Source organism: Capsicum annuum, chromosome 4, assembly GCF_002878395.1.
Source record: "Capsicum annuum cultivar UCD-10X-F1 chromosome 4, UCD10Xv1.1, whole genome shotgun sequence".
In the NCBI taxonomy this organism is placed as follows: domain Eukaryota; kingdom Viridiplantae; phylum Streptophyta; class Magnoliopsida; order Solanales; family Solanaceae; genus Capsicum; species Capsicum annuum.
This window is the reverse complement of record NC_061114.1, coordinates 213,776,440-213,848,528: the sequence shown is the minus strand read 5'-3', so window position 1 is coordinate 213,848,528 and position 72,089 is coordinate 213,776,440. Positions and strand designations below refer to the sequence as shown.

The 72,089-nt window shown below is 32.3% G+C and overlaps 3 protein-coding genes across 5 annotated transcripts in view; 2 read left to right on the top strand and 1 right to left on the bottom strand.

The window, feature by feature from the left end:
* Positions 1-15,491: 15,491 nt before the first annotated feature.
* On the top strand, positions 15,492-18,629 carry LOC107869492 (GDSL esterase/lipase At1g71691). Of its 2 annotated transcripts, XM_047410986.1 has the most exons (6): positions 15,492-15,990; positions 16,430-16,477; positions 16,584-16,708; positions 17,279-17,518; positions 17,742-17,991; positions 18,250-18,629. In XM_047410986.1, the coding sequence occupies exons 1-6, from the start codon at positions 15,726-15,728 to the stop codon at positions 18,468-18,470; spliced, it is 1,149 nt and encodes a 382-aa protein (XP_047266942.1). In that variant the 5' UTR covers positions 15,492-15,725; the 3' UTR covers positions 18,471-18,629. The 2 variants fall into 2 exon arrangements, with proteins under 2 accessions (XP_047266942.1, XP_047266943.1); XM_047410987.1 differs by lacking the exon at positions 16,430-16,477 and having other exon boundaries at positions 15,498-15,990.
* A 2,603-nt stretch (positions 18,630-21,232) lies between these two features.
* On the bottom strand, positions 21,233-29,743 carry LOC107867385 (glucose-6-phosphate isomerase 1, chloroplastic). The gene is made up of 14 exons (XM_047410985.1): positions 29,069-29,743; positions 27,281-27,397; positions 26,228-26,326; positions 25,523-25,606; positions 25,059-25,202; positions 24,612-24,677; positions 24,244-24,312; positions 24,047-24,154; positions 23,361-23,413; positions 23,073-23,211; positions 22,372-22,528; positions 21,884-21,962; positions 21,691-21,757; positions 21,233-21,601 (listed from the first exon to the last, which is right to left on the bottom strand). The coding sequence occupies exons 1-14, from the start codon at positions 29,591-29,593 to the stop codon at positions 21,467-21,469; spliced, it is 1,842 nt and encodes a 613-aa protein (XP_047266941.1). The 5' UTR covers positions 29,594-29,743; the 3' UTR covers positions 21,233-21,466.
* A 41,288-nt stretch (positions 29,744-71,031) lies between these two features.
* The window catches only part of LOC107867386 (chaperone protein DnaJ), a 5,899-nt gene continuing 4,841 nt past the window's right edge, over positions 71,032-72,089 (top strand). Inside the window, exons 1-2 of one of the 2 annotated variants that reach the window (XM_047410984.1) lie at positions 71,032-71,116; positions 71,361-71,551. In XM_047410984.1, coding sequence (XP_047266940.1) covers positions 71,426-71,551 — 126 coding nt within the window. In that variant the 5' untranslated portion in view covers positions 71,032-71,116; positions 71,361-71,425. Of the gene's footprint in view, positions 71,117-71,145; positions 71,552-72,089 lie in introns of those variants that run through there. The other variant, XM_016713599.2, reaches the window with a different exon arrangement.

Sequence of the window (72,089 nt, the reverse complement as noted above, 5' to 3'; positions counted from 1 at the left end):
TCTTTTTCCTTCACTAGTCTTTTTCCCATTGGGTTTTCCTAGTAAGGTTTTAACGAGGTACATTATCTTTTAATGGACATTCAAGGGGAAGTGTTATATAATATAGATGTCATGTGACATATGTATGTGTGAAAAATCATTAATTAAAGATAATGGTTAGTATTCAAATTGAATTTGAACACCAAAAATTACTTGTTCAATTTGGATTTGAATACCTAAGATAGTTGGCCAAATTGTCAACTTGCAAACTTACTGTCACACCCCTTTTTAAACCAAACAGAATCGATTTTATGTTCAAAAGGGATTTTATTATTAAGTGACAAAATGAAGATTTGTTTCGAAAAAGAATTATTTTTACATTCAAAACTCAGAGTCGCCACTTGGTATAATACGGTGTGCCAAGTCACCTTTGAAAAATTCTTTTCAAAATGATTTGACTCTTTAAAACTGGTTTGCGAATAGAGATTCCGACTAAGAAATTCTATTGACCAAGGGGAAGGTGTTAGGCATCCCTCGATCCCGTGGTTTGGCCACAGTCGCTTGGTAGAGCGTATCGGCTAAATCGATAATAAAAGTGTATAAACCACATAAAACACACCACAATCAAACAAACAAACACAAGTAAAATAAATCCCAAAAATATAATGTACAGTCCAATTATTACAAACCCAAAATAAAAAGGTACTGAAATGTAAACCTACATTAATCCTAAACTACGCTCCAACCGATGCCTCGAATCTTGATCAAGAACATCTTCCGCCAACATAATACGTCGGAGCATTCTCCGGCGAATAAATACAAATGAACTTGAGGCATTCTCCGGCTAAATGGATACATTTTCCAAATGCTAGAAAGAAAAACATCATTCAACAAAACATGCCAAAACATTCAACAATCCACAATCGTCCAATTCTACAATTTGCCTACCCAAAACTATGATTTACCTACCAATCCTCGGCCTAAAACATGATACTATCGAGGGCGACATAACTGACATTCGTTTCGATTTAAACAATCAACCTTGAATAAAAAATAATCAACGTTCACCTTATTCGATTCTCAACTCCTTGCCCCAAATTTCATTCTTAACTAGTGATTACTTAATTCTTCTGTTAACAATTCAATTTTTCTCTCTTCAACATCCAAAACCATACTAACCATACACATAATAAGATTCAAGCATGGTAAGCACACAAAAATATTCACATCCGCAACAATAATCAAAACTCGAGATGAAAATAGAGAATGAGAGAAGAAATGGACCTCAAATTGCAGTTTTATTCGAGTATTATCCTGTTAAATACGACGGAGTTCGTACCGTAAACCTCAAAAGATACCACAAAATCTCAACTTTCCAAATCAAGTATAGACCAGTTTGAATCCACACTAAACCCCAACATCCGAATCGAGTCAGAAACCCACGAAGAAAAATAAAACAAGTGATCCAAGACGAAGATTAAGAAATCCGAAGGAGAAGACCCGTATTAAAACCGTCGGAATCAACTAAATTTCACCGAATTCAACTAATATCATTCATAGGATTGGATTTTCAACAGCGAGAGACAAACAGTTTTGGATCAATCTCACCTGAATTCGTCGAACAATCGCTGGTTTCGGTGCTTTTAATCAAATGACGAACTAAAACCCAATTTCGACAAAATCTCTATGCTTTCCGGCCATGGTTTACTTCAAAATCAATGGAAACAAATAGATTCAATAATCTTGAGCTTGAATCGATCAAAAGACGACCCATAAACCAGTTTCGGCAAAAAGTTTCATCGAAAAATTCTTGACAGCGACCGGATTCCTCTCTTCCAAACTTTCACTCTCGACTTTAAATCTCTCTCCCTCTCTTGATTATATGTGTGCGAGTCTCTTCTAGTTATTATGTGTGTGTGGCAGTGAGAAAAAAAAAGAAGAATGGAGTATGTGCGTATGGAGGATATGTGTGTGTATGTACTCTGTTTGTTGTATTGTCGGGTGTATTGTTGAAGAATGGTGGATCTGTGCTTTTTGTGAGTGGAGTTTGTGATGTGAGTATGGGTGTATTTTTGGTGGGTGAATTGGGTAGAAGAGTGATGGTGTATATATGAGTGTATATTAATGGCGTGAGGTCTCTGTGTGTATTTTATATTGATGGTGAGTCTCCCTTGTGAATATGCTGCGTGTGTGTATATATTCCAGTAGGTCCCGCCTCTCTTTTGTATATTGTGTATGATGTGTGAATTCTTAAAAAAGGAAAAACGTGATGAGGGGTACGGGGTAGGGGTAGGGAAAGGGGTGTGGGGTGGTGAGTAGGGAGCGGGGTAGGGGTAGGTTGTTAGCATGATTACAATAAGAAAAAATTTGTTAGGGATTTTGTTAAGGATTGTTATTTTTGTATTTTTGTTGGGTATAATTACATGGGTGAGGATGCGTGGTAAGGTGAACTAAAAATAGATAAAATTGGACTTCAGGAGGGACAAAATTAGGTGTCTACATTATGCCCCTTTTTGGGTGTAAACACAAAGTATTTTCAGACAAAAAGTAGACAATGTGACCAAATTTTGACCCGACCATTATTCAAGGAAAGAATCAGAAGAAAGAAGGGTAATCGGGTCTTGACTTAGGACATCCTACCTACTCAAGTTATGAGGGAATCAAGTCACAGGTATCTCAAAGGATTGGAAGGAGAAGGGCTATACCATGTTGGAGAGTCGAGTGAGGCTCTGTCGAGGTTTTGGTCTGCGGCTCTATCATTACATCAAAACGAAAACTACAAGTTAAAAACATAAATGAAATTACAAAATCCTATCTATGCAGCTTTTTTTGGACTCTTGACTTGAGTTTTATCACCCTATTCTTCAGGCGGGCTCCTGACTTGCAATTTCTTCAACTTGCTACTTGACTTTTAATTTCTTCACCCTTTTCTTCAAGCGGGCTCCTGACTTGCTATTTTTCAATTTGTAGACTTTCAATTTCTTCACCTTGTTGCTTAAGTTTCAACTTCTTCACCTTGTTGCTTGACTTTCAACTTCTTCACCTTGTTGCTTGACTTTTGTAACGCCTCGACTCTGGTACCCAAAATGCTACACGGTGCTCATGACCCCAAAGGACCACAAGCTAACCCATGACTGATGTCTGTACTCGAACACTGCATAATATATCATATAAATGTGGAAATGAGGGCTGAAAGGCCATAAAGTTCAAAACTGAATCATAATATCTAGATAGGGTATGAAATACCTAAAACAACTGAAATAAACTATCTGAACATGACAGTATGAAAAGCCATTAACTATCTGAATAAGGAGTTGATAGAACATGTCCCCAACTAATTTTGGCTACTGAAGTAAACTGAAAACTGACATAATAAAGTAATAATCATGTCCTCGAAGGATGAGGACTCACTTCTAACTCTGACTGCTGAATACTAGGGGTCTGGATCTCATGCTTCTGAACCTATGGTATATAATAAAACACCATAGCGTGAATGTGTCAGTACGATTGAATGTACTGGTATGCATGTGAGTTAGGCTAAATGCATGGGGTTCAAATGCATGAACAATGCTAACTACTGACTAACATGAACATGAGAATACATGCATGAATACAGAATAACTGAGATCGTGATAACATGATAACTGAATCTGAATACTGATAACATGAGTTTACTGATATATCTGATAACATGAGTGACTGTATCTGATAGTCCTGATACTGATGGAACTAGCTGAGTTCCTTTTCTGAACTAAGTTGGTTGTATTTGACGGTCCTGAAATCTGAAAAACTATTTGAGTTCTTTTACTGAGACTGATACTGAAACTATGGGAATTAGTCATCTAACCGACATGCCCCAAATGCGCTATAATAGCTGAGCTGGGGTCCAATTTGTAACCCCAATTGGAAGGGTATCAATACCGCGCCACTAGTAAAGATAAGCTATGGGTGACCCTCATCTGACAGTGTCCCCAAAAGAGAATGGTGGGCCCCTCATCTGACAGTGTTTATCCACCTCATCAAGCCTCATCTGTCAGTGTTAATGTCCCAACCTATGTTGGCTACATAGTTTTGGAACGCAAGGATTGCTTCTAGGAATCACATCCTCAGTCTGGCAGTGTGTGTTCGCATCTTTGGGTATACTTGGTGCTAAATCCTACTTCCATCTAAATAGACACTAAACATGATTAGCTGAACTGAACATGGACTGAGTTTACTGAATTTTGTTGACTAAGGGAATACTACTTATATCTGAGAACTGACTGAGTTCATGAGATTACTGAGATTTCCTGAGTCACATGACTGATTGAATTCTACTGAACATGGTTTGACTGAGGATATCGTGAAAACATGACACTGGATCTAGGCACACAACTATATTTCGATAGAATGAAACTAACACAACTTGACACTCTTGAACACATGACTAGAGTCCACAATTCATCATATAATAGTTGGGGAATATTTCATGAGGCACTTGATTGTCATAATCTAATACATGGATAAGGGAGAACATAATCATGGCTTGCTCACATGTTTCAAATATCATGAACATTTCATCAAGCAAGCATAATGAATAATAAATATTATGGGAGTCGTGTTAAACATGAGTAAATTGCATGCATTTGTCATTTAAACCACAATTGAGTCAATATACATGATTTCTATCATACTAGGCATTTTATCAAATACCTTGCATGCACAATTTATGGCATAGGTATGATCATCAATTAATTACAATATGATTCCACAATTTGACTTCATTGCATGGATTTCGACCCTATACTAACATGGTTTCACGAAAACATGACAAAGATTCAATCTTGGTAGTCATACAACCATAACAACATGAACAAAATTAACACATGACATGAATATCATAATTCATAATTTAAAAATTGATTCTTGGGCTTCATGGATGAAAGAAATCCATGAATGAACACAACGCATACCTTAGTTAATGAATTTGGAAGGATTGATGGAGAGTACTTGTGATTTGACCCTTGAATTTGAGAGCTAGGTTTCTTGTTTTTAAAAGGGTATCTTTGATTTGTGAGAGCAATTGAATAAAGGATGAGTATTTAGGTCACCAATAGGTTAAATCTCGTGTTTTAGGTTAACTAGGACCGTGGAAAAAGACTGAAATACCCTTGAACGAATTTTAAACGAAAGCTGAAAACTAAAAATCCCGATTTTTGGCCCTGGCGCGATGCGCCAGGATCGCGGACTCTCACTAGAATCTGGGCAATTGGGAATCTTCATGGTGGCGCGACACGGTGAAATCGCGTTGCCACCTTATTTGCGACTTGGAACTTTAATGCGACGCAGAAAAATTGCGGAGGCTTACTAGAAGTTGACAAATGCCATTTTTGCTTGTGGCGTGGCGCGCCACTGGTTGAAATGGCATTGTTTTACGATGGGGACTTGAAATAGTCATAACTTCTTACCCGGTTATCAGATTTAGGCAAATTTTATATCGTTGGAAAGCTTAGTCAATTTCCTATGTGATAAAAAGTAAAAATCTTAAAAATTACGCATAAATAAAAATGTATTCATCTTTAAAGAAAGTCTTTGATAATTTTGAGACGAATTTAATCTAGGTAAATGTGCGGGGTATTACAGGGATCCTGTACTCTACATCCCTTTAAGAATATTTCTTCACCTTATCACTACCATCAAACACACTTGAGATTTAAATTAGATAATACTAACCACATAACACATAGGTTTGTGTTTATAGCAACCACAACATTCAAGCCTAATCATTACTACACCCACTACATGGATCTCCCCACTAAGACCAACAGTTTCAATCACTCTCACAAATATTTCGCCACATCCTTCTTAGCTATTTCACACAACAAAAGTTTATCCCCTTCTTTTACCTTTTACCTATAACCTTAGCTCAAGAATTCACATCAAATTTTTTACTTTCAAGAACATCTACTCCCCTACCTAACACATCACTATGCTTTCACAACCACCATCATACTATCATATTAAGGGTCATTAAGGGACCTGAGCATAAAGGTCATAAATGGAAGTAACACTATTAGACTATAACTTATACTTATTGCACAATTCAAAGAGGGACATGAAATGAAGATACGATAAAATAGACACGAAGTGCTCCATATTTCAAGTGTATGGATCTTAAGTAGAGAGTCGTTCGAAAAAAACACAATTTATCATGAATTCTTAGGATAGAGCATAGTGAGAAAATATTGGTGCACATATCAAGATAAAATGAGGGAAAGAAACTGAATTACCCTTCTGGAGCCTAAAGTCAATAAGATGAACTGGGCACCCGACACACCAACCAATGCAATGCGTCAATATTGCATCGGGCCACTGCTTCATCGATGCGGTCATCGATGCGGTGCATCGACTTTGCGTCGGGCCACTGTTTTCAACATACAAACACATCTCTAACATTGTTTAAAAAATTTGAAACTTCCCCGAAACATCTCCTTTACTTCCCCAAAACATCTCCTTTACTCCCCCGAACATGAATCAACTTAAAAATCCATATCTCAAGGTTGGAAAAATCGATTTAGAAATCACCAAAGTTTAGGAGCTTAAAATATAGCTAAGTCCTTTTTGACAATTAGAAAAAATTTCAGATTGTCAGCTCTCCATCCATGTAACCAAGAGTGGTATTGAGTCGATAATGCTATGGGGTGTTACATTACAACTAAGACAAAGATTTCCTCTTGAAGTGATTGCTCCTCATTTAAGGAACTGAGATTTGCCATGAGTTTGCATAAACTTTATCACTTTGGCTAAACCCAACATAGAATGAATCGGTGACATATTGAAACATATTTCCTTAGGATCAAGTATGCTAAGAGACATAGATTTTCATGGATCACGAACAACACAACATATGGATGGAACTATAGGCATAGGCATGACTTGAACAAATGACGTAATACACTAGTAGGATACTCTCCTAAATTGAAGTAGGAGGATTATGCTTGAGTCGAAATAGGTTTATCATGGTTTCTCCCCCATAACTAGTCATGCTGAGAACATTTGGGAACTACCTTAATTCACCATCTCCCCCTTAGATCAAAGTCACAATTCTAGACTTACGAACATATCCCCTTATCAAATCTATAACTACAACTCTCCACAATATTTTTAAATAAAAACACACTAATTTCTTTCTAGGCCCCCCTCTTTTAGGGGCACTAATCACAGCTTTATCCAACCCCCAAAATTGTCGAATTAAGACTAATATTATCATGGGCCTGTACATCCATGCTTCATAATACTTAACATTTTGTCTTCAACTTCTTAGGATTCTAGCATTACACCTCTAATCACATAACTTACAACTTAAGAAAAATTTGTAAAACTATACCAAATGCGCATATTGCCTACCTATATTTCCTCAATTCAACTCTAAAGAACACCATACAGCAATTCCGAGACTTCTCCATACTACAAGAGTTAAAAACATAAATTGGGTACACATGACACTTATACCATACAACCTTATCTAACAACATGCTATCTGGTTCAACTTATTCTTATATGACTATCACTCTTATCATCTTAATGACTCAACCACAATTCAACATTTTTAACACTAGTCCTTAAGTGTATATATCACCATTTATCCATTCCATTTTTCACAAATTGCCAACCTAAGCCATTTCACACATCACATCAAGCCTACTAATTACTCCACAAAACATGCATCATTAATTTTAAGCTATTATTCTCACCACTACACACCACACCTAAACTCCACATCTAAAGTTCAAGCTTGTTGCCTATCCACAATTATTTACCACCGGTATAGCATGCCACATACTATACTAGTCCATCAAATTGGGAAATCAACCCAAATACTTCACTTCACTTAGCTACTACCTACAATCAAAACCCCGCCATAACCTCATTATTACAACTCAAAATCCACTACATACCTTCTCACCTGAAGTGCTAGTTTACTACTACTAAAGAAAGGACCATCAAAGAGGTAAAGTCACATGATCGGATTAGTCGATCTTAATCTTATAATATAACTCATTTCAATCTTATCAACATATTCTAATTTCTCACATCTTACTTACTTACTTAATCATACATCACAATGATCTTCAAAATTCAATAAACACTAATGAGTCTCTACCTATAACTTATTAACTAATCTACCCCTTTCCATTCACAGCCTATAAATGATTTCTACAACCACCATAACCATTCATTCTGAGATCCTTCCCTATTCTGAATAAATAATAATCATATCATGTATCTGCCTTCATAGACTACAATATAATCTACAAATCTTGCTACATATTAGTCTATCACTATACCACATTAGTCTATCACTATAAAATGGCAAACCATTCTTCAATCAACGGTAAAACAACTAAACTATATATTTATACAAAAGTCACCCTCACTCTGACTTCTAACCTTGTGACTTTATGTCACCAACTTCTGGACCATCTCACTATCAATACGTCATGACACTTTAACATACACTACTACTCAGGAGGAAATACGATTTCTACATTTTGCTACACATCATTATCCTTAAATATGACATCCGCAATAAAAATTTATTAAAGGAGACTGAATACACTCCATACCTCAGGCTCAACCGCACGACTGATGCAGATAGGGGTATATACTTAAATAAATACACTTTAAAGCACTCATGGACTCCTCTCAAGTCCTTGTACAAATTCATAACTTTATGGACAACTCAATCAGAGAGAACCACATCGTTGGGGGAGCTAAACTCTTAGACTTGTATCGCCTCGACAGCGAGGCATGGATCATGAAATTAGAACGAGGAATAAATTTAGATGATTTTCTTATGGAAAACTCTAAACTGGAGTATTAAAGAATAAGAAACAACTCTTAAATGCCCGGTAGCCACCTGATTATAAATGTGGTGCAAAACACACCCATAAGCAAGAATCTACTAGACACGATTTTGCAGACTCCCTAGGACCATAAATCATGCTCTGATACCAAGTTTTTCATGACCCGAACAGGCCCTGGCCGTGACGGGTATCCCAAACCATAATGGTCTGAGCCCCTTTTTCTTTCTGGCAATCATCCACATCATTCAAACAGTTTAAAGAGATGCGGAAGCTTTAACATGTAGACACATGGTCAATGTTATGATTCAACTGAATAATCCAAAAATAAAATTACATAAACCTCCAACAGTATCTACCAACAGTTTGCGAAATCTCTAATACATCAAAGTCAACATCTTACTTAAAATATTGGACAAGGCCCCCAGTCAGATCATAAATACGGACTGAGATAACAAAGCATAATAACTAGGCCTTCCAGAATAGAGAAGGCTCACCAACTGCAACTCTGACACACACAAACCTACTGCTGAAAGAAATTCCGGGACTGGGCCTCAGATCTTGAAATATAGGGGGGTCAATACATATGTATTGATAGGTGAAACAACTCAAAATAACATGTTTTTAATACAAAATAGATGAGAGCTTTTCACAATGTCAATAATAATCATATAAGTAAAAATACAAGGGCATACCTTTAAAAACTTCAAAGGATTCTTGACACAATGACCCACTCTTTATTATTCTTTTGAGCTAGATGGTACACCCTACAATCTGTAATTCCACAGGCTATACGAAATTCGCCCTTGACTCGGCAACCAAGCCCTCAGTCCAAGTTTGCCGCAAGGATTGGAGTATACATAAGGGGAACACACAAGATCACGAAGCAGGGTGCAAAAATCCCCAAATCAAGTCTACATGTCGTGATTGGGCACAAGATCACAAAGCAAGGCTCCTAACCATAGTCCCAAATTGGGACGACATAGTTCAAGGTACACAAGATCACAAAGTATGGTACCAAAACCCCATGTCGGCAAATCACGATTTCCAGCATGGAGTCTTTCAACTCATACTTTATTCGGGTAACCATCTAACTCTCTTAAGCCCAACTTTTAGTTCTTTTAAAACAAACATGCTTCATACTTTTAAAACATTCAATACTTATATTGTTAAGGGCATGTAATCACCGGGTATCGTCATACCCTGGCTTGCAAGTCAATCAAATCACATCATATCAATTTGTACCCTTTTCACATATTACCACGTTAATGACCACCCATAGTTTTCTTTGACATCGAGTGAGAGAGAGTCAGGCAACAGATTTTCATTTGAATTTATATCAAAAACACTCTCTTTTCAATAATCCAATCATAAGATGATCATGTTATGTCTACTTTGTTTAAAACCCATAGGAATTGTTAACTTTGAGACAACATACGTTCATCATGTGAAACACCCCTCAACATGTTATAAAAATACCAATTCTTGATCATTAAACAAGTATTCACCCTTTGGCTTTTCCGTCGAGAAAATTCATTCCTTTATACAACTCATAACAACATAAATAAAAAATATCATGATAAAAGAGGGATTTTTTATCATTCATGCTCTCATTTTAAATTTTCATTACACTTCAAAGCATAGATATATAGTTATATTAAAAATTCATAATAGAAGGTTCAAAACAACATACAATTTCTTCAAAACAACTGCATGACATATACTTTTCAAAACAATTCCAAAACTCTTTCTTTATAAACATGATCGAGGATCTTTAATATAATTTAAAACAATAGGAAAATTATGCCCGTGATGTTAAGAGAAGTCCCACATACCTTAGATTATAAGATTGAAAGATGGAACCCAGATCTTGATCCGTTTCTTGGAATTCATGATCTTAGGGATGAGTTCTTGATCTTTGGGGGAGGAGTTAGGGTTTTGATTTAAGAGGAAAATTGAATTATAGAGTGTATTATGCCTTTTAGGGGCGGAAATCGAGTGCTATAGGCGGATTTGGGTGAGGGGGAATGACCAAAATGCCACTAAACCCATTAGAAACTGAAAGAGCGTGTCAAACAGCTCCATAACGCGCAGGTTGACGCGTCGAGTCGACATCGCATCGGTTTACTACCTCACACGAAAAATGTCATAACTTTTCGCTCGGTTATCGAATTTTGGCGAAATTGGTATCGTTGGAAATCTACTTCAATTATCTACAATTTGGTGGGTCTTGAGATAAAAAATTCTATGTGTATCAAAAGTTATACACGTTCAAAGTAGGCCCTTATAGAATTGAATATCTAATTTTGGATGAATGAAAGGTTCTTAGCTCAACTTTGCTTTAGGCCATTTCTATGAACATTCTTCACCTCATAATCACTTCATATACTAGTCGAAAGATTATGACACATGAATCTACGTAGGAATGATGGTTCAATTTCTAGTTCGAAAATGCGGGGCGTTACGCTTTTCCTCCTCAAGATTCCATCATCAAAACTTCATTAGTGATTAAAAATTAAAAATTTTCAGATAACTACTACCTTAAAAAAATATAAGAACATCTAGACATTTAACTTGATATGATGTAATTTGTAACTTTTGTGTCACCTCATGTGCTTTGATCTTCTTTTTTTCAGGTAATATATATTCAAAAGGAACACGTACTGCCAACTATAGTTGCTACATTGTAGATAGATTTTATTCACTTGTAGGATCACATCTTGCATTAGTTGGATCATTCCAGCAAACTCAACAATGTAGTATTAAAACTTGGTTCACAAATATGTAAATATTACTACTAATTAACAGTAATGCTTCATTTGTCTTTAGTGATGATTAAAGTTAAAACTTTCCTCCCCAAAAGTCGGATCCCTTTTGCACATTAGTATTGCAAAGGCATAGGCACGGGCCATCTAGTATGTATATAGCTGAACACTTTCTTTGCCAGAGAAGTGGACGCTATCTTGAGATATAGTGTAATATGAGTGTCAGAGAAAATGAATATTAATTTGAGGCAAGAGTAAAAGTTGACATACAATTTAGGATGCAGTAGTAAGCATATACATTTAGTCTCTGACAAAAACTTTTGCTGCTTAAAATTTGAAGAAGAATTGAAATACAAGGATTTATTATACTCTATGACAATTATATATAAGTTAATGTATAGATATTACGTGAAATTAATCTCAGAAAAAAAATAACATTCTATCTAAAATCAATGTAATTTTTTTATAATTTATTATTGTTTTATACATTTATGTTGGTTAATGACTTGACATGACGCACATGTGCAACACACATATACTAAACTAGTATTAATAAATATATAACTTAGTATTTATATAAAATTAAATGATTAGACATTGAAACTTTAACAATTATGTCTTGATTGAAATATCTTTGTTATGTTGTTGATTAATTACAAAAGGAGTTGTTTGTAATTTCTTTTGAATATATATTTCTACATGTTCAATGTGTTAGTAAAAATCGAAGTCAAAATACTCTATTATATAAGTATATATTATCGAATTTAAACAAACTATGATTACCGATTATCATACTGCAAAGTACCACAACCAAACTTTAAAATACATAACCAAACCAAATTAATATGATACAATATTTTTAAAAATCGAATACCAAATATACCCTACCATACCACCCCTATTACTAAGTAGTATGGGGTAGGTATGGTATGATATGGTACGGTATTTGAAACTTCGGTACGGTAATTTCGGTAGTTAATTTTTAAAAACATTATACCATTACCATATCATATACTAGAGTATTATTACTTCTACTTTTCAAAAGCATGTCTTAATTGTATCATAAAAATGCATTAAAATGTAGAAATATTGAAAAAGAAGTACAAACAATTTCTTTTATTAGTCAATTACACCAAAAAGACATTTCAATCAAGATAGAGTGGCGAAAGTTTCAAAGTCTAAACATTTTTATACTAATACTAAATATTTTTTTTTGTGTGTGTGTATATATCTATATAAAAGTTACTGATGTAACTATATATACTTCGGTATGGTATTCGATATCTCGGTATGTCATTTGTAAATACTGTATACCATACCATATACCAAAAAAATTTAAAATGTATACCATATACCATACCAAATATCATAATATCAAAAATCATGATATCAAAAATTTCGATTCGGTATGATAATTCAGTATATACCATACCATGCCCACCCCTTCTAAATAGAGAGTTTTACATATAATTTTGTGTGTCTATAAAAGATAAATTTTAAATAAATAAATATATACAAGGATTTCCCATGAAGATAAGTCGAAGGAAGACGACTAGTAGTAGCAATAAATACAAAGGCAAGGCACTTCAACTGTCCCAACAGTACCCAATTTAATAATTTTTGTATACATGCACATTCATTTTTGCCATCTGCATGCTCTTAATTCAGCTGCCAATGGAGCCAAACTAAATGAAGAGAAACAGTTGCTGCCCAAAGGAACCAATGCCTTGTTATCTTATTTTCACCTTAGCACTTATTATTACTCTTATTTCCGCAACTAATAACTCCCTCTCACCTTTACTGGTTTTGGAAATTCCCAAGAATGTGTTCAGAATTGATGGTATAAAGAAGTCAACTCAAAAATACAAAGGGCAAACGGCCAAAGTATACCCCGTCCCATATTAACTGGTCATCTTATTAAAATAGTTGTCCTACATTAGTTGTCTACTTCATCCGTCTCATTTTACTTATTCCAAATTTTTTAATTTGATTTCTCATTTTGTTTGTCATTTTTCACAAATCAAGAAGAGACAAAATTATTTTTCCATATTTTACCCTTTGCATAATTATTTTTTCTTCAAATTAAAATATAAACATCATTTAATAGGAGTACTATGATAAATTAGTCATGTTATTAATCATTTTTCTTAATCAATATGTCAAGTTAATTTGGGACAAGTAAAATGGGACGGAGAGAATATCTTATTAAATTAAAAGAATATTAATTTTTTTTTTTTATATTACCCCTGCAATTAATTTTTTTTGAAAGTGTTTACACTTGTAAAGGATTTTTTTAATGGGTAAATTAGTAAAATTACATTCTTATTTATGAGTTTTAATTAACTTGCATGTAAAGAAAAGGGACCAAGTAATATGGAACGAAGGGAGTAGCATAAAGTGAAATTAAAATATTATTTCCTCTGTTCAATAATACTTATCCATGTACTATTGACTTGATACACATGTTAAGAAACAATAAATAATACACATAATTTTACAATATCACCTTTTGAATATAATAAATTTAATGCCGTATTGAGTAATGAATAATATTTAATAGTAAGGGTAAAATAGATAGAAAATGATAAATTATCCATCGATTTTTCAAATTGAACAAGTATTGTTGACATCTATTTTTAATATAGTGGATAAGTATTGTTGGACGAAGGGAGTAACTTTTTTCTTTTAGATTATCAATTACTAACATATTTAATGAGAGATTTATATGTTATTATCCAATAATTGACATGATTGAGTAAGTAAGTTTTTAAAAATTTATACATCATCATATGCTTTTTTATTTATACCATTAGGTAATGGTTACCAACTTTTAAAACAGTAGTAATGATTTTTTTCTTCAAATCTCCCTCTTTCATGATCTCAAATTGTTGATGATTGCTTTTCTCATCCTCTACCTAGTGTGTTGGGAAAAATGAAAAAAAAATCAAATCAAATTTACATGGAGAAAAAATCAATACCTTTTAATTTGGTTTGATTTTGATTTAAAGCCAAAGTAATTGGAACTAAACCAACTACAATATGAACATCTACTTACAAATTATAATTACACATGTTTCTATAAAATTTAAGCATATATTAATATTTTTCACTCTTAGTTCGTAATCTAGATACTTTAATTTTAACAGTTCTAATAAACATTAACCTAAATAAACTTCAATTCAAGAAGTTCCATCCAATAACACAAAGAGCACGACAAATATTGGAGAAAGTATGACAACACTTCCAAAATACAGTGATTCTATAATACTTAAGAACAGAAATAAAAAAATGATTTTTTTTTTTTAGAAATGCACGAGGATTTTGCCATCAAAGTTCACGATATATGAGGCATTTGAAGAATTACTTGTTATCAGGTTGACAAAGTTTTGGGTTCATAAAAAGACTTAAAATTGTAAACTATATTAGATAAGCAAATAATTTTGTCATCAGCAAGACAAAGAAAATATTTGGGTCAGAGTTTAAATAGGAATCAACATCCCTTTAATGTTATTTACTTTCTGTAAATTACATTATTATTAAAAAAAAAGGAAAAATGTTAATATCAGATAGCAAATTATTATATTTGCCTTTAAAATTACTTGATAGTGTACAATAGTATATACACTAATTGTGCACTAAATTTAAACTCTTTTGAAATAGAGGTTGAATCTCCAAATAACCGAAAGGAATTCTTGTAGTATTATATTATTAGCAGTAGCTTTTTCTTCTTCCTTTTTTAATGACTGTTTGCAACAAATTTAAATTTATGGAAAATTAATATTAAAAAAAAAATGTAAAAGAACAAGAATATTTTATTGACAGTTAGAATAATATCGGTACAAATTTATGTCTTCCTTGTTTATTTCTCAGTGTAGGATAATTTCATTATCAATATCCCTAGATTTATGAGATTTCAAGATTTGATGTTTTGATCTTTTTATAAATATCTCGCGAGTTTATGTGATATTCGGACGTGACTTCTTGATCTTCAAGAATACCCCCAAGGATATTAAAAGAAAAAAAAAAAAACTTACAGGTGAAAGCATTCACTCCTCTACAACCACCACTGCATGTTTATAAACCCTTTCATCCCCCCTTTCATCTGGCATCATCAACAAAAAAAGAATAATACAGGAAAATGGCTGATGAGCTTAGGATATTTTCTTGGACAATATCATTTGTAGTGTTTTTGTTAGTGAATGTTGCAACTTGTCAAGATGCAGGAGATGGAAGAATGTCTTTGGTTCCTGCCATGTTTATATTTGGAGACTCTTTGATTGACAATGGCAATAACAATAACTTGCCATCTTTTGCAAAGGCCAACTATTTCCCTTATGGTATTGATTTTGATGGTGGCCCTACTGGTCGTTTCTCCAATGGTTACACTATGGTTGATGAAATTGGTAATTGGACACACGTTTATCTGCTTATCTCAATCAACATATCCATAACTTTCCTACTCTTTTACTTCATATTTCATGTCTTAAGCTAGTTATTAAGTAGCTATATACATAGTGTATAAGCTACATGATGCATCTTTAGGACATGAACTTAGATAGGAGGATGCAAAAGACGTGTATCAGAGTAGAAGGTTTGTCGGGTAGGAGTGTTGTCTTGCTCTAGCGGTTTAGGTTGGTGTTTGTTGTGTACAAGTCCCCACTAGTTATATATCTATCATATGTTGTTGTTTATTGTGTGCCGATTATTTCACTATTTGTATTTGTGGTTGATTATTGTTTATTTCTAGTAGACTTAGCACTGTTCCCATGTTAGTTGCTTTATGTTCTTCGCTGTCTCTCTATGCTTTGTATGTACCTGGATTTGCTACACCTGCGCCAACAGCCTCTCTACCTCCAAAGGTAGCGGTAAGGTTTGCATACACTTCACCGGGTATGTTATAGTAGCAACTTTTTATCCACAATCATGTGAAGATTAGAAAGTGTTTCTAAAGATGCAAGATATTGAATTAAATGTTTACATGTATGTATGCAAACAGCTGAACTACTAGGACTACCACTAATTCCAGCACACTCCCAAGCTTCTTCGGGGGACCAAATGCGGTTTGGAGTGAACTATGCATCTGCTGCTGCTGGAATTCTTGATAATACTGGCAGGAACTTTGTGAGTTCTTACATACACTACTACTCCTCTCTTATCCTATCCAAATTATAAACAATATAATGGAGAAGTTGTATTTATTATATGGACTATAAACATGATGACAAAATTAAACTCGATATTTTTTGTCATGAGGGAATTACAATTTCTTTACTATAAAATAACTTCATTATTACCTCGAGGTATTTCTAGAATGCAAGTGTATATGTACTTTTTCTTTGTATTTGGATTTGCTATACTTGAGCCGAGGATCTTTCGGAAACAGCCTCTCTTACCCTCCCAAACCTCACTTGTGTATTTTACAGGGTATGTTGTTGTTGGAAGTGTATTATGTATGTACTTTCCAGGGATAAAAGAGATTAATTTATATGTATATGCCAAGTCAACTGCTCACCAAAAACAAGTTTAAACATGGTTAGTACGGCTATAATACTGATACCTACCTAAGAATTTTGTAATTTCAGAGTATTCATTAAGCATAATTAACACTAGTAATTAAGATTCGAGTATCTAGTACTCCATAAATCTGTAAACAGTATAATATGTAGTTTAATATTTTGATTTTTTTTCCAGGTTGGGCGCATCCCATTCAATCAGCAAATACAAAACTTTGAGAGCACACTTGATCAAATAACAGATAATCTTGGTGCACCAGATGTGGCACAGGCATTAGCAAAATGCATGTTCTTTGTGGGGATGGGAAGTAATGACTACCTCAACAATTATCTTATGCCTAATTATGACACTAAGAATCACTATAATGCTCAGCAATTTGCCAATCTCTTGGTTCAGCAGTATACCCAACAACTTATGGTAAGATTATTATAGCAGTATTTTTTTCCACGAGTTCAAGTATTGGAAACAGCCTTTGGCAAAAATGCAAGGTAAGGCTGCGTACAATAGACTCTTGTAGTCGGGCTCTCCCCCGGACCCTATGCATAGTGAGAGCTTTAGTACACCGAGCTACCCTTTTTTTTTTTTTTTTTTTTTTTTTTTTTGCGTGAATACATAAAATTTATTTTGAAAAAAATTTCAGAGATTGTATAATCTTGGAGCAAGAAAATTTGTGATTGGTGGAGTAGGACTAATGGGTTGCATTCCAAGCATTCTAGCACAAAAGAATACAAATGTGTGCTCAGAAGAAGTGAATCAGCTTGTTCTTCCATTCAGTAATAATGTCAAGTCAATGCTTAGCAACTTAAATGTCAATCTTCCTGGTTCCAAATTCATCTACATTGACATTAAGAACATGTTCCAAGATCTCCTTACCAATTACAGACGATATGGTAAGCAAATTTTTCTTATCTATTCTTTCCACATTGAGACAGAATATAAATAGTTCGACACGGACAACAAAATTTCTTATAGCCTATGATTGAACATCGAGAATGGGAGAGAGAGCAAACGAATATATGAAAGAACACTTAACCATCACTTGTTCAATCTCATTTACTTTTGCGTTCATCCCATTTCTTCTTTCCATATTGAATAAAATGCTGTAGTAATGAACTTTTTCTTTCGCAACTCTTTGAATGATGTTGCAGGATTTAGCGTGATAAATAGAGGATGCTGCGGGATAGGGAGAAACAGAGGACAAATAACATGTCTGCCAATGCAAACACCATGTCCAAATAGGGATCAATACATATTTTGGGATGCATTTCATCCGACAGAGGCAGTCAACATATTGTTTGCAAGGAAAGCTTTTAATGGTGGTCCTGATGTTGTTTATCCCATTAACATTCAGCAGCTTGCCAGTCTTTAATTAAGCTTTTGCGCTGTGTGTCTGTGTATTTTGCTATACTTGGTTGAGAAAATATTCTGATTGTGTGTGAAGGAAGATCCGCTGAAAATTGCAGTGGGACTGAGGCATTTGCTCATGTACTATGGTGTGTCAGAATTGGAAAAACTTTAATTGTCTCTACACCTTATTCTTTCTTGTTTGTTGCCTATTACCAATCCTTCTCCCACTAAAACTCCCTGGTCACCCTTAATGATCTCTACGATCAGGGGGCAGAGCCAAGGGGGTTCCGAACCCTTTCAGCGAAAAAATTCTACTTATACATATTAAGTTATCTACTATAACCTCTTTAATTTCTTCGTGTGATTACTTCATATTTTAAACTCGTTGATGAAATATCTACAACTACAACTAGTTGATATTATTATGTAACTTGATTGTTAGGGGATTATCGGAACGGAAAAAGAACTCATTCAATCACCTATCAATCCAACTTGTTGATGTAAGTAATAAGTGACACTACAGGATCAATTACTGTAAGGACTCATACTGACTTCCAGCTTCTTTGCAATTGACTACTTGAGGGCCAACTAGTTTCCTAACACAGTCTATGATACTCCTCCCTCTAACCCAATTTATGAGTTAACTTAGACACGAAATTTAGGAAAGGTTTTTCAAACTTGTGGTCTATTATAAGTCTAATATATTTTTGTGTCTATAAATCATTTTATTAAGAGCAAAATAGACTTTTAGGACTCATTTGGTAGAGTGTACAAGATAATACTGAATATGTTGTATTAGTAATACTGGGATTAGTAATACTGAGATTATTTTTTTATGGAGTGTTTGGTTTGATGTATTAAAAGCTTTAAAAAGAATATTGTTTGTTTACAAAAATACCCTCCACATATTATAACTTTGTGTATTTTTTTTTACAAAAATTTATTATTCTATTTTTAAAATAAAAAAAGTTAACAATATAATCAATTATTTACTTTAGAATTTTAAGATTTAATCATTCACTTACAAATTTTTTTTATTATTATCTTTTCTTTGTTTGTTCATCATTTGTTTGTTGTTCCCACTTTGTGTTGTTTTTAAGTTGGAGGGAGGTACGTATAACTTTTGGATGAGACAATAAAATCAATATTAAAATAAAATTGTATTCTATAGAGTGTTAAAACTAAGTAGAAAGATTATTTTTATTTATGGATATCCTATTTACAAAATTAAAGCTTTGTATGCAATTTGTTTTTGAATTTTGACCGATAAATATTTTTTTTGAGTTAATGGAGTAATTTTTTTTATAACTAAAATTATTTGGAGGGATATTATTATTTTGATAAATTGAAAAGAAGTAACTCATATTGAATAAATTGAAAAAGATTTAGAAAAAAATTAAAGAAATTTGAGACATTTCTGTAAATAATAATAAAATTTGTAAACTAATGTATTTGAATAAATTTATTAGTACAAATATAAAAAATAAAATTAAGGAAATAAAAAAATGTTAAAAAGAATTTGAGGGATATTTTTGTCTTTATACATACTAATCTCATGGTATTAAAATCCATGTATTACTAATACCACCATATGTGATGTATTAGTAATACATTGGTTCAAAATCCTACCAAACATAGTATTAATTAATACCACGCTTAATACATGTACTATTTCTCCTAATACGGCCTACCAAACGACCCCTTAAAGTTCAATTGTTATTAAATATAGAAATGTACCATTCCTTTGGGGACCGGCTAAAAAGAAAAGTGAGTCCTATAAATTGAGACAGATGGAGTATACTAAAAGTGGAGAAAAATGAGTCAATAGACTCTCCCAAGTCTTTAATTAAAAAAAAGGGACAAGTGGGTCCCACAATGTCCCCAAGTTAAAAAATAAAATCGCTCAGAACAATTGGGACAGTTGTTCGACAACTGCATTAGTTGTCTCAACAACTTCGCGCAGTTGTCGAACAACTTCGCAAAGTTGTCGAACAACTATCAAAGTTGTTCGACAACTGGGAGAAGATGTCGGAACAAAAAAAACTTTTAAAAAAAACTCAAAAAGATTTTGTCTCTTACATGTAATTTTAAAAACTTGAAGGACTCGTAGTTAATTGGGCAACTTGTTTGTCCCTTTTAATCCAAAATCCCCTAAAAGTGATTATGAGAAGATTAGGTGTGCATACATAGATCTAGGTTATTTCCAATAGACCCTCCCTCGACTCAAGAAAAACATTTTTCCAAACATGATTTGGAAGAAATGCAAGAGTAAAAAGTTGCTGCAAAAATAGTACTTTCCTAGTCGAGTATATTTCACAGCATTGCAAGATATATTTTTTGTTTCTCTGTATTGGTTTGGTTGAACTTGTGGGGCTTTACCCACAAATATTTGGTCTCAGGTCAATTTGGTCTCTTTCTCCAGCAGGGTGCGGTCAAGAAGCATAATTTAAAGTGGAATAGACAAACTCACTGGTCCCCGGTAATGAAAAGGACTAAAAAACACATGATTCGCAAAAGAATCTGAAAGCGTTACCGCCCCTTTGGAGACCCTTTCACAATCGATAAGGACACGTGTAGTATTCTGCTTTAATGGGTCCGGACCACGAGCTAAGATATCTCTATGAAGATTTCCACCTCTTACAGACCAACTATTCTTTCTTCACCAAGTTCAGGCCAAGATCGCCATGGTACCAATCCACCAGAAATTTGGTTGGTTTTACTAGTATGAATGTCGATAAAAGAGAGTGAAGAAAAGAAAATTATAAACAGGGGCAACGAGCAACGTCTACAAACTCAGCTTTCTGAAATTTATTTGATCATGGGGAAGCAAATATGCTCTCTCTGATACAGCTAATACATGTGAACATGGTGTTTTGAGAAGGAAAAAAATGGACTTTTTTATCTCTTAACAGCAGTTAGGAGTCCCCAATAATCAGCCACCACAAGGCCGGACCCTATCTCGGGCACACATGTATTTCTCATTTGTAAGCTGAAACATAAGAATGATTAATGCAAGATCTAGACATATAACTCGTCAACATTACACTCCCCCAGATAAACTTTTATGCTCCGAGGAGAACCGCAACTACCTTCGGCAATAAGAGCTCTGTCATTAGCAGCCATGTGTGCAATGATCTTATAGATCATTTCAATCTGCCAAATTGCAAAAGGCAGTCAGCAATTTGCATCCTATTGTATGTGTAAATAAAGAAAAATTGAAGCAATAAAGAGATGGATCATACATCGTCTTCACAATGGCAACGGTGAGCTATTTCGTCTAGTGTAAGTGGTTCAACAGGCTCTTGGCAGCTGGACAAAGAAATAACATGTTAATAGCCGCCATCTCACCATAGAGAGACCTTGAAAGAAAATGTCTTGCAACAGCATTTTTCAACCCAAGCAAGAACAATGAAAACCAAGATCTCATCATCATACCTCGCCTCATTAAGTACTTGGAGGACACGCTTTTGAAGCGCAAGAACTTCTCCAGCAGCTTTTTTACCAGCTTCCACACCTGACGCCATAATAGATGTTAGTTGGCCTTGGGTGAATAAGACATAAATTAACTTCAATGAAATTAGCAGAGAGGAAATGGTTGAACTTCCGTACGAGAAAGTTTGAAAAGAATAAAACAGGCTCATGAAGATTTCTTGTTTTATTTTCAGATCTCTTACGTGTAATATAAAGATGACTTGGGAGATTTGACATAAAACTAAAAAAAAATTGTAATTGGCAACAAGACCAATTGAACCAGTTAACCAGTATGATGTTCATTGTCTGCAAGTCTTTATCTAATAACGATTCAACTCTGATACAGGTTAGACAAAGATTTGTGGTTTTAATTAGAGATAGTTTGCATAAACAAGCTGAGCCTTTAGCTCTTACTTAAGTTCATGCAAGGAACAAAAGGATAAAGGAAATACCAGGTTGATGATAAGCGTTAATGTTGACAAGTGAAGCATAAAGTCCAACAGCTCGCTCGTAGAGTGCTACTAGAGCTCCAACAGATCTAGGTGTCACTTCCTGCACAGTGACTGTGATGGACTCCCGATCGTTTGAATACAGAGCCGACCTTGTTCCCTGCAAAGCATGAGTCAACCTTGTGAATAAAACTACAAATAGCAAGAAAAAAAAACAGAAAAGAAGAAAAGATTGTTACTGTGTAAGGAAAAAAAATATCTCACACAAATTACAAACTGCGTGACTATGAGAGGCCCTGGGTCAAACTTATACAAAAATCTCTTCTGATAAGGCAAATTTTTTATTAACGAACATCATTTTCAAGGAGGTACTGACAAGTTCAAAAGTATACAAAAAAAAAGCTGGGAATTCTTTCACACAGTGCCTAGACAATTCAAACTTCTTTTTATCAGGAGACTATTCAAACTTTTTTTACAAATTAATCAGCAGCTTGTTCCTTTTAGATGGGGAAAATAGTAAAAGATTGTGTTGTCTCAATTACCAGAACTCTTATCTTCTGTTCATCAATATCAAATGCATAGGTCAGTTTATTGAGCATTCAACCTCTCACTATATGAAGCATCTAGAAACATCTCACCTTTCTTGCACTAACCTTCCACTCCCCCTTCCAATCTCTCCACTAAACTAAAATATTAGAACTAACCTGTAACATTCCAAAGAGGTAGTCACCGCAAGTAACGCCAGGTTCAAGCTCCCAATCATGACCAGGGGGCCTATCACGCAATACTTCAATAAATGTTGCAAAGAAGTTATGCACGCCTTCTCGGAGTTGTTGAATATAGCTGAAACAAGAAGAAGAGGAAACTAAAATGGTGAAATGGTGACAGGTTAGCAAGTACTTAAAACTTCAGAAACAAGTACATCAGCCTTTTTTTCATTTTCTTGTTTATGTTTTCTTTTGTGATAGATGACAAGCATAATTTAGACTTACGCATGCTGATCTGTACTCCCTTTGTTTCCATAAACGCTGATCCCTTGGTTCACCTGTGAATGGCAAAAAATAGTACAAACATAAACACCGGCTAATCTTATTCACATCTGAGATTTTATTTTTTTAAATAACCGTGCTGTCCGGGCCAGCTTGCGTGCACCTCGACTAATTCCACGGGATACCTGCCACCTCCCACCAGAAACAGGTACCACGTAACTTTGTCCATCAAGGCTAGAATAGATGGAAAGAAATCACCTAGTGTTTGTCTCTGTTGGGAATTGAACCTGAGACCTTATGGTGCTCAACCCAACTTCATTGAACCACTAGGCCACACCCTTGGGTTATTCACATCTCAAATTCTATCAACGATCTAAATAGTGAATGAAGCGAGATCTTATTCATAACTTCTATTAACATCATACAAAAGTGGACAACGGACAAGACAGGTACACAACATATACTAAAAGATTTAAATGGAGCAAAATCATTGTGTTTCCACTAGGCAAATTGTTTTCATTTGTAGTGTCGCACAAAAATATCCAAAGACAACAAGTAATTTATACGGTTCCTTTCAGGGAAAGTGACTGACTGAGTTGGTGCACGTATGGTTACATAAGTGGAAATGTATCTATTTTGTGTGGTTTAATCCGATGAAATTAAAAACATGGGAACTATGGGAAATATACCCGGTTACCGTCCAGGTCAAACTCCTTTCCAAGAGACTCCATGACAAGCTGCTGTAAATACCTACTGAATAGTAATAAACTGTCCTTGTATGGGAGGACAACCATATCCTGCAACATAAGACACAGCATATCATAGTCAAATACACAACTACATGCTCCTCCGACATCACAACCACAAATCTGAAGGAGAACAAGACCTTGGATCCAACTCCATCAGTTGCCCAGTACCAACACATAGCAAGTAGCGCTGCTGGGTTATCCCGAACCTGATGACAAATAATAAGTTAGTTCAATAGAAATCATCAATTTGTTCTGGAAAAAATCAAAAACAAACTCTTGAAGTAAGAACAGAATATGGCCCGTCTTATTTAAATCCCAAGTCAGCCAAAAAAAATAAATAAGAAGAAGAAAAATAAACTATAGCTCATAAAAGAAAAATAAACTACAAAGAAATTATTTCAACTGTATGCACTTGGAAGATTTACTAGTTATTCTCAAAACTACAGAATGAAAAAGAGACGAATTTAATATGCCAAAAGAACATGAAAAAGGCCATTAGTCATACCACAGTGGTCCTGTTTGCTTCGTCCATCGATGCAGCGCCAGCAAGCATTTCTCTAATATCAATTCCCTGGAGTAAAAAGAATATATGAGGCATAATATGATACAAATGTTCCAAGACAAGATGAAATAATCCCTGTGTCTCATTCTGTGTGACAAAGTCTGGCTGACCTTGGATTATAATAAGTGTTGTACTACTTAAATAATACATGCTTGGTAAATTAGAAGTTTCAAGAAGTTCTGGAGGTTGTACATAAGTTAATTTGATAATATATCACATCAATCATCACATTTTCGTTTACACAAATGAATTTGAACTTCCGGAACTGGGGAGAGTTATTGAAACATTCTTCCCTCTGGAATTGTATCGAGAAGTTTGGAAAGTTTAAACCGGTGAATTGTGAAATATAAACAGACTGAGATTACAAATGTGACTTTAGGAGTGACAAACCTGAAGTGCAGCCGGAAGTAAACCAACTGCAGACATTTCAGAGGTTCTTCCCCCCACCCAATCAAACATAGGGAATCTGGCTAACCAACCCTCAATTCTAGCAGTGTTGTCGAGCAATGAGTTCTCTTGTGTAATGGCAACACCCTGCACATGAATGGAAGTAAGTAACAATGAGGTGGGAACTATTTAAGAGCAATGCTATGCACAGTCTACAATGTATACTATAATGGAGAGCGAACAAAAAGACAGAACCAGAGGATAACAGACCAAGCAGAAACTTTTCATAGACCTACTAAAATTCCTGAACTCTATGCAGATTAAACAGAGGTAAACCAGTCATTATGTTTTTACTCTCTTCCAGAGAACTTTCATATTCATTTGTTTAACTACATACGATACTCATCAGAAAGCTACTATTATGGATAAAAATATGAAAGCAGAAAAAGAGAACCTGAGATCAAAACCTGTTTTGAGAATATCAGGCCAGCTTCACGAAAGGCCTTCTGAACTTCTAGCAAGCCATTTCGGGTTTCTGGAGTGCCTCCACTCTAAATAACAGACAAATATCAAAAAGAGCATTAGAAAATCCTCTATCCATGCGGCCCCCAGGGCTAGCATAGTGGTAAGAGTGCTACATATCAAGTGTAGGTGAGTCGCATGTCACAGGTTTGAACCCTGCCGCAGACAAAAGCACGGTGTTTAAGTGGAGGAGGGTGTTAGGATCGATTAGCAGTTCACACACTAAATCTGTGGAGAGGATGAAGAAAACTAGAGAGAGAGTTCTTTAGGAGAGAGAGAGAATTAGTTTCGTGGTAACACCCGTGGGTAACCTCCACGGCGGCCGGGCTATTTATATTAATGACTTGAAGTATGTACAATTACACAGAGAATGAGAATAAAAGGTACACCCGAACCCCACCTTCGGGGGGGGTCTCCGCCCCCCACACACCCCGGCAACCTCACCGCGGAGGTTGAACCACGTGAACATTAATATATAACAGTATGTCACATATTAATTAGGCTCCACAACCTAACAAAGGGTAGAGAAGTTGCCTCATTATTCACCCAGTTCCGAACCGTGCAGCACTAGCCCTTGGGAATTTCTCAGTTATCAAAAAAGATATCTATTTTTGCTGAGGGAAAAAAACAGAAACTAGACACATAACCACCTTTGAAATAACAATAACAAGTGTTGTAGCGAGCTCAGGGCCAAGTTGAGCAATTTGATGATCAATGCCTGCTGGATCTGTGTTGTCGATGAATCTTATCTGCCAAGAGATGATAAAGCATGGTGTAGACAGAGAAAGAGATGTCAGAGAAACAGATAAAAAGGTAAGCAAGAGTTATAGGTATACCATAAGGAAACGCACCGTGTAGATTTATTATGAACGATCTAATAGACAATTATATTTTAAATCCTTCATCATTAAGTTTTCTGCACAAGTTCTTTTGCATCGTTTGACTTTATCTACACTCTTAATGAGAGGAAAAACAGTTCAATGGAGAAATTTGTTAGTGCTTGACACATCAAATAAGAGAAACAATATCATCATGATCACTACAGAGGCAAAAATAAAGGATAGGATTAAGTCAAGTCACTTGCATTGGCTTTGACGTTGTGCAGCCCACCGGCGCCAGTTTTTTTTTTTTTTTTTTTGATAACCGTGGTGTCGGGGCCAGCTTGCGCGCACCTCGACTAAATCCATGGGATACCTGTCACCTCCCACCAGTAACAGGTACCGGATAACTCTGTCCACCAAGGCTAGAACAGATGGGAAGAAAACACCTAGTGTTTGTCTTTGCTGGGAATTGAACCTGAGACCTCATGGTGCTCATCCCAACTTCATTGAACCACTAGGCCACACCCTTGGGTGCCCACCGGCACCAGTTTTAGCAAGATCAAAATATTTTACAACATTGATAATGATGCTAGGTAAAGTGCATAGAAAGTTTTAAGCCAAAAAATCTAATTTGAGCTAAGGTGCAGTTTAGATGGTGAAGTACTGGAAGTTCTATGATATAGGTACTCGTAACATTTTGAGAAAATGTTTGAAACAGGAAACTGACTGAAGAGATTATTCCACTTTTATTCTCAAAGGATTTGAAGGAGAGGAAAACTTGGCAAAATACCTTAATATGTTACTGAGAAAAGAGTAAGTCCAGTTAACCCACAAATTTCAAAACAGAACAATCACAGATCTTTGAAAACAACTGCCAATTACCTTCAGAGGGGGATTGTCAGGAGCCAGTGCCTCAGCCACAAATTGTGGTCCAAGTGCTGAACCACCAATTCCAACAGAAAGAATTTGTGTAAAACGGCTACCAGAAGGAGTCTTGATCTGCAAAGTAGATGTTGTAATTCACAATAAGTTGACCAAGCTTTGGGTTTCAACAGCCAGTAAGTAACCAATCAGAAGTGCCAAAATATGCTTTCAAATGTTGAGGCTTAAAGGAGAAACAGATAATAAGCCAGAAAACTGTACTTTAGAAGTTAGGAACATACATCACAACTAAAAAGTCAAAAGTTCCTTATAATCTTATTATACTACATCCTCCTTTTCAATTTGACACGAAGTTTAAGAAGATAAAGGAGGCTTTTGAATTTTGTGGCCTTAAACTAAAGATATGTCGAATGTACCAAAATGTCCTTTAATCTTGTGGTCTTAAACATGGCAGTGGAAAGTTTGAAACTGAATAGTTGCCAAAAAAGGATAATGACGTTCTATTTGAAACAGACTAAAAAGAAGTAAGACTAACAAATTGAAACGGAGGGAGTATTTCCAATCCCAAACAATCACTGAAATTACATTACTCATATCATATAAATTTTTGACAATATTGATTTGAAATGCCACTTGATTGATCAAAAACAAGTATAGATCATCACATTGGAAAAAAAGTTAAAGACTTTTACAGCTTAAGATCATTTGAGCGGAACAAAAGGCAATCCAGATCAATCAAACTACACCTCAATTGCAAATCGGCTTACGAGTCCTCTACATAAGTTGCCTTTCAACAGTCAAAAGATCCTTAAAAGCTTATTATGCTATATCAGTATATCCATTCCCCAACAATCGCTAAAACTACATTACTCATACCATACAATTTTTTCACTACATTGATTTGAAACGCCACTTGATTGATCAAAAACAAATAGAGATCATCAAATTGGGAAAAATTTCAGATCTCTACAGATTGAGAGTATTCAATCAGAACAAAAGGCAATCAAGATCAATCAACTACACCTCAAATTGCAAAATCAGCTTTAAAACTCCTCTAATATAAGTTGTCTTTCAACACAAATTAGGGACTCTTAATGCAGAACAAAAGGCAACAACAACATACACAATGTAGTCCCACAGAGTGGAAGCTAGGGAGGATAGAGTGCACGCAGACCTTACACCTACTCCAAGCTAGAGACACTATTTCCGGTACACCCTCGACTCAACAAAAACAGTCCAAAAGACAAAAGGCAAATAAAAGACTTGACTTTCAGCTGAAAATCTAATATATAAGTTGTCTTTCAACAATAAATCAGGGAATCTTAATGCATTAAAAAAGGGCAGCCTAGTACTCTAAGCTCCTGCGGTGCTCAGGATCCGAGGAAAGGCCGGACCACAAGGTCTATCATACACAGCCTTACCCTACATTCTGCAAGAGATTGTTTCCACGGCTCGATTCATCAACTTTACCATTCACAAAAGGCAAATAGAAGACTTGACTTTCAGCTGAAAATCTAATATATAAGTTGTCTTTCAACAACAAATCAGGGGCTCTTAATGCATTAAAAAAGGGCAGCCTAGTGCACTAAGCTCCCGCTATGCTCAAGATCCGAGGAAAGGCCAGACCAGAATGTCTATCATACAGAGTCTTACCCTCCACAGCTCGAACCCATGACCTCCTAGTCACACACCAACAACTTTACCATTCACAAAAGACAAATCAAGAATTGACTTTTCACTGAAATCAGTTCACACTTCACAGAGTTAAGTGACTGACACGAAACTAACCTTACCACTGACGACATCATTAGCAAACTGACAAACAGCTTCAAGAGTATTCTCGATCTGCAACCTCAAAAACGAATTAGGAGCAAGATGAGGACTCCTCAACCAATAATGCCCCACCATTCTCCTTTCATCCGGATTAGCGATAGCACCTTTTTCCAACTCCTCCATATCCTTAAACGCCTTCTGCAAACGGGGCTCCATTTCTTCAATAAACTCATCACTAAACCCGACCCGACTAACATCCAAATACAAACCCAACTCCTTGTGCTGGTAAAGCCAGTCTACATATCTCTTCCATAACGCATTTGGGTTTTTCTCTAACCCAACATTCTCCTTCTTCAACTTGTGTACAACGTCGTTGGACACCTCACGCGCCACCGCATGGACAGTGAATCTTGATTTACTATTGTTGGGCGAATGCGTGGATGAACCCAAATGGGAAGAAGTGATTTTGTAAAGGGATTTTAGCTCAGATTTGAAAGAGGAAGAAGGGGAGTAGATACTAGAGAGAGATGAAGAAGCCATTATCAATTCATAAACCCAATGAAGAGAAAATTAGGAAGCGATATAAACAAGGAGAAAATGAGATCAAGAAGACGCACAAGGAGCGGAAAGAGAAGGTGCTTTTTTGGTTTATTTGGCTTTTGGAAAGGCAAAGTGTTTCCTTATAATTGGAAAACAAGTTGCCTTAAATTATTATTATTATTATTATTATTAAGTGATTTGTTATTTTGAAATTAGTTTTCTCGAATTCAAAGTGATATAAGAAAAATATTATAATTAAGGATGAGATATGTCATATATGTTGTATTAATTAAACATGAGATAAATTTCTCTTTTAAATTAATCATAAGTTTACTTATCTTTATTTCTTCTTTCAAATGATTCCTTAGCTGTTTGCTATATATTGGAGAGTCAAAACTTTCATCAAAATATAAAATATTGAAGGGAGGTATCCAGTTTTTACTTGTCATGAATGCTTTGGATAGTAGAGTCAAAATTTTACTAATAAATTCAAAATATGGAGGGGATTTAATTTTTTTTACTGACGGTTTATTTTTACTTATCATGCTTGATTCGGATGGTGGAGTCATAATTTTTATGAATGGGTTCAAAATGTTGAAGGACATTATTTATAAACGGTGTAATTTTTTGCAGGTGTTTGATGAAACTCCTCAAGTATAGCTTAGCCCACTCCTGTTTGATTATTTTATAAGAGTTAATTTAACTAGTCTTTAAAATTAATTTAATATTTTAAATTTAAAAGCTTTAAACTGTATCAAAGAAACATAAGTTGTAATCCATAACATATCAATTTGATGCATTAAAGCTATCGTTATATGCATGAAGTTTAGTGTTTAGATAAGGATCAACTACAAAAATCTATTATACGTAATTTTATTTTGTATTTCTGCATGAGATAGCTTCCTTGACATACTAATACTATAAAAAAGTTTCATGAATTTAACTCATCAAAAGTAAAATATGTCAAATAAAAATGAAGAGGGAAAGTACTATACTGCTGCTTTGATGGTTGTTGTTGGTTGATATTTGCTTTTTGTATACAAGGTACGTGACAGTATTAAATTTATTTTCTTGTAATGTAAAACAAGAAGTTGATGCTGGGGTTGGTGTCAATTAACAGGCTGAGATTGGTTGGCTTTGATTTTGGTTATTTTGGAGTGTATTGGTGCTATTTTGTGGTAGTCCAAAGACATGGGGTCAGCTTACTTGGATATTCTTCATCCAACATGTTTGGGTTCTCATACTTGCACAAATATCAAGCCTCTTTGAGTAGGCACTTGGACACAAGAATAAACTCACATTTCGCTTTCATCTGATCATAAATTTTGAACTTGAAAGATGAAAAATTGAGTTTTGAAGTTGTGATATTTAGATATGTATTTTACTTGAAAAAAATTTAGGGAGAAGGATAAAAATAGTCCCTTCCATAAAAGTTATTTCGCAAAAATAGCTTCTGAATTTAATTCCCACTTAATAGCCGTTAAAATAATTCCATCTTCTAATCACCGCTAAAAAAAGCCGCAAAATCCGTCTAATATATATAACTTTCATTTTCAATTAAAACTCACATTTTTCTTCCCCAATTTTACCTCAGGATTCCTTTCCATTAAAACCTCACAATTTCTCTTTCAAATACAACATATTACCTTAAATACCTTCCTAAATTATATATAAATATATAAAAATCCTCCATCAATTAGCTTCATAAAAAAAATTTCATTCACAATTAGCTGAAATTGATACGAAATTATGGCTTCAAGTTCAGTTTTAGTTCCAATTATGCTACAATAAGGAGGAGAGTGGTTAAGTGATGTGCATTTTGAAAAATCTACAATCAATGGAGTACTTTTGAATTCGAATTGCATGTATTAATATTTTGTTGATGAACTATATAAGCAGTTGAATTTAGAGCGAAATTCTGGTTTAATGACGATAAAATACATTGTAAAGAGTGAATCTATGACTATTTACAATGATATGAGTGTTAGACTTTATATGGAGATGAACAAAAAAAATTGGATATAAATGAGTTTTCATTGTGTATTATACTACAAAACATATTTGAAAATGGAGAATTGTCAATTGAAAATTTGATCGAAATATCTCTGACTGCTATTCAAGTTCATCCAATACCTATTTTTGATTATACAATTGAAGATAATTTTTCTGAGGAAGAAATGGAAGAACAACCCAAATCTATAATAAAGGTTCCACTTCATAGAGATGTTGAAGAAGGGCAGCTGTACTGGAATAAAAATACAATATCAAGTGTGATGAAACATTATGCAATCCGTGAGAAATTTTAATTTAAGGTGAAAAGATCATCATCACGAGGGTATAAACTATATAACTACTTCATATGATCTGTGTCAATAATGTATAAGTTTTATATTTTGTTGGAATATAGGTATAAACTTGCATAAATACTGCATGTAATTTTGTAACTAATGTATAGGACCTGTATATATACAACATATAAACTGTGTATCTACTGTGTAACTACTGTATAGGACCTGTACATATACTACATATAAACTGTATACCTACTGTGTAACTGTTGTATAGTACTTGTATATATACTGCACATAAAGTACTGCATATAAATCGTGTACCTACTGTATACCTATATTATATAAATGTACCATTATTGTATATATATGTATCTAAATACTATCTTAAGTGTATCAATCAGAGATTCAATTGGACTTTTAGATCCTCAAGTCAACAAATTTCAGTAGTTTTCATGATGACAAAATGTGTCGATATGCATATTGATATTAAACTATATAATTACTTTATATAATCTGTATCAACAATGTATAAGATCTATATATTGTTTGGATATAGCTAAGAACTTACCGAAATACTGCATATAAATTGTGTAACTATTGTATAGCACCTTCATATATATTAGATATTAAACTATATAACTATATAACTGCATATAAATTGTGTACCTAGTGTGTAACTACTGTATAGGACCTGTATATATACTGCATATAAAGTACTGCATATGAACTATGTACCTACTGTATACCCATATTATATAAATGTACCATTATTGTATATAAATGTATATAGGTACTATATTAAGTGTATCAATCAGAGATGCAATTGGACTTTGGGATCTTTAAGTCAACAAAATTCAAAAGTTTTCATGGTGACAAAATTTGTCTATAATCACACCTGTCCAATTGCGGACAGAATGCTTTCACAACGGCATGCTACTTCATTAACCATAGCTAAAATGGTGAAGCACAACTTTCTAAATCTAAAGTCAACATACACTCCAGCAGAGATCATGGAAGAAATGAGAAACTTGTACGAAATTAGGATGAACTACAAAAAAGCATATAGAGCCAAAGAAAAAGTGTTTGTCACACCCCTTTTTCGCCCGAGAGGATCGAGGTCGAAGGGTTTTTCCAATTAAAATGACGGTTTTGAATAGGAATTATTTATTAACAGAGTCGCCACTTGAAATTGAGTTGTGGTGTTCCAAGTCACCTTATTGAATCCCTAATCAAAAGGAAATGACTCTTTATTTTGGTCCGCGAAAATAGAAAATCGGGTAAGGAATTTTGTTGACCGAGAGAAAGGTGTGAAGCACCCCTCGAGTCCCGTGGTTCTAGCACGGCCGCTTTATCGACTTATACTTAACTTAAACTGTTTGATAAATTATGATTGAAGGCCTTGATTCGCTCATTTTAATGTACTAAAATTATTTAAAACTCTTGTATTAAATCGGTGAAAATTAATTTTAAAAATATTTATCAAAGTGCATTATTGCATCCTTGAATTACTTTAAAATATCTCATAAAGATGCGTGCGCCGCATTCTTAGTTGAGACGAAAATTTTAACTTGCCTAAAAAAAAAATTTACCTAACGTTAAAGGTATTAATTTATCTTTTATAAACTCGAAATAATTCTATCTTTCCATTTTTATTCTTTTCACTCTTTATTTTGCAACGAGTTTTGAATTAATTCGCAACTCGTCTCACTCCTTTACAAATATGCTTTTTCCTCACCTTTCTTTTATCATTTGAGACGGGTGTTAAATAAACCCACAATTTATTTCACTAATTTTTTATGATTAATTGGCTAATTAGACATAAGATTGATCTCAGCCTAAAATATTAATAAACATATTCAGATTCACTTATTGTTACTAACCATTCCAGGAAGAGAAATTAGCAAAGAATAACTAACAAATAATACGACCAAGACCAATTGATGATTGATTTACTGCTAATCAAAAGTAAAGTTTCAAAATGTGATTAAGACAATAATTAAAGAATATAGCATTCATGTCCAAATGAAATAAACCCCAAAAATCATCTCTCTCTGTATATCAAGTGCACTTAACTTTTTTTTAAAAAAAAAAAAAAAAACTCACAATACTTAATGGAACTTAGTTTTTGCATCTCAAAAATCAGAAAAGAAAAGAAAAAAAAAATTAAAAAAGCTACCAAATGTGCTTATTGAAAGTTCACGGATATTTGGTTAACAAAAAAAAATTCATACATTTAAACCTTACTGTTTTACATTAAAAATTAGAATCTAACTATGTTTATTTGCACTAACTTAAATTCAAAATATGATGGTTCTTTTTTAGACAATAATTTATTTATTCAAAATTCATGAACAAACAACCTATACTCTTACCATGATGTGTTTTTCATTTAATTTTTTTTTCATTTTTCATTTGGTTTTTGCATGCATGCATGAGTCATTCATTGTGATCTATAACATAACTACATACTAATTGAATGTTAACTAACATAAATTTTTCATATTAAAATACCAATAACTTTAAAAATAATCTCATTTAAAATTCAAAACCAATTTAATCAATCATTATTTTTGAAACAACAAATAAATTATAAATAGAGACGTAGGGCGCGAACTACAATAAAAATAACAAAACTACACATTAAATAATAATATAGAAGCCACTAAAATCATTTCATGCATGCTTCGATTTCATAACGAAACTTATAAAATAAATTGTACAAAATGAGATAAAAATCTATACGACAAATTAAATTAAGTATCGAAGCAAGATATCTTCATCGAAAACTCGAAAGGAGACCCGACCTCCATTCTCCAAATTAAAAGAACTCTCTCCCTGGTTGTTCTTCTTCCAATTTTGTTTTGCCTTTTTCTTTTCTTTTTATCCGTTTTCTCCCTTCACTATTTTTCTTGTTTTTTGTTTACTCCCTTTGTTTTTCTTTGACTTTTTTATCTAAGTATTTTGGTTTTTGAGTTTTTCTTTTGTCTTCTGTGTGTGCATTTTTTTTTGTACTCTGTTGTAGTGTTTGTATATATAGGGGTGTGATGTGGGAGGTTGAAGGAGTTGGAAAAAAATTAGGGGGTGGTTGGGGTAGGTTAGGATAGGATAGGATTTTTAAAATTTAATTTTTTTTTAAAAGATAATAACAATAACAAATAAAAATAATAAATAAATAAATAAAATGATAATAATAATTAATATATATATATATATAATAATAACTTATTAATTTTTATATTTAAGAAAATACAATAAAAGTTTAAAAATAGCCAAAAATAAATATAATTAAGATAGTACTAAAACTACTAACTTATTTATTTAAAAAGAAACATAGTTTTTTTAAAAAAAAATTGTATTGTTTTCTTTTAAATTGGAATAAAATAAAATAAAATAATATCCTAAAATTAACTTCATTTAGTTATTCATTTTTTAACTAAAAATTTACTAAAAACAAAATAATAATTAAAATAATATCGAATCATATATAAATATTTACTATCAAAATATATATATATATATATATATATATATATATTACACTCGGGGAGGGTCAAAAATTAAGTGTCTACATTTTGCCCCTCTTTGTTTGAAATCTCGAAGAGTTTTCATACAAAGAAGTAGATAAAGATGTGATTTTTGATCCTCCGATTATTCAAAAAGAATATAAAAAGAAAAAGGAGATATGACAGAGTCCTAGTTTTGGACCACCTATATATCCCAGGTTATAAGAAAATCAGGTCACGTGTAGTTCAAAGGTAAAATGGTAAGAGAACCAGTTAGAGATCGAGTGAGGTTCCGGTTAACGACTTCTGTTTTTACATTCACATGAATAACCAAAATAAAATTGAAGATACAAGTGAAAGATCCTATCTATTCAGCTATTTTGAAATCTTGACTTGAATCTTCATGACTTCTCAAGTAGTGAGATAGTCGTTATTCTGATTTGAACTTGAAACATAAAATGTTCCTCCTCGTTGGCTTTTGACATTAGAGAGGAACTTGACAATTGATTTATTTTTCAGATTTTCTTCTGGTTTGAACTTGAAAATCTTCATCTTATTCTTCAGGTGGGCTCCTGACTTGCAACTGATAATGCTCACCCTATTCTTCAGGCGGGCTCCTGACTTGCTATTTCTTTCATCCTATTCTTTAGGTGGGCTCCTAACTTGTTACTTCTTCACCCTATTCTTCAGGCGGCCTCCTGGACCTGCAACTTCTTCACCCTATTATTTAGGCAGGCTCCTGGACTCAAAGTAAACAGTAAAACAGAAAAATAGCATCTCATTCTTCAGGAGGGTCCTGAGCAAAAAATAAATTTCCATTCTTCAGGAGGGTCCTGAGCAGAACGTAAAATTCAATAAACACGAACAAAATGTTTACCCCAGTTTGTACTTAGAAAATAACTCGACCAAAAGGTACGTCTTATAGGAATCAAGAGGAATGACTCGACTAAAAGGTACGTCTTATAGGAATCAAGGGTAATGACTCGACTAAAAGGTACTTCTTATAGGAATCAAGAGAAATAACTCGACTAAAAGGTACGTATTATAGGAATCAAGGAGAATGATTCGACTAAAAGGTACGTCTTATAGGAATCAAGGGGATGACTCAACTAAAAGGTACGTCTTATAGGAATCAAGGGAGTGACTCAACTAAAAGGTTCGTCTTGTAGGAATCAAGGAGATGACTCGACTAAAAGGTACGTCTTATAAGAATCACGGGGAGTAACTCGACTAAAATTTTCATCTTATAGGAATCAAGGATATGACTCGACTAAAAGGTATGTCTTATAGGAATCACGAGGAGTGACTCAACTAAAAGGTTCGCCTTAGAGGAATCAAGGGGGATGACTCAACTAAAAGGTATGTCTTATAGGAATCAAGGGGATGACTCGACTAAAAGGTATGTCCTATAGGAATCAAGGGGAATGACTCTACTAAAAGGTACGTCTTATAGGAATCACGGGGAGTGACTCGACTAAAAGGTTCGTCTTATAGGAATCAAGGGGATGAATCGACTAAAAGGTACGTCTTATAGGAATCAAGGGGATGACTCGACTAAAAGGTACGTCTTATAGGAATAGGTACGTATTATAGGAATCAAGGGGATGACTCGACTAAAAGGTACATCTTATAGAAATCAAGGGGATGACTCGACTAAAAGGTACGTCTTATAAGAATCAAGGGGATGAATCGACTAAAAGGTACGCCTTATAGGAATCAAGGGGATGACTCGACTAAAAGGTACATCTTATAGGAATCAAGGGAATGACTCGACTAAAAGGTATGACTTATAGGAGACAAGGGGATGACTCGACTAAAAGGTACGACTTATAGGAATCAAGGGAAATGACTCGATTAAAAGGTACGTCTTATAGGAATCAAGGGAATGACTCGACTAAAAGGTATGTCTTATAGAAATCAAGGGGATGACTCGACTAAAAGGTACGTCTTCTAGAAATCAAGGTTCAATTTAAGAAATATATCATCTAGCAATTAAAACTGAAATACCTGGACAAAGAAGAATGCCTTTGAGGGATATATGATGATAAATTTTTATCATAATTTGATTATCAAAGTTGTGCAACAACATTGCTTCCTGCATTTGTGGAAATGAGGCATCGCAACTCTTGATATTTATACTCTGAAGTTCTTGATTTGAAAGTAACATACTTCATGTTTCATCAAAGAAAACTTATGAGTTCAAAAACATGGTGGCAAGTTTGTGGCTTTAGCTTTCATGAAAATCACTCTTGCCCTCGTCATATTTAACCTTGTTTCCAACCATTAGCATCCATCACCGACATGCTGCATCATTGACCCAAACTCATATTATCAAAAGTGACTTTGAAACAAACACAATATCTCTACTTTGACATGCTCCTTAAATAAACCTTTGAACCTTAGTATTTTCATGAGTTCCCAGACTCGTCTGTTAACAAAACTTTCTACATGCCTTATTTCGGCTCACAATCATATCTCTTTCATGTGTTGGCTTTTTGTCTTGCTTTGTGCAATTGAAGAAGTTGGTAGTAAGTTTTGAGATCCTTTCTCACTTGTTTTGAAATGGATTTGACTCAAGGACACGAGAAAAATGACGATAATAATTTTTTTTTTTTGAATAACTGACTCAAGAAGAAGAAGAAAATAGAAATATAGAGAAGGAAAAAAAACAATGAATGTCCCTTTCCAAAAAAAATAAAAATAAAGAAAACTTTATCTAAAAATGATAGTCAACTCTAATGATTATGACATGTATTTTGAATTAAACAACCTGATCTACCCACACTAATCATTACAACTCTTGTTCACTCATTGAGTTTGAAATGGAATCAATCTTGAATATGTTCCCTCTAGATCACAATCCTCCTCCGGCTAGTGACACCTCAGTGGGTTTTTGTCAACGCCTATCTTATTTTTATTTCTTTCTCAGCTCATTGTCGCCTTATGGTGCCCAAAAGGATTTTCACCAATAAGACTCTCTCATTTGTACTCATTCATTTTTTTTATTTTTTTTTAAATAATGCCCAACATATGAAACATCATGCACCCATAACATGTTTAGCCTTGACATTCTCAAAGATCGATCTGAAGGTTTTTCTTTGGTTGTAACTTGGCTTTTGGAAAAGGTTAGAAAGAAAGGGAGGCATATGACTCAAAAATTTACATAATAATGGGTGAAACATACAACTTTTGGAATCGACTTTTTTAAGGAAATAAATTTTGCCCCAGTTTCATTTCATTTTGAGTAATTTAAATTTTCTTTTGGTTAGACCGACCCCAGAGTAGGGCTACCTATATATCTTGTCATAGCAAGAATCAGGTTAAACGTAGTTCAGACATCTTGTTCTTTTGCTTGACTTTCTTTCTCTTTTTTTTTTCTTGACCTTTGTCTCTTTTTCTTCTTCTTTTTTTAAGAAAGAGAGAGACAGATATTTTTTTCGACTCCATTTTTTCTTGACACTTTTCTGACTCTATTTTTTTTCTTGACACTTTTTTTTGCAGACTCTATTTTGATTTCAAAAGAGAGATATAAAAGAAATAAAACAAAAACTCAAAGGGGATAACAAAGGATGACACAATATTTGGATAGCAGAATAAAATGCCTTCGTCATATCAATCCTTAAAAATGGAAGAACATAACATGCAATCTGAGGGTGAAACATGAGATCATACATATCTTTTCAACATTGATTTTGACTGAGCACGTATGTCACTGCTTCTCATTCACATGAACATACAGGTCTACATGTGTTGTACTTTTCTCACAATAGATGACTCCCGCCTTTATGTTTTGAGCTAACTTCTTTTTACTTCTCCTGACTGTGGAAACTATATATCCTCTAATTGATCTCATTCAAAATATTTGAGATGGACCTTCTCACTGAAGACCAAATCATTTTTATTCACAAAGTGATTGCCTCAATGTATTCAATTGAGGTTGTAACTATGTCCCCACACACCTTAACATTTTATTTATTTTCTCAGATGCTCTCTTTTTCTAACTTTAGCTCTCCGATTCAATATTTCATGATTAAACTGAATTTTAAGATCCGGCTGAAAATTTTGCAGGCATACCATAACACTAGAATCAACATAAAATGTATTGTGTAAAGAAGATAAACAAACAACTTAAAAAAAAACAAGACAAAACAATAAGGACACCACATTTCATTAAAAGAAAAGATAGAAGGGTTTAAACGAAAATGACAGACAAACAAAACAAGATAGATTTTGAACTACGATCCTAAAATAATTAAAAAAAAAAAACTACCAATAATCCTTCCAAATAAGGGAAGAGGAGTGACTTCCCAATTGCTGAGCTTGACCTCTTAGCCACCAATATGCATACCAGCATGACTAGAGTTTTCCTCACTGTCAATGTTTTGTACCATAATTGATCTATCTTGAATCATCTTTTCAATTTCTTTTTTTTTTAAATCTTGACAATCATCAATACTATGACCCTGATCATCAGAATGATACGCACATCGTGCATTAGGATCAAAATTTCTTGAAGGGGATTAAGAGTGTGCCCAAGGAGAGGACTAATCATGCCCTCTTGTACCAATCTCTGAAATAAATTGACATATGACTCTCCAATTGGTGTGAAGCTATCTCACAACTTCTGCCTCATTTCATCATTTGGTTTGGATCGAAAATCGGGCCTAGAAGGGCTTTGGTATATTTGTGGAATTGGAGGATGATTCTGAGGAGTTAGTGTATGCCATTGTGGGTAAGATGGGGGTTGAACATGTGGTTGTGCATTATACACTGGATGTGAAGGTGGGGGACTGGAGTATAATAGACTTTAGGGGTGATTATGTGGGGCTTAGGCTTGAGCCTAAGAGCGACGATGACGTGGTCTTCTTGACCGTTCCTGCTGTCCAACTACAATAGTAGATGCATCTTACTCATTTTTCATATCCCCAACACTTCCTGAACCTTTTTAAACTGCTTGAGTAGTTGCTTTTAATGGTGAAAAACTCATAATACGACTGGACTTAATTCCATTCTCTATCATCTCTCCCATTTTGAGGACCTCAATAAATAGCTTACCTAATGTAGGTAACAAATGTTGATAATAGGTTTCATTCTGCGCTTGAATAAACACCTCTACTATCTTACTTTATTTTATTAGCGGTTTTACCCTAGCCGCTTGTTCACACCACCTAATTGCATACTTCCTGAAATTTTCATTGTTCTTCTTCTTCATATTAGTCAGGGATTTCTCATCAGGAATCATCTCGACATTGTACTGAAATTGTTGCACGAATTCATTGGCTAAGTCATCCCAACTACTTTAGTTATCAATGTTTTGATCCACAAACCACTCTGAGGCTAAACTCAAAAGGCTCTCACCGAAATAAGCCATGAGTAATTCTTCTTTACCTCTGGCACCTCTCAATTGGTTACAATAACACCTCAAGTATGCCACTGGATCACCGTGCCCTTCGTACTTGTCAAATTTGGGCATTTTGAACCCTAATGGAAAATGGGCATCCAAAAACATACATAAATCTTTGTATGAAACACTTTTTGGTCCTCCTAATCCTTGCATATTTCTCATACTCTGCTCCAAGCTTCTTACTTTCCTAGCCATTTCCTCTTGTTCCTCATTCTTAATAATTTTCTCAATCACGATAGGAGAATCGTGTAGATGAGCATGATAATGTGGATTTTGAGGTTTGAAAGTTATTTCAGGAGGATACAGCAGATCATGACTTGGTTCTCCTATATTCTTCTGTGCTGTCGATTGAAGACCCGCAGTAACTGGTGCTACATAATTAAAAGTGGGTTATTTATGACAGACGATTTGGTGGGTGCATGGTAGAAGTACCAGCAACGCCAGTCATATTAGCATATAGGCTGAATCCAGGTGAGTATAATGGATCGCTAGTTTGAGCTTGAACAGGATTTGGATCATTTGTAGTCGAAAGTCTAGGGATTGAAGAAGATGAGTCTTGTCCATTCAGCCAAGCTTGGTACATTTCAGCCATCTGTTGTTTCAATAACTTAACTCTTCCATTGATGCTAATTCTGGTGAAATCAACTGATTTTGCTCCTCCTTACTATCAGACCCTACACCCTCTTTACGGGTCATTTTTCTTTTTCCCTTGTATCTAGTGTTGTACGGATGTGATGCCAGTTTAAACCACAAAACAACTACCAACTACTTTATCTTTCTGTTACCAAGTAGCAAATGGGTGAGTGATATATATTTAACATAATGTCATGTTGTATGTTGTGCTTCTAGATTCATTTTTCAACCTATTAGGGAAGGCTTTATGTTTCATCCCGACTTTCTAGGCGCACTTTTTGAAAAAAATTTTAATTTAAAAGGAAAGACAGCCATTTTTTAAGATCACTGAATCCATTCAGGACTGCCTACGTATCTCATTAAGATGAGAATCAGGTGTGCGTAGTTCGTGAAATATATGTCGTACAAAATTCAGCCTCAAGACCCCTACAGGTTCAGGGCTATATCACTACTAAAAAAGTTATAACAAGACACCTAAAATAAGAGACCTCAAAATAGGTCGAAAATAAGAGACCTCGTGAGGTCGCTTATCTCCTCAATTTATTTTTTAATTTATTTTAAAATAAAGAAACCTCATGAGGTCGGTAAATTCTAAAAAAAATTTATGCCATAATAATAGGGACTTTAAGAAGTCGAAAATAAAATGTGGGAAAGTTTAGCGCCAGAATAATTAAAACCGGCCAATAAGATTTTAAACATTGCGACCTCATGAGGTCGCTATTATTTTAATAAATTAATATTTATTATTAAAAATAATTATCTCACTATTTGATGAAGTGAAAAAATATTTATTTTCTTTTTAAATATATATTATTATAATTAAAAAGAAAAACAAAATGCAAAAGAGGGTTAGCTCCCTTTCCCAAATCCAACTCTCTCAAACCTCCCTTTCTCAAACTAAAGCTTCTCTCTCAAATCTGACATCCGTCGGCTCTTTCATTTCAAGTAAGGTTGCAAGATTTGAATTTTTCTTATTTATGTATAGAATAGAATGTGAATATATGAATCTCTTGGGTCTCCTTTAATTTCCCCAAAATGTGAAGATTATTATGAATAATTAGGGGTTTTGTTGTCTTGAACTGCATTTTATTTTTGTATTTCTTGATTTTATTTTAGAACTGCGTTTCAAATTTATGTTTTCCTATCGAATAGTTGAGGGTTTTATGCGATTTTCCAAAATGCTTTTCGTTTAGTTGGGGTTTTATGCCATTTTCAGAATTGGGTATCTGATCATCTAGAGAATCTAACAGTTAACACGCAAGATATTTCAGAATGATGTTTATGATTTTAGAATGGTGTTTATGATTTTTGGTTGTTCCAGCGGCTGGTTTTGCAAGGCAACGTAGTTTATCAGGTGGTGGAATAGATTTGACAAGGGAAAAAAGTAAAAAGCAAGGACATAGGCAATTGGGGTCACAAGGTTCTGTTGAATCCCAAGGTGGTGGTAGTTCTTCAATTATGTCTGAATATGAATTTAAACTTCCACAAGGTACAGTTTTTTATTTTAATTTTTGCGATATTAACATTCATTATGTATTTATTCCTTTTAAATATTCAAATCTTGAGACTTGATTGCTAGTTGAATTAGAAAATTGTAGTACTGCAATAATCTCAATATTTTGGGATTGAAAAACTTTCTTCTTGTGTAAGGAGTGGTTATCACATGTTGCAGCGAGGGATGCTTAAAGACTTGTTATTGTACAATATTGGTCATAAATGATTACTTTGGAGTTATCTGTTACCAGTAATATGGCTTTTTTTTGTGTATAAGTTGTTGAGTGAATCTCATAAATTTAGTCAAATCTTGCTACTGAGGTCCCCCCCCTCACTTTTACTGTTTACAAGTTTTTGTGGTACTTGTTCATGTCTTCTGTCTTATTGCCGTTCACCGCATTCTTGATACTTTTTAAACCCAACCCTCACTAAGTCACCGCGCTTTAGGGTTTGGCTTAGTGGTTAATGAAGCAAATGAAAATCATGGGAGCCCATTATTCAAGCGGTACTTGGATTGGTATGAGGTAACAGGGGCGCAAGCTAGATCGGGAACCACTATAAAAAGGAGTAACTTAAAGAACCCACCCCGGCCCTCCTTCACTCGTTGAGGAATCAATAGTGGTTTCCATTTCATCTTGCTAACTTAAATCTTAGCCTAATGATTGGAGCTGAAGGTGTTGTATAACTAATTAGACAACCCTTCCCCTCACACCTAATTTGTGATTTAAAATTGTTGTATTCTATTTATAGCACCTCGAGATTCTCATGTTATATTTCCTATTTGGAAGTACTTGATCGATTGGTGAGTGTTGTGGTCATGTTGTAGGTCCGATTAGGTTATCTAGGTGCCTTGGGGAACTTTTCTTTTGTTGCCACATCCACAGAAGTTACAATAATTGCAGAAAAAGTGCACGAGCTTAAAAGAAATAGGAAAATGTGTATGATAAAACTTTGCTGGTGCAGTTGTTTGAGTAAAAATTTATCTGATGTATAATACCTTATCAGTATTCAAATGCTTTCTTTGATGTAAACTTAATATGTCAGAAATACTCATAAAACTTTGATACATTCAAAGTCACCAACTTTATTCTCATTTTCTCTAATCTATTAATTGTTTCAACAATTAAAGATCGGTTTGCTTTTACAGTTGTGGAATGTTGAGATGAATTTCCAGTAGATTAAAAACAATTGTGTCAAACAATGGATTCCAATGAAATTCAAAAAGAAAGAGAATTAATAATACCCTTGTTCCGCTATCGCAAACGATGACATTTCTACTGTCCATATTATAGCTACTTAGTGACAGAAGAAGCATTTTTTGTTGTTGTTGTTAAGGTAAAGGCCGTGGAGTGTACGCTTCGGTTACCGGAAGTTAACAAACCTATTACGTTTTGAGTCCTATTTCATAATTTTTCAATTTTTACCTTTTCTTGGTAAACTGTCGTTTCATAATCAATCCATATTTTGTTATGGAGTTGTCTTGTTGTGAAGAGTCTCACATCGGTCCTTTTAAGTGATGGATGGACTCTTTATATGACTTGAACAATGGTATTCAAGAGTTCCTAAGACTTCTCATCTTTTAATATTCATTTCACAATCTACCACATATAAAACAATATCCAAAACCCAACACAACCCAAGTTTCTATCTTTCAAATGGATCAAGATTCACCACCTTACATCTCCAGAAACAAGAAACAAAACTATGAATTAGTTCCAACAAACCATGCAGACTCTTTTCAGTTTTATAAAATTTTGTCCTTTAAAGCTATGCTAATTGTGATATTTCGAGTTGCATTTCCAATTTTTCCTTTGGAAGCTCCTGAAGTTATTAGCCAAGCTTTGAATACAGGAAATTAGGAACTGGTTCAACTTATTTTAGTTGGTATAGCTGTTTTTTATGGCTTATTCAGCAAAAAAAGTGCTAATGATAGTGATGATGAGATAGAAAATTAATATTTATATAGTTCAAAGTTTGATAATGTTCAGTCTAGATTACTTGAAGTTTCATCTCTTTTTTATGATGAGGCTGAAAAATATGAGTGTGTGATGAAAATAGAGTTCAGACTCGGAATAATTATTAGTGTAATAGTGGTAAGCTAGTAGTAGTTATTGCACCACTAACTCCTTTGCATTTCCATTGTAAACTTATAGGATAGGTATTTTTTTCGGAGGGTAAAGAATGTATGTATTTCAATGACTTTGAAGGATTGAAGCAGTCTGCACAATTTTTCTGTAATAGTACTTAACCATGCATTGCATATTTTTTTCTTCACACAATATAATAGTCATGTAATACCATCTTAAACAACACTTATGACCAGCTTGCTTATCCTATTCTATTTGTTACAATTTGTCCAGGTTCTCAAGCTTATCTGTGAAATTCCCCAAGTTACAAAAGTAGAGTTCAAACTTGAAATAATTATTAGTGTTATAATGATAAGCCAGTAGTAGTTATTGCACCTCTAACTTCTTTGTACTGCCGTTGAAAACTTGTAAGATAGGTATGTTTTTTTGGGGGTAAAGAATATGTGTTATTCAATGACTTTGAAGGCTTGAAGGAGTCTGCACAATTTTTCTGTAATAGTTAGCCATGCAATGCATATTTTTTTCTCCATACAATATAATAGTCATGTATTACCATCTTAAACAACACTTATGACCAGCTTGTTTGTCCTATTTCATTTGTTACAATTTGTCCAGGTTCTCAGGCTTGTCTCAAGCTCGTCCGTGCAATTCCCCAAGTTGCAAAAGTAGAGTTCAGACTTGTAATTCATGTTGTTTTGCACCCTCACTGATTAATTTATCTTAATTTATCTTGTAATTATAGGAAAAGTGTTTTTTACGTCTAGAACGTGAAGCTCAGATTACAACAAACATCAAGTTAAAAGCTGTGCGCATACTTATTGGCTTGCTATCAAAAGCTCATGAAAATTGGCAAAAGTTAACTGACCATTGGCGATCAATTTGAGGTTCAAGCAGTTGAGAGAGATTGACAAGAAAGCTAGAGAATCTATTAAGGGTGGCTCTTTATATACGAGTGGAGTTCAGAGTCACTGGTAGGTTCATAGAACGACTGGAATATCACCTATATTATGCAATAGATACCAAAAAAGTAATTAATCTACTTGCTTCTAGAGGGAAGGGATTCCCCCTTGTCCTGGTGATGCAGTTCGCACTCCTCAACCGCCCAAATCTCTACTTATTTCACATAGAGTATATGGTTAATACAGAGATGTGCCTGAGGAGCCCAACAGTGATGAAGATGATGAGGATTATTATGTGGACAATGCATCACCACATTGTTAAAGTTGAGTCTTGTGTTAGATAATCTTACAAGTTGAGTTGTCTTAGATAATCTAAATTATGTACTTTGTGATAGTTTATTTGAATTATTAAGTGTTTTTGAATGCATTAAAACTTTAAAGTAGTCTGAACAATAGTATTCTATAAATAACTTACGACTTCTATGTTTTGTTCATTCAATTTCAAGGTATTTAAATTTGATTTTATTTTAGTGTTCATTAGATTTTATTTACTTGTGTTTGTTGTAGTTTGATTGATTGGTGGGAGCTCTTGGAACTCGATTTAATTGATTATATTGTATATATTATTGAATTGAATTAAAATGGCAGGTATTTGTAAAAGTGGTTATTGCCACCTCTTTTTTTTTGTAGAAAAGAGACCTCATGAGGTTGCTATTGCGTATTTTCATTTTCTAGAAAAAGCTCAAAAGCGACCTAATGAGGTTGCTTTTTCATAATTTCATTTTCCACATGCTTAAATAAGAGACCTCAAGAGGTCGTTTATGTTTTAAATAAATTATTTATAATAAAAAAATTAAGAAATAATAGTCACCTCATGAGGTATCTTTTAATTAAAAAAATAAAAAAATAAAATCAAATAGAGACCTTATGAGGTCTCTTTTAATAAAATAATAATAATTGTAAAAAATAATTTAGATACCTCACGAGGTCTCTTTTAATAAAATAATTATTATTATAAAAAATAATTTAGAGACCTCGTGAGGTCTCTTTTTGAAAATCCAAAAACTAACCTCATGAGGTCTCTTACAAAAAGCGACCTATGTTTTAGAGACCATCCATTGAGGTCACTTTTGAAGTCTTCTTTCCAAGAAAAGAAAACTCATGAGGTCTTTTTTTAAGTCTCTTTTTACAGCTTTTTTAGTAGTCTATTAAGATTTATATATATTATTTATTTTGTACAAACTTAGCCTCATGATCCCTAAAGATTCAGTGCTATTAAGATATATATAAATTAGACTTGAGAATTATAAAAATAGTTATGAAAGTAATCATATTTTCAAAATATTTCCCAATAAGTCTATGAATAATTTTCAAAAGATAGGGTCGTATCCTGAGTAGGACTTCCTACGTATCCCACTAAGATGTGAGAATCAGACCCTCATAGTTCATGAAGACCGTAAAACTATGTTACTATATTTGTAAAAAATTTCTTTTTAAAAAAAAAACATAAATTTTTTCTTTTAAAAAAAAAATGATTCACTAAGTGCGAGGATAATTTAATCTCTTGCATTTTAAAGTTGCCTAAAGTCGGTCAACAAACAAACAACCTTCCAAACAAATGTCAAAGAGCACATAAGATGCATATGTTGGTCTTTATAAAGTAGGTCATCTGACCTAGACAGACCCAACTCCTGTGCCGAGTCCTGCTAAGTCAAATGCATATGATGCAAATAAAGCGGCACCTAATAGAGATAACCAGATTCTGAGTTTTTAGTTCTTCTAAGTTTAAGCCTAATAGGGATAGGTGTCTAGACTGACTTACCCGAGTGGACACTCGAGCTGGGGAGGGACAACTTGATCGGTAGTAGGGCAAAACCGCCTTCTTTGTCGATCCGAACCCTGTCTAACATGTGTGACTATAATCCTTCGCCAGGTGCCTTGACATTCCGGCTATCTCAAAAAGAAAGTAGAATGCATGCGCTGCATTCCTTCTATCCTATTTCAGAGACTCAAAGAGGTGCACAAGAGAAGACAATATATAATACAGTTCAATAAATATTAAAGCGGTAAATAAGCGACAAGTAGCACATAAGGCCAACAAACACAATATCAACAATAATTAAAGCAAGTATAAGTCAATATAAAAAGCTTGAATTCTTATTAGTCCCCAGCAGAGTCGCCAAAGATGTCACACCCCTTTTTCGCCCAAGGGGATCGAGGTCGAAGGGTTTTTTCAATTAAAGTGACGGTTTTGAATAAGGATTATTTATTAATAGAGTCATCACTTGGAATTGAGTTGTAGTGTTCCAAATCACCTTATTGAATCCCTAATCAAAAGGAAATAACTTTTTATTTTGGTCTGCGAAAATAGAAGATCAGGTAAGGAATTCTGTTGACCGAGAGGAAGGTGTGAGGTACCCCTCGAATCCCGTGGTTCTAGCACGGTCGCTTTATCGACTTATACTTAACTTAAACTGTTTGATAAATTATAATTGAAGGCCTTGATTCGCTCATTTTAATGTACTAAAATTATTTAAAGCTCTTGTATAAAATCGGTGAAAAATTAATTTTAAAAATATTTATCAAAGTGCATTATTGCATTCTTGAATTACTTTAAAATATCTCAGAAAAATGTGTGTGCCGCATTCTTAGTTGAGACGAAAATTTTAACTTGCCTAAAAAAAAAAATTACCTAACATTAAAGGTATTAATTTGTCTTTTATAAACTCGAAATAACTCTATCTTTCCATTTTTATTCTTTTCACTCTTTATTTTGCAACGAGTTTTGAATTAATCATAACTCGTCTCGCTCCTTTACAAATATGATTTGTCCTCACCTTTCTTTTATCATTTGAGACGGGTGTTAAATAAACCCACAATTTATTTTACTTATTTTTTATGATTAATTAGCTAATTAGACATAAGATTGATCTGAGCCTAAAATATTAATAAATATATTCAGATTCACTTATTGTTATTAACCATTCCAGGAAGTGAAATTAGCAAAGAATAACTAACAAATAATACGACCAAGACCAATTGAAGATTGATTTACTGCTCAAAAGTAAAGTTTAAAAACGTGATTAAGACAATAATTAAAGAATATAGCATTCATGTCCAAATGAAATAAACCCCAAAAATCATCTCTCTCTGTATATCAAGTGCACCTAACTTTTTTTTTTTAAAAAAAAATAAACTCTCAATACTTAATGAAACTTAGTTTTTGCATCTTAAAAATCAGAAAAGAAAATCAAAATAAAATAAAAAATCTACCTAATGTGCTTATTGAAAGTTCACGTATATTTGGTTAACAAAATAAAAAAAAGTTATACATTTAAACCTTACTGTTTTACATTAAAAATTAGAATCCTAACTATGTTTATTTGCATTAACTTAAATTCAAAATATAATTTTTTTTTTAGACAATAATTTATTTATTCAAAATCCATGAACAAACAACTTATACTCTTAACATGATGTGTTTTTCATTTCATTTTTTTTTTATTTTTTATTTTGGTTTTTGCATGCATGCATGCATGAGTCATTAATTGTGGTCTATAACATAACTACATACTAATTGCATGTTAACTAACATAATTTTTCATATTAAAACACCAATAACTTTAAAAATTGTCCCATTTAAAATTCAAAACCAATCTAATCGATCATTATTTTTGAAACAACAAATAAATTATAAATAGAGACGTAGGGCACGAACTACAATAAAAATGACAAAACTATACATTAAATAATAATATAGAAGCCATTGAAATAACTTCATTCATGCTTCGATTTCATAACGAAACTTATAAAATAAATTGTATAAGATGAGATAAAAACCTGTACGACAAATTAAATCAAGTATCGAAGCAAGATATCTTTACTGAAAACTCGAACGGAGACCCGACCTCAATTCTCCAAATTAGAAGAACTCTCTTCCTGGTTGTTCTTCTTCTTTTGCCTTTTTCTTTCTTTTTATCCGTTTTCTCCCTTCACTATTTTTCTTGTTTTTTGTTTACTCCCTTTGTTTTTCTTTGACTTTTTTATCTAAGTTTTTTTATTTTTGAGTTTTTCTTTAGTCTTCTGTGTGCGTATTTTTTTTTGTCCTCTGTTGTAGTGTGTATATATATAGAGGTGTGATGTGGGCGGTTGAGGGAGTTGGAGGAAAATTAGGGGGTGGTTGGGGTAAGTTAGGATAGGATAGGATTTTTAAATTTTTTTTTTTTTTAAAGAAGATAATAATAATAACAAATAAAAATAATTAATAACTAAATAAAATAATAATAATATAATAGTAACTAATTAATTTTTATATTTAAGAAAATACAATAAAATTTTAAAAATAGCCAAAAATAAATATAATTAAGATAGTACTAAAACTACTAACTTATTTATTTAAAAAGAAACATATTTTTTTTTTAAATTTTTGTATTATTTTTTTAAATTGGAATAAAATAAAATAATATCCTAAAATTAACTTCATTTAGTTATTTATTTTTTAACTAAAAATTTACTAAAAATAAAATAATAATTAAAATAATATCGAGCCAAATATAAATATTTACTATCGAAATATATATATATATATATATATATATATATATATTACACTCGGGGAGGGTCAAAAATCACATGTCTACTGCGCTTGAACTGATCAGAGATTTCCTGCGTGAATCTTATGCTAAATTGCCAGCTTACCTATACATGGTAAACACAATAAATTCAGGATCCTTCATAAGGCTACACAAAACTGAGGACAATTATTTTTTATATGCTTTTGTCGCGTTGAGCATATCATTTAGGGGCTGGAGATATTGTATGCCCACCATTGTTGTTGATGAAACTTTTCTGAAATCTGCATACAAGGGAACAATGTTGTCTGCTAGTGTGCTGAATGCAGTAGGTGAGTTTTATGAAACTTTTTCAGACAAAATTATGTATATGCTGGCATGCATTGATAGACACTTTCCCACTTGCTTAATCAGGACATATTTTGCCACTAGCATATGCTGTTGTTGATTCTTAAAATGACGCTTCATGGGAATGATTTTTTCGCATGTTTAACACTGTTTTGGGTGAAAGAGAAGGCATATGCATAGTATCTGATAGGCATGACAACATATTAAAAGTTGTTAGCACTTGTATATCCAAATGTGGCTCACTGTATATGTATCTACCATCTATGAAACAACATAAGGGTAGGTTTAAGAAAAATCAAAAGCAATTAAAGAGGATCTTCTTTACAATTGTCTGAACATACATAAAGACATACTTTGATCGACTTATGAAAGATATAAACAAAATCAATAATAGGGTAAATGAGTATCTGTTTGATATAAGCTATAAAAAATGGTCCATAGCTCAATCCCATGTCAATAGGTCGATATTCATGACTTCAAACATAGCAGAGTCCCTAAATTCAACAAATAGAGATGCAAGAGACCTACCAATTAAAAAATTCTTATAATTTATGATGGATCTGGCCATAAGATGGAATAATGAACATAGACAGCATTCAGAAATAACATTTATGGAACTAAAAAATAAATACAATATAATAATAAGGAAAAATCTCATTCTCTCAGATAAAATAAAGGTATTACTTCTTATTTCTACTTCACAGATACTTACATATTCTAATGTGCCACACTATTTGCTAATATATTTATACATTGCAGGTGATGGGGTCTACTCACTATTCTTATGTAATGATTGATGAAACTGAAAAACAAAACATTATTTGCATGCGTGAAAAAAATACTCCTGCCTACAATTTCAAGTAGATGGCATATCTTGTCCACATGCTATGGCGGTGCTAACTTACATGCATATGGACTTACAAAGCTATTGTGCTTCATATTACACAAAAGAAAATTTCTTGAAAGCATATGAACTTTCAGTTATACCACTTCCTGATGAAACAGTTTGGCACATTCCATCAGAGATATCAGTTAATATAGTACTGCCACCAATTTGAAAATCAAGATCAGGTGGACCAAAAATAACAATCGAGGAAAGGATATTATGGACTACTTTAAGCAACAAATTTTATGTGGGCAGTGTAAAAAAATAGGACACAATCGAAGAACATGTGAAAATGCTCCAACAAGAATCTAATAGGATGTTGCTGGAAGAATACTTTTATCTTTCTCATTTTTTTTCTTGAAAAAATACTATTCTTTTCATAGCAATGTAATAGCAATGATATTGTTTTACTTCAAATGCAACACTTTTAGTTTATAGAATATTTATTGCTTCCAATTTTAATTTCATCTGTACTTTTATAGAAATCTGCGCATTATGATGTTTCATTCATTTTAAGTACAGTCTTTGGTGAGATGCATTAATCAACTCCTCTGAGCTGGGATAGTGTAATTTTTCTTCTACAATACTTAAAAAAAACTGCACATCATCTGTTTCAATCATGTATAATATCCATATACAGTTTGAATATATGTGAGTTGTAGTATTTGTCCTTTGAATTAATTAGCGAATGCATAGCACCACTATATTTTGAATATAACTACTTTTATAAACTATATAACTACTTTATTTCAATATTTATAAGTTTTATATCTGGTTGAAATAAATATATGAAATTGTAGAAAAGTGCACTTAAATTGTATAACAACTGTATAGGAACTGAATAAATGTTGCATATATACTGCATATAAATTGTGATCAACATAAACTAACATTTCAGCAACAATTGTATAGAATTGTATCAATTGCCAAAATATATAGTATTTAGCATAACATTTCACGATAAGAATCTCCAGTGTATCAACACAAAATAAAAACAATCCTAAGCATTTCAACACTAAAAACATATTTCACATCTATGCTTCAAAGACATTTCTAACTAAATTTGTTGCATACCATCATTTTTCTTGAACAATCGACCAGTAGATTCATCTTCACTAACTGCACATTGCCTTTGTTTCTTCTTTCCATAATCTCACAGCAACACATCATACCGAATTCGAATAGCATCAATATCATCTAGATTATTATAAATTTCAAGACCATCAAACAAATATTCAGCAAAGACAACAACAAATACACCACAGTCCCTGCAACATAATACATCATCAGTATAATTGACAAAAAAATATTTAAAAAGGAAAAAGGCGTTGTTTTCACCCCAAACTATACAAGAAAAGTCGAAGCCACATCTATACTATACTAGTGATCTATTACACACCTAAACTATAAAAAAGTGATACTTTTTACACCCTGTCAAACATTATACCACTTGCACATGGTGTGATGTTTTATACGCGCTGCCACGTCAGCACCACATCAATGCTACGTCAGCATGATTCAAAAAAATAATCAATTTATTATTTTCATAAATTTTTCTTTGTTCTTTTTAATTTAATTTTTTCCCTTCTTCTTCAATGTCTAAAACCTCCATTGTTGTCAATCCTTCTTTTTCAATGTCTAAAACCTCCATTATTGTCAATGTCCAAAACCTCCATTATATCATATTCACCATCATAAACTTTATCTCACCAACAAAATTACCATAACAATTAATTTCTTCTAACAATGTTCTTCATCATCCACAATTTTTTTTTTATACTTTTATTCTCTTTAGCAAACATCAAAGTCTCATTGTTGTTGCCATATTTGAATTGGAAGATGAATGAATTGGAAGGTGACATTCAAAGAGAGAAGCAAAAAGTTGAAAATTGAAAATCAAAATGCAACCAGTGGGATTAGGAAAACATTGAAAATCAAAATTCTCCCAATGGCGTAATTTATTATTCAATAGATAATTTTAGAAATCAATTATACAAAATTCAATGAGATTAAGATGGCATTCTCGTCAAGTGTTTGATGAAGTGTGATAAATTTTTTTGAAATTTTCTCGTTTAGATAGAAAATTCAATTTGATTTTATTCATGATGAAATTGATATTGATTCGATAAAGGTGGAGGATAGAGTGTGAAGAAATTGCTTATTTGGGATTGGAGGTGACGAAAAAGATGCGTTGGTTGGGGTGGGATTGGATTTTTGGGGTGGGGGTGATGAAGGAGAAGATGTTTCGATGAAGTTGGAGGATGGGGTGTAAAGAAATTGCTTATTTGGAGGTGGGGGTGATGAAGAAGATTTGTTGGTTGGGGTGGAGTTGGATTTTTGGGGTGGGGGTGATGAAGAAGATGATGTTTGGGGGTATGGGGGGAGGGGTGATGAAGAAGAAGATGCTTGGGGGTGGGAGAGGGAAGTTTTTGATTTTTTATTATTTTTTTTATTTTTTTTTTTTATGTAGACGCCATTTTTTATTTAATGAATTATGTTTTTCCACGTCAGATCTAGGAGGTAAAAAAAATCACTTTTTTATAGTTTAGGTGTGTAAAAGGTCACTAGTATAGTTTAGGTGTGTCTTCGACTTTTCGGGTATAGTTTAGGGTGAAAATCAGTAATTGAATGTACATTCAATAAATTATGTGTTGGATTGAGTTGGAAGTCCATCAACAATACGAATATCAAAAGAATTAGCCATTGGAAGTCAATTGCTCCTACTTTTCCCAAATTCAATACAAGAAAGAAAGTGTGGAATTAAATCTGAATACGCTGTAACTGATTTCTGAACACGAACGGCATGCCTTGCACATGCATTGAATCATACACATATATGCACTGATCTTTAAAACACAGTCTCACCAAAATCCAATGAAACTCCTCAACAAGATTAATTGAAAAAATAACGTTGTCAACGCTACTCCATAGTACGTGGCATCTCATCAAAAATCCTAACATGTACGCAACGATTTGATGTTCTTGAGTGATAAGTGTTACATCTCTAGTGTTCTCCACAAACCGCTTATACAAAGTCTTAATCAAGCAGTTAAAACAACAATCAGTGGTTGTAAATTTAACTGAACCACAAATAGGCCCGTATTTTGATTTCTTTCGTCAATAGTAAAAGATAACATCAATATGTTGAAAATACGAACAATAAAACCACGTTAAAATACTAAAAATGAATACAGGACACTAATTAAAATCTAATAAATACGAACTACTTATATAACATGCATAATATCAACTACTGTATATAAACTGTGTACCTACTGTGTAACCACTGCATAGGACCTGTATATATATTGCATATAAAGTGCTGCATATAAACTGCATATATACTACATAGAACTTATATAACATGCATCATACACAAAAATTCAGTATTTCAATTAGCTTATCACTATCAAGTACAAACATAAAAGCTATATAACCTACTTAACTAACAAACTCATTACTTACTGAATCGGTTAAGGGTATTCCTGGATATGCCAATGTGAAGAACTACTCTTTCATTTTAACTATATCAACTCCATAGTCAAATTATTTTGGGAGAGCATTGGCAGAATCTGAATAAATAGGCCAGTAAAAAAATGTTACAAAAATTATAATATATGACAAAATAAAGCAAAACGAAAAGAAACTACAAACAGAAAACTTACATCTGTTTAACGCTCAACGATCTGGCAACAAACCTGTTAAACTGTAATGTCACTTTCATATCATCAGTTTGCTCCGTAATACTTTTCACAAAAGGATGTTTTATATACAAGACGCGTTTACTTGGCTGAGCATTCTCTATACGGCTAAATGATTGACCTTCAAATTTGCCACAACCAGAATAAAATTTTGACAAAAATGACGATTCACCTACTGTCGCTGGCTTACGTAATCGAAGAGGAATAGCAGGTGTTTCATCCAACATAATAGAGGCAGCCACCATATTTGCCTCAATCCCTTTAACATTATCACTTGCATTTGCATCAACCTTTCTAACATTATCACATACTAAACCAGTTTCATCAATAGTTGCAACACTCTTATCAGGTTGAGTGAACTTAGAAATTTCAGCGTCTGAAATTTCTGACCAATTAAGCTCATTCTAACTAAGCACAGCCACATCACCTTCTTTTTGTGTTTTTTATCACGAAAAGATTGAGTAAATTTAGACACTTCAAAATCAGTAAAATTAGACCAATTACTATCAACCTAACTATTTTACCCTCCCCTATAGCCTTATTATCACCTAAGCTTTGTGTGAACTTCAAAAAATTAAAATTTGAAAAATTCTTCCAAGCACCATCCTCAACATGACCAACTACACAATCACCTATAAAATTATCTTTCTCTCCAACGACATCCACCAAATGACCAAATATATCACCACCTACACAACCTGTTTTTTTCCTACATCTTCCATCAAATTGTCACTTATATGATCCATTTTCGGTGCAACATCATTTTGTTGTCCCACATTAAGTGGATCATCAACTTGATCATCACCTATACCATCAACATTAGGTGTCTCATCGTCTTTTTTCTTTGAATTGTCATCATTGTTTTCCCCAATTGATGTAGCAAGCTGTGCAAAAAACTTTGTAAAATAATTACAATAGTGTATATAAGTTTTGTTAAAAAAATAGAAAAAAATCAGGAAAAGAATACCTTAGGTTCATTCTTTATATCTAAAGCTCGAAAAATCAATTCAAATGAGGATTTCATAAACTTCTCCATCGAGCAGGCCTTTTTCGTTAACTAAACATAAAAGGAAAAAGTCAAAACATCAATTAACAAAAACATACAAATATTAATAAAAACCTTCGACATACCATTTTAACATCACTTCTCAAAAGTGTCAATTCATTATCTGAGATCAAATTACTACATTCTTGTTTACTGGTACTAGGCAAATCAACAGAGTTCACAACCGCATCCATAGATTTGAAATCAAGTAATTGAAGGATTGTTTTTTTTAAGAACTGTCGGCGTAATATTACGCAACACTACCTGCACACACAAAACAACACTTGACGTTTAAGAAGCACATAACAATTTAACAAAACATATATAAATTACTTTTTAAAACAACTATATACCTGCTCTTGCCTAATATCAAAAAATGCAGACTTGACCTCCTTGTATGCTGGTCTATGTTTTACAAACCAATTAAGTATACGTGGCACACCATCGCCAACTCGATCAGTGAGATGATTATCAGCATACGGACAACACTCATAAAACCAACACTGAAATGCTAAAGGAAAACCAACACAACGATACATAGTTTTTCTCTAATAAACCTTAGACTTCATTGACTCCAACATCAGATGAAAACAGAATTGTCCCCAAGGAAATGTTTCATAGTTTTCAGATTCAACCAATAAGAAATTATTCTTTGTTATAACCTCACTATACGTGATAGAAAAAAGAAAGGTATAAACAAAGAACAAAATAGAAATTTGTAAAGCATCTTCATCACATCACCACTTTTTTCCATGAAACACTTTTCTAAATCAAGCTTTGTGACCTTGGACTTTCCTGGAAAATACAACTCCATCAGCTTACTTTGTTCAGTAAGAGTAAACTCATTATTATAATTTTCAAGTATATTTTAAGCCGCTAATTATAGCAAACTATGGTAAGTCGAACCGTAACCTAGTGTTATTCACTTTAATCCACGTTTCATCATCTCTCTCCCAAACAAGTTTCCTAAGCAACATTCCATGGATAAGTTGATTTTGAAAAAAAATATTTGGTAAAGAAAAGAAATACCCAAAGCAACTATTCTTAAACAAATTAAGTTGCTTCTTGTCCAATTTAGATTTCAAGGCAGTCACAATACCACAATTTGTATGCACACTGAACTGACACTTGTAATGATCAGATGGACCAAGAAACAAATCTCAAATCTGTAATAAGTAAGTATACTTTAAGGTCTAAATATTTCAAAAAAGCTACATATATTACTCATACAATATTCATTACTATGTTGTTACTAATTTTACACAGTAACAATATAAATATTCAAACTATACACATTTCTTATACAATGTTGATATACAAATAGTTATACAACCACTGTACACTAAATTCCACAAATATCACTACCCTATATATTTCATATACAATACTGACACATGTTATATACACCAATAACACACATATTTCAAACATACACAAATTCTACACAAAAATTTAAATATCTATCAGACATAATTAATACATAGAAAGCACACATAATGTACCTCGCAATCAGTTAATTTGGGTATTTTTCTCTTCCAATGGACAAAAACTTTTTTACTTTTCTTTTTGGATGATTGAGCATTATCTTCTCCGTCATTTGATCTATTTTTTTGGGGGGGGGGGGGGTGGGGGGGAGGAACAAGAGTATCGCCTTCATCATTCATAGATATCTTTTTCTTTTTTTTAGATGACTTACCATCATCTTCATCATTTTTTGAATGACTCCTTTTTTTCGTTTTTTTTAAGAACAACGAGATCTGGTTCATCACTCACATCTGTATGTGTCTTTTTTTTAGCTGATTTTTTTTATTTCGCCATTGATGGATCACCTAATAATTTACCTTGAGACCTAGTAATTCGACTGGGAGTAGGATGAACATTATTCAAATCCTTCAACTGAACATCACGATTTATTAAACCTTCAAAATCATCATCACTAACAACGAAATTTGGATCATATCTAATACCTTTACCAATTAATTGCATATCAATATTAAGCTTTTTCTTTAATTTCATCACTACAGACGTCGAAAAATTCTAATCGAAAAGAATAGTTGAAAAAGGATATTGTACTTAGCAGTTAAATCTTTTTGGGGGGTAAAAAGACAACTGTAAGCCTTTTTATCCTTTAGCTAACAGAGTTGTGCTTTATTAAATGAAGGGCTAATAAATGACATTAAAAAGATCCGGAGTGTTAGTTTTGTCCAAAACATAAAACGTGGGTCATTATTTTTAAAAAGCGTTACGCGGTGTCCTTTTCCCAAAGATTTAAAGTTATGTGAATGAAAAGCCCAAAAAGTTATTCCGACCCAACTTTTGAAAACTACAAAATACTTGAGACTTATGGCCAAACAAATGTATGAAAATAAAATTTTAAAATTTGATCAAAGATCTATGATCAAATGTTAGCTTAGCCTCATTAGGTGGGAGCGTAAAAGTTTGACTCCCTTGGGTTTGAGTCTAATGCAATCTTAACTAAGTCATTATTTCGCCAAATCCATTTTAATTGCGCTCTGGTTTTACCAAGGACCCGTTTGGCTATGAAAATCAAAAATATATTCACTTTATTTGGTATTTTTAAAGTTGAAAATAAAATTAGAGTAGTATTTGACCATAGTATTTTGGAAATGGGGTATTTTTGAAGTTTAGAGGTGTTTTTGAAAAATTTAAATATTGTAAAAAATATTTCAAAATATTTATAGTCGAATAAATCTATATTTATAATTTATAATTTATAATTTATAATATATTAAAAGTGTGAAAGGTCTTAAAAATATTGTTTGAACTTTTTGTCCTTCATTAAAAGTCTTTGCTTGAGACAAAATTTAATTAAATATATTTATGGTAAAACCCTTCCTTATTAGGACATCGAAATTTATGACAATTAATACTTTTTCATTAGTTTAAGAATTCTATATCAACTAAATTTGATTTTAAGAAGATTTAAAAAATCTAGAAATAAATATAAAAGCATTAGAATAAGAAAAATTTAAGAAGTACCAAATTTTTAAAAGTTTTAAATGCGTAATGAGAATGTAATCAATGATTTTGTAAAGACTTGACTTTTTGTCCTTAATTAAAAGTCTTTACTTGAGACAAAATCATCTTTTCACTATTTTTTAATATTTAAGAGATGAAAATTAATTAAATACATTTATGGTAAAATCTTTCCTTATTAGAAGTCATCGGAATTTATGACACTTAATATTTTTTTCATTAGTTTAAGAATTCTATATCAACTAAATTTGATTTTAAAAAGATATTAAAAATCTAGAAATAAATATAAAAGCATTAGAATAAGAAAAATTTAAGAAGTACCAAAATTTTAAAAGTTTTAAATACGTAATAAGAATGTAATCAATGATTTTGTAAATACTTGACTTTAAAAACAAGGAAGGAATGAAATGATTTAACAAAGATATATGTGCTTCTGGTGGTACATCTATCTCGTCCAAGATATATCTACACTATCATCTTTATTTTAGTGTATACTTTTTGTAACATTATCAAACTTTAAGTAATAATTATGCATGATGGTTATTAGATAAATCAAAAAGGGTAATTCTTTTATAATTTTTCGACTTTCATAGAGTATATAATGTGTAAAAACAACTATTGTTCTTTCTATAATCATCTCATATTATGGAATCAAAGATTGTCTTGTTATTATATAAAAAGGAGCTTCAAAAAATCTAAGAAATATTAGTTCCATAATTTACAAATCATATATTTACCTTGAGATTAATAAATTCAACGTTCATTTTGTAGCTTTCGGTCATGTGATGAGGATCATTTCGCATGACAATTTGTTAAAGTTGCAGATTAAAGAAGATTGTAATTTATAATTATATTTCACATCAATCAAAATTTCTAATGGTAAAATATATATGTGCTTATATTAAAATATATGTTTATGCTTATATTATCTAATCTAATCTAATCTATAATATATTAAAAGTGTGAAGACCTTTAAAAAAGTGGTCTGAACTTTTTTCCTTTCATTAAAACACCTTGCAATAGACAAAATTTTCTTTTCACCTTTTTTTTTAAAAAATAATTATCATTAAATTATTATTCAAATATTTAGGATAGGTGAAAAAAAAGGAAGAATCACATATCTAAAAGGAACTAAATATACTGTGTGAATTTTTTGATTAGGAGTCCAATACAATATTTTAGGAAAAAAACTATTCATGGAAAGAAAAAAAAATAAGAACCAATTTAAAAAAAAAAAAAAACAGAAAAAAAAAGATTCCTAAACAAGTTTCTAAGGAAAAAAATTTAGGAACCAAAATATGTTTTTTTAAAAATATGCATAGAAAGAAAAAATATATTTTATTTAGGTAAAAAATTATAATATTTAATACATCTAAATCGATTAGATTTTTACCTTAGATAAAAACAGAAATATTTATAATTCTATTTAAGTAGTTATTTGATCAAATTTTACTAGAAAAACATGTGTAGTTCTTCTACTTCTACATATTATTCTTATTCTTTTTATTCTTGTTTTGATTTTAATTGATGATTAATTAAAATTCTCTTCTTAGATCCTTTAGGGTTTCTAACCTTCTTCGTTATATGAATTTTCTTTTAAATTTTTGTTGATGGCAATTGTCTTAATTGTGATTAAATTATGAGATTTTAGCATATTGTTGTTATGTTTATTAATAGACTTTAATAGTTATTCTTTTTTTTTTGGGGGGGGGGGGGGGGGGGGGGGGGGATACAGGCTCTAATGGTTATCGCACATACAAAATATGATCAAATAATCTTTTTAGTGGTAATTTTAATTTCTATATTGATTTAAATAACTTTATCTAATAGATGATGCTTTAACTTGTAAGCACGTTTTGTCATTCAAAGTAATAGTTCAAATTTAGACATACCTCCTTTCTACTATCTATTTTTTTTCGTTGTTCAAACAATGATTATTTTTGCAGATAGATGAAAAGTTTAATGTTTGCCAAAGGATACTAGGTGTATATACTATTAGATCACTATAAAACCTGAATTACATTAGTATACTAGGGGTGGTGCTCTTGAATATAAAGTAAGTTGAATTTTGATTTTAGGGTTAAATCATTTGACTACCCAACTGTTCCTTATTATACTAATGAGAGTTTTGACATCTCTACGGTAAGTTATTTGAACTTAGCCATATGTACTGAGATTGTTCGGGAGACATGGTCCAAGCCCGGTGAAAAAATGCAATAAAAAAAGATTATGATGTCAAAGCGTCCTTGTTTTTTCAATTTTCCGGCTACTATGTGTTGATTATACTTATTTAAGCACGACGTATTTGTATATTTTGTATTTTTTTATTTTTTATTTTATGATTTTTCCTTTGATCTGAGGTGAAGATATCTGATAGAATCAAGATGTTGGATCCTTCATGATTTTAATTTTAAGATTCAAGAATATGAATTCAGATGCCGAATTCGACTAACAATAATTCAAATATCCAAAATTCAGTTACAAAATCAAAATTATAAATTTGAGTCTGTTGTTTCCATTAAAACTCTTAGAAATTGTGCTATCCTTGAGATTTCTATTAATCTTTATATAATCCCATGACTAATTATTTTTCTTTATTTTGCTTTTCTTTTATAGAATTGATATTGATTTATTTTCCTCTTTAATTATATTTTCTTAGAAGCATTATCGTGTTGTTATGAATTAATTTGAGTTGAATGAGAGATTTATATATTTAAATTATGAAGTCCATGTATTCTTCGCATCTTTACGAAGCGTGTTCATTTTCTTTACTCTTTAAAGTTGATTTCACATTTGAATAATTATTGAATTATTTTAAAAATATCTACGACTTTGAAATCAGTTTTAAAAATTTATGATTAATTTTTTTCTTTATTTGAACTGGGTATAACGTCCTAAAATAAAAATACTTCTTTCCTCATAAGAATCCTTTCCTAAGATTTAGGACTTTAGGAGTTTAGAGTTTGTTTTGTTGTCCTGTAGTAGAAGAGTACTAATTTATTGTAGTTCCATTTCAAGTTTTTGTATTAAAGTTCCTAACGTTTAGAAATTCGAAATAATATAATGCCTTTTATATATTACACATATTTGCTCTGGCTTTTACCTATTAATATAATTTTGTATAAAACTCACGAAAATATCTTAAAATGAATATGAAATAAAATAAATATTTCACACACTATAGTTATGAGTTATATAAACATAATTAAATCTACATGAAATGTTAATAGAATTTTTATACGTTTTGGAAACAATATTCATTATGATACACGTCATAATATATATATATCATGCAAAGAAAAAACAGAAGCAATTCAAGAGCAAAAATTGAATTTGGCCAAGAAGTGTTTAGAAAAATCGATTGCTCTCGATGAAATTGAATAAACAGATGACTAGCAAGTTGCAACAGAGGCCAAAGCTAAAGGAAAAGCAAACTGATATATCCATCTGTTGCAATAGATTGTTCATATGTTGTAAGTTATCTGACAAGTGAAATATATTTTGCAACAGATTACCAATCTTTATCTTTCGAAAATACAACAAAAAGATAAAATATTGTATTTAGATCCGTTTTTTTTCTTCTAATTTACTTATTAATAAATTCACCAGTATTATTTAACACACACAACACATAAATTCTGGATAGTTTCAGCAATATTACATTAAATTTCGGATAGTTTGCTAATTATATTTTATCCCGGAATTTTGAATCGTGATACATATGTTAAGCAATGATACATATATGGACTAGTGATACATATGTATCACTAGTATATACATATGTATACAGTAGTGATACATATGCTATATGTATACAGTAGTGATACATATGCTATATGTATCACTAGTAAATATGAATCCGGGACTTTATGTAATTTTTTAAAACATTAAGGGATATTGTGTAATATGGTGTCTTAAATATGGGATTTGTGCAATTTTTCCTTTTAGGGGATATGAACAGTCGTGGCTTTTTGTTTGACTAAGTCCAGTCCCTTCCAATTCTCAATCATTTTATAAATAGGTCCCTCCGGCCTCCTCACTCACTCTCACTCACTAATTCATTCTACTATACTTACAATACTAATATGTCAGATCCAGATTCGTACAAGAAGGTTCATATCGAGTCCTTGTAGGAACTTCAAAGGCAGTTTGATGAACTCCCAAGGGATTTGCCCGACTTCCAAGCAAGGCTGAGGAGGACCCTGCTGCTGCCGGATAAAAATTGTTAGGTTGACAATAATAATAGTAATAATAATAATAATAATAACAATAATAATAATAATAATAATAATAATAATTAGGTTATGTTTTTTCTTTATTTTAGCGTATGTATTTCCCTTTTTTATATCCGATCTACCTATAAGGGATTCAAAAAAATCCATGTATATGCTTGGTTTGGTTTGGTCAATTTTAAATTTTTAATTCTTATTCAATATTTAATTATCATTTTATTTATTCCTTATTCAAAACATCTCGGCGATTGGAGTTACGGATGCGGTCATGATGAGAAATTCTCCTAAAAATGGTTCGTTAAAAAATAATAAGGAACTAATGATATTATAATCGTAAAAGAAAGATTATTTAATTTAAAAAAAGTCACAACATTGGATTAATCTAATTAAAATATATATATATATGATATGATTTTTAAGAAAAAAGTGAATGAATAGTCGTAACTGTGACTTTTATCTAAACACATTCAACAAACAAACAAAAACAAAAAAAGCTTTTGATGCATCAAATTCCTCATCTGTTGCGACTTATGAATCAGTTAGAAGAAATAAAAAAAAACTCCTTAAACAGATGGTCGATTTATAGCAACAGATGGTATATCCGTTGAAACAAATGGGTTATCTGATACAACAGATATACAATCTGTTGCCATAACTCAATTAATAAAAATGGTTATTAAAGAAACGAAAAGATTAAGTCACCACCAGCTTGATTTAATTAAGTCATTTCTTTTCACATAAAAGAATAAGGAAATAAATGATAAACATAATTTAAACTGTAAAAAACTCACCAGAGATATTCTTGTTTTTAAATCTTCTTTATTAATTTATATAATTAAAAAGTCGAAAAATTTGGATGTCATGAAGATAATTTTTTTTTAAAAGATATATATATATATATATATATATATATATATATATTGCAATAGATATATTATATGATGCAACATATTAACTATTTATTGCAACGGATGATATGTCTATTGTAATAGATGATTTATCTGATGCAACAGATATATAACCTGTTATGCAACTCTGTGTAAAAAATAGACGGTTGCTGGAAAGAACTAATTATTTTAATAATTATAAAGCTAAGCTTCAAGCTGAAAAGTCATGACCTATCATAATATTGCTTAATTTAATTAAGTCATAACTTTTTACAGTAATCAAGAATGTCATTAATAAATGAAGGTGAACAGTTGTGCCTTTAAATCTGCTTTATTAATTTATATAATTAAAAAGTCAGAAAATTTGAATGTCATGAAGATAATATATTTTTTAAAAAATATATATCTATATTATATGTTGCAACAGATATATTATCTGATGCAACAGGTTATCTATTTATTGCAAATCATGATATATCTGTTGTAACAGATGATTTATTTGATGCAACAGATATATTATCTGTTGTCCAACTCGGTGTAAAAAAACGATTCTTGGAAAAAATTAATTATTAATAATAATAAAGTTGAAAAGTCATGACCTATCCTAATATTGATTAATTTAATTAAGTCATAACTTTTTACAGTAATCAAGAATGTTATTAATAAATGGAGGTGAACAGTTGTGCCTTTAAATCTGCTTTATTAATTTATAAAATTTAAAAGTCAGAAAATTTGGATGTCATGAAGATAATATATTTTTTTAAAAAAATATAGATATTATATGTTGCAACAAATATATTATCTTATGCAACAAGTTATCTATTTGTTGTAAATTATGATATATCTGTTGTAATACATGATTTATCTGATGCAACAGATATATTATCTGTTGTCCAACTCAGTGTAAGAAAAAATTGTTCCTGAAAAGAACTAATAATTAATAATAATAAAGCTAAAAAGTCATGACTTATCATAATATTGATTAATTTAATTAAGTCATAACTTTTTGCAGTAATCAAGAATGTCATTAATAAATGGAGGTGAACAGTTGCGATTTTTTGCCTAAATCATTCAAGTTCAATCCTCTATAAATAGGTCCCTCCTTACTCAATTGTTCGTTCTACTACACACTATTTATTCCTCGCTCTTGTTACACCTTCAACTACTTTTTCTTCAAGGACTTGATAGCTTTTTTCTGTCTCTGGTAAGTTTTTTTCTTGATTTTTGTGTAAATATACATTGTATTACATTACATTCGAATTCTTTCTTTTCTTTACTTTTGTGTTTACGTGTGTGTTTTGTCAACTTATGCGTTTTTGAGATATGACTGATCCTGTGTGGGATGTCGCTATTTTACAAGACACCATGATGAAACTGCAGAAGGAGGTTCGTGACCTGCATTGGGAGTTGGCCGTCGTCAGAGTAAGGATGCTGCGGGAGATCCGCAGGCTGTTGAGGGCCCTGCTGCTGCCCTTTGAAGATTGACTGGCTGACCATACAAATAATAATGATGTTAATAATGATGATAATAATAATTAAGCTTTTTTTTTTCTGTTATCTATGTATTTTTTTTGTTTTATAAAAAATTATGTTTGATGCACTTGACTTTTTATTTCTTATTTAATTTTCGTGCTTTCTATTTCTATTTCTTAACGAATGACATGTATACAATTAAGGAATAATTTGATTCCAGTATCAATAGCAAGAACATATGAGTTATCCGCTAGGTTTTGTGTGTGACAGGAGCTGTATTTTGTTGTTCGAAACATATTAGTAATCTGATGAAACAAATTATTTATCTGTTGAAACAGATTACTAATCTGGTGCAACAGAATACCCATCTATTTGATTCATAATCATATTACGGGCACCTAGAACCCTTAAACATGAATCCAACATGAGTCTACTGTTACAACAGAACATTTATCTGGTGCCGCAGATAATGGATCTGTTTAAACAGATTGGTCTTGTATTGCATTCATGTTCGCGTGCAAACTATTATTGAAAAAACAACACTAGCAGTTACCCAGATTCAACTAAAAAGCATAATCTGACTTACCAAAGTCTCCTCTCAAGTAAATTCCAAAGTTGAAAGTGATTTACGAAACAAAATTTGACATAAGAATTTGGTCAAAGAGCAGCAGTTGGGGTAACAACAACAACAACAACAATGGTCAACAAGAAGAATATGAAGTTGATAATGAAGTATAAGATGATAATGAATCAAAAGATGATGAATAAAGCAGCAACAACAATGAAGGGGAGAGAAAAAGACGCTTTTTTTCCCTTCGTTCCCCGTTATATATTAACTAACATTTGAATCAAAGTGTAAATTTAAAAACTTGTGGGTTATTTTGAAATTTTTCAATCTTAAACCATAATTAAGTAATTGTCGTCTTTACTCAATTATTAAGGCTTGTGTCATCTACATCTTATTTTAAAACTCTTTTGTAACCTGTGGCCCAAACCCCCTAGTTACTTCGATTGAGCGCATTTACTTCAATTCCTTTTGCATTATGGGCCACTCTGATTTGGATGTTGTGCTGCCATTCAAATTGTGTAGCTTGTCATACTCCAAGTAGTAATCGCACCAACTTGTGTTTACATTTCAACTTTAATGCCATCTTATTCACATAGATTTTATTTTGACAAGAATCAACTAATTTCAAAGGGTATGAAATGCATTTTTTGGGGGGATTGAAAGTCCATGATCCTCAAAATAACGTTTTATTCATTTATTTTTTCTAATTGGAATTTTATATGTATATTGGCTGGTACTTGTAAATCATTTTGGTCCAATAGTCAAATATGTAACTTCTCCTGTTAACGTTTATAAAATCTCTTTATTTTATTCCAACCAGTAATATAATGGAAAAAAGAAGAAGAAATAAGTGAATGTCACCAACTCCCTTCCTTAAATTAAGATCCACATATTAAAAATGTACAAGAAAGATCCCCTAAAACTAACATTTAATTTCACGATAATTATGAGATAATTTGTTTATGGATTCGGTGTTAGTCAACTCTATGGTTTCATTTTAAAAAGTTACCCAATATCATTAAAGGGCAATTGCTTATATATTTGCATCGTCAACTTTATTAATTTTTCTCTTATGATTTTTTAAGATCACTCCAGATACCTGGGGTGTGTTTGGTATGAAGGAAAATATTTTCTATGGAAAATGTTTTCCTAGAAAATATTTTCTTGCAAAATAAGTTGATTTCTTACTTGTTTTTTTATGTTTGGTTGGTGAATGAAAAATATTTTGTAGTGTTTGGTTGGTGAATAAAAAAATATTTTTCAAAAAATACATTTTAGTATTTAGCTAAAGCGTAAAAATACATTTTAAAAAAATAATTTTTGATCTCACAAAAATATTCTTTTAGAGTGTATTCGATATGAAGGAGGAAAAATATTTTCTAGAAAAATAAGTTGTTTCTTACTTATATTCGTGTGTTCGTTATGCAAATTGGATAAGTATATATTTTTTAAAAGTATTTGTATATATTTAACAAAAATAATGAGAACGAATATAATAAAAAGGGTGTGATAAGAAAAAATTTTGAATTTTTTTTAAAAAATAAATTAAAAACATTAATTTTTTTTTGAAGAGGGAGTTGGTAGGTGGGGAGTGGGGTTGTCAAAATAGATAGTAAGGGCGGTTAAGAAAATAGTTTTGATTTTTTAAAAAATAATTTTTTTTGGGGGGGTGGGGGGTGGGGGAGGCTAGTATGGGGTGGGGGTTGGGGTAGGGGAGCAAGAGTGGGGTAAGGAAAAAGTTAAATTTTTTCAAAAAATAAATTTAAAAAATTAATTTGTTTTTTGGAGGAGGGGAGGGGGAGGGAGGAAGTTGATAGGGTGGTCGGGTAGGGGAGGTAAGAAAAAAGTTTGATTTTTTTCTTTTAAAAAAAATAAATGGAAAGAGGGAGAAGAGAGTAAGGTTTTGGTTTTTGAGTAGGGGGTGAAGTAAGAAAAAAAATTTAAAAGATTTTTTTTAATAGGAGTGGTAGGGGGAGGGGTTGGACGGGGGTGGGAGATTGTGGGTCAGAGTAGGGATGGGTAATTTTGAGAGTTGCGTGAATATTTTAATTTAAAGTGAGGTTGAAAATGTGTTTAAAAATGTTTTCCTTACCTTTTGAGAGAAAGTCATTTTTCTTAAATTTGAGGAAAATAAGTTGATTTGAAAAACATTTTCCAAAATCTTTAAGCCAACCAAACATGAGAAAATTGAAAAATATTTTTCAAAAAATATTTTCCTTCGTATCAAACACACCTCTAATGTTGGTGCATTTTAATATTTAAATTAAATTTCATGATAATTGATGGAAGAAAATGGTGTCATTATATTTTGACAACTTTTGTAACTTCTAACACTTTATTTGTTTATTATCTATCATATTATTGTGTCAATAATCTTATGAGTTAGTGGTAAGAATGTGACCATAAGTTTCTTGTAACTTCTACTATTATTCTACTTGTTATGTATTGTAACTCGTATAACATATGAAACCCCTAAAACATTCCTCTTCCTCACTTAATATCTACTACTCCCTCATTTACTAGATGAAATAATACTACACCTATATAAATAGTGTTTTCTTCCTTGCGTTGAATAGCACATGAAGGAGTCATTTGGTAGAGTGTATTGGTAAAAATAATACATATATTAATTAATGTGTATTATGAATACCTTGTTTGGTACAATTTTTAGTCTATGTATAACTAATGCAAACATTAGTTATACACTCTATTGTGTATTAAGGTGTGTAGTTTTAATACCACCCATTTTCTATGTATTAGTAATGCAAAGTATGCATTAACTTATTAACTGACTTTAATACCCCTCAATTTTCCTTTCAAAATATTTCATCATTCCTTTTCCTGCCATTTTAATTTGTAATAGTGATTTTTTTCAAAATATTTTACAATTTTTTCCCACCATTTTAATCTACAATAATGAATAATCGATTTAAATAATTGTAACATATTTTTGTTTTTTTCTTTGCTTCGAAGGTTTTTTTAAAAAATTAACAATAATTGACACTATTTCTTAATTTTACGTCTTATATTTTATTTTTGTTTCGACTATGTTAATCCGTTGACGTAATATTTCATACGCAAAGACGAAGGTCTTGCAATTAATCCGAAACTTCTATATACTAGTTCAACAATATTAATTATATTTGAGATGACAAAAAAATTTTGTCGCAAAAAAGTGTACAAAATCAAAGAATGGTATTTTTATAAACAAATATTTCTTTTATAGAAATTATGTAAGATGTATTATTTCTTATACATCAAACCAAACAATATATAAGAAATAATACATAACTGATACAAGCATTATTAATGCAAAAATTGTTAATACACTATATTTTGCATTGATCTTATACACACTATTAAACGCCCTCAAAAAGAGATGAGTGGTAGTACATTCTGAGTGATAAGAAAAAGATGATAAATGAAAGAGAGAGTTGAAACATAGAAAATATTGTAAGTCTAACAATATTCACTATAAAAGAAATGAATTTTATATGTTGAAGGAATGTGTTTGGAGCTTTGGACTCTTCCACTAATCCGAAGTTGCTTGAATTATACATCGTTGATGGACTGTTGTATCCTGAAGGATACAAATCACGAGATTTAATGCTGGATCAGTGTAGATTATGCCGCAGTAGGCTTAAATCTCCTTAAAGAAAATAAGATATTCGCGTCTCAATCAAGAAGAATATTATTTTATTTTCTTCATTTTTTGTTAATTTATTATTTCAACTGTAATTATTATAATTTATGGTATATTACACCAATCCTAACGTCCTAATTGAAACATTTCACTGAATTGATCTTTTGTATTGGGTAGGAATTGCACTTTGCAGCCGGTTAATATTTGTTATTTAAGTCATCACTGAATTGATCTTGCGTATTCCGGTTAAAAATCAAAATGATATGATTAAACAAGAATGTAGGTATGAAAACACTAATATGATATTTATAAATATGAATAGTAGAGCTAAGCCCAAAAAATATTTATAAAATTACACGTTTTACTTTTTAAATGAACTAATTTTTATCATTAAAATGAGTTATTTTTATAAAAAGTTATTTTTATAAATTTTTACTTTTTAACAACTAAATTTATATCTAATAAGTTTTAAAAAATACAAATGACCCAAATGTGAAAAAAATTATTGATTGAGTAGCAAGTAGCAACTACTCCTTCCATTTTAAAAAGAATAATCTATTTTTTTTTTTAGTCTATTTAAAGAATGATTTTTTTCTTTTGTAATATTTTAATTTTAATTTTTCACGTGACATATTTAAGATCATAAGATTAAAAAATATTTTAATATATTTAATACAACTTTAATTTAAGATCATAAAATTTAAAATTATTTTTTTATTTTTTTTTAAATTTTATATCAAATTAAAGTAGTTGATTTGTTTTGAAATAGAGGGAGTATTAAATAGCATCACGTAAAAGTGCAAATGAGCCAAACGTCTTCTCCTTTGTAACGCAATACTACGAAGCCAAGTGTCCAAACAGGTATCAATCTAGTAATTTCTAATTAATCCATGTTTTCAATTTCACTTTTTTTTTTTTATATGCCTCTTTTTATGGGGAATTGTTTGTCTCTTGACCCTTGGAGATTACATAATAGTTCTCTCAATCTTAGCGGTTATCTAGACCTGCATTTTATTTTTATCTAGATAAAACTAAAAAAAAAGAAAAAGTTGCAAAAGCCCAGAAATATAATAAAATTCTAGTCTTTTTTTCTTTGTTTTCACAGGACTGGATAAATCTTTTATAGGTTGCGTATTTTTGTAGAGGTGAAATTATTTTTGAGAAGAAAAGATGATGTGGGATGAGTGGGGCAATGATTTTGAGGAGGAACAACAACATCAGCAGCAGCAGCAAGAAGAAGAGGATGATGATTCTTATCTTAAATTTGATTTCTTGTCTGTTTTGTCCAAGCCTAAGGTATTCATGAATGTCACTTGTGTTTAACTGAATTTTGTTGTGTATGCTTCTTGCTTAAGGTTTATCTGAGGATTTTTGGTTTGATTTTGTTGAAATTTGTGCCTAGTTTGTATTTTTGTTGGTGGGGTTTGCATTTCTTGAATGTCTGTGTAGGATTATTATGAAGGGGAACCTTGGAGTAGGGGGTAAGTTGCTAAGCTACCACGTGACCAGAAGGTCTCGGGGTCAAGCCTTGGAAACAGTGTTTTGTAGAAATGCAAGGTAAGACCGCATACAATCAGACCCTTGTGGTCGGACCCTTTCCTAGACCCTGCACTGGGATGCCCTGTGTAGGATTATTATGGGATACTGGTGGTGGATTTTGTTGAAATTTGTGTCAAGTTTGTATTTTTATTGGTGGAGCTTGCATTTCTCGACTGTCTGAGTAGGATTATTATGAAGGAACCTTGGAGTAATGGGTAATGTTGCTAGCTACCAAGTGACCAGAAGGTCTTCGGTTCAAGCCTTGGAAACAGTCTCTTGTACAAATGCAAGGTAA

What these genes read in the sequence shown, in the direction of transcription:
- LOC107869492 (XM_047410986.1), top strand. Translation starts at nt 15,726, where the DNA reads ATGGCTGATGAGCTTAGGATATTTTCTTGGACAATATCATTTGTAGTG. An exon ending in CACTATGGTTGATGAAATTG is followed by an intron (nt 15,991 to 16,429) that starts GTAATTGGACAC and finishes CTGCGCCAACAG; the next exon opens with CCTCTCTACCTCCAAAGGTA. An exon ending in ATAATACTGGCAGGAACTTT is followed by an intron (nt 16,709 to 17,278) that starts GTGAGTTCTTAC and finishes TTTTTTTTCCAG; the next exon opens with GTTGGGCGCATCCCATTCAA.
- LOC107867385 (XM_047410985.1), bottom strand. Translation starts at nt 29,593, where the DNA reads ATGGCTTCTTCATCTCTCTCTAGTATCTACTCCCCTTCTTCCTCTTTC. An exon ending in ACCTCTTTGGAATGTTACAG is followed by an intron (nt 22,529 to 23,072) that starts GTTAGTTCTAAT and finishes CATGCTTTGCAG; the next exon opens with GGAACAAGGTCGGCTCTGTA. An exon ending in GTTGCCATTGTGAAGACGAT is followed by an intron (nt 21,602 to 21,690) that starts GTATGATCCATC and finishes GCAATTTGGCAG; the next exon opens with ATTGAAATGATCTATAAGAT.